This window comes from Pseudophryne corroboree, chromosome 3 (assembly GCF_028390025.1).
Source record: "Pseudophryne corroboree isolate aPseCor3 chromosome 3, aPseCor3.hap2, whole genome shotgun sequence".
NCBI classification, from domain to species: Eukaryota; Metazoa; Chordata; class Amphibia; order Anura; family Myobatrachidae; genus Pseudophryne; species Pseudophryne corroboree.
In genome coordinates this window covers 543,279,241-543,351,329 of record NC_086446.1, presented here as the reverse complement: position 1 = coordinate 543,351,329, position 72,089 = coordinate 543,279,241, and the positions used below count along the sequence as shown (strand labels likewise).

The 72,089-nt window shown below is 47.2% G+C and overlaps 1 protein-coding gene across 1 annotated transcript; it reads left to right on the top strand.

Moving 5' to 3' along the window:
* Window positions 1-44,872: 44,872 nt before the first annotated feature.
* Window positions 44,873-62,287, top strand: MAFG (MAF bZIP transcription factor G). The gene is made up of 3 exons (XM_063961219.1): window positions 44,873-45,229; window positions 55,745-55,808; window positions 55,902-62,287. The coding sequence occupies exons 1-3, from the start codon at window positions 45,186-45,188 to the stop codon at window positions 56,352-56,354; spliced, it is 561 nt and encodes a 186-aa protein (XP_063817289.1). The 5' UTR covers window positions 44,873-45,185; the 3' UTR covers window positions 56,355-62,287.
* The last annotated feature ends 9,802 nt before the right edge of the window (window positions 62,288-72,089 follow it).

Genomic DNA, 72,089 nt, shown 5'->3' with positions numbered 1-72,089 from the left:
CCTTTAAAGTGTATTTATTCTCATACGGGTGCTGTGCTAAGACCGACAATTGCGTCGGCATGGGTGTGTAGCGCAATTTCAGCTTGGACAGATGAGCTGACAGATCAATTTGATAATATGGATAAGGATACTATATTCCTAACTCTAGCCCATATTAAAGACGCAGTCTTATTTATGAGGGATGCTCAAAGGGACATTGGATTGCTAGCTTCTAGGGCCAATGCCATGTCTGTCTCAGCGAGAAGATCCTTATGGACTCGCCAATGGACGGGTGATGCGGATTCCAAGAAACCTATGGAAGTACTACCCTACAAGGGTGATGTATTGTTTGGGGATGGGCTGACGGACCTGGTTTCCACAGCCACAGCAGGTAAATCAAATTTTTTACCATATATTCCCCAACGGCAAAAGAAAGTAACACCCTATCAGATGCAGTCCTTTAGGTCGCACAAGTCCAAAAGAGGTCGGGGATCCTCTTTCCTCGCCAGAGGTAAGGGCAGAGACAAGAGAGCACCTGCTTCGGCAGGTGCCCAGGAACCAAAGTCCTCCCCGGCTGCTCCAAAACCCACAGCATGACGCTGGGGCTTCCCTGAGGGAGTCCGCACCGGTGGGGGCACGTCTTCGGCTTTTCAGTCAGGCCTGGGTCAGTTCGGACCTGAATCCCTGGGTGTTGGAAATAGTTTCCCAGGGTTACAAATTGGAATTCGAGGAGGTGCCCCTGCGCCGATTTTTCAAATCGGCCCTACCAGCTTCCACATCGGAAAGGGATGTAGTGGAAGCTGCAATTCAAACGCTGTGTATACAGCAAGTGATAATCAAGGTTCCCCTGCACCAGCAGGGAAGAGGTTACTATTCAACCCTATTTGTGGTCCCGAAACCGGACGGTTCAGTCAGACCTATTTTAAATCTGAAATCCCTAAACCTGTACATAAGAAGATTCAAATTCAAAATGGAATCTCTCAGCGATAATAGCCAACATGGAGGAGGGGGAGTTTATGGTGTCTCTGGACATAAAGGATGCGTACCTTCATGTCCCCATATATGCCCCCCATCAGGAATACCTGAGATTCGCTGTACAGGATTGTCATTACCAATTTCAGACGTTGCCGTTTGGACTCTCCACGGCCCCGAGGATTTTCACCAAGATAATGGCGGAAATGATGGTGGTCCTGCGCAAGCATGGAGTCACAATTATCCCATACTTGTACGATCTCCTGATAAAAGCGAGATCAAGGGAGAAATTGCTGAACAGTGTGGCGCTCTCGTTGAGAGTGCTCAAGCAACACGGTTGGATTCTAAATCTACCGAAGTCGCAGTTGATTCCGACAACTCTACTACCGTTCCTAGGTATGATACTAGATACGGAACAAATGAAGGTCTTCCTCCCAATAGAGAAAGCCCAGGACATCCAGAACATGGTCAGAGACCTGCTAAAACCGAAAAGGGTGTCCGTTCACCAATGCACTTGAGTTCTGGGGAAGATGGTGGCGGCCTACGAGGCCATTCCCTTTGGCAGGTTCCATGCAAGGACTTTTCAATGGGACCTTCTGGACAAGTGGTCCGGGTCCCATCTGCACTTACATCGGAAAATAACTCTGTCCCCAGGGACCAGAGTGTCCCTCCTGTGGTGGTTGCAAAGTGCTCACCTCCTGGAGGGTCGCAGGTTCGGAATTCAGGATTGGATCCTGGTTACCACGGTCGCGAGCCTCCGAGGATGGGGAGCGGTCACACAGGGAAAACATTTTCAGGGTCTTTGGTCAGACCAGGAGTCCTGTCTACACATCAATGTGTTGGAACTCAGGGCCATTTACAACGGCCTTCGACAAGCGGAGAGTTTTCTTCGAAACCTACCGGTTCTGATTCAGTCAGACAATGTCACAGCAGTGGCTCATGTGAACCGCCAAGGCGGGACAAAAAGCAGAGTCGCGATGGCGGAAGCCACAAGGATCCTTCGCTGGGCGGAGAATCATGTATGCGCTCTGTCAGCTGTCTTCATTCCGGGAGTGGACAACTGGGAAGCAGACTTCCTCAGCAGACACGATCTCCATCCAGGAGAGTGGGGACTTCATCAAGAAGTCTTTGCAGACGTAACACGTCTTTGGGGAACTCCTCAAATAGACATGATGGCGTCACGCCTCAACAAAAAACTTCAGAGGTACTGCGCCAGGACTCGGGACCCTCAGGCAATAGCAGTGGACGCTCTGGTAACACCGTGGGTGTTCAAATCGGTCTATGTGTTTCCTCCTCTTCCTCTCATCACAAAAGTGTTGAGGATCATAAGACGAAGAAGAGGACGAACGATACTCGTTGTCCCAGACTGGCCTCGAAGGGCCTGGTACTCGGATCTACAAGAGATGCTCACAGGAGATCCCTGGCCTCTTCCTCTCAGGGAAGACCTGTTGCAACAGGGGCCCTGTGTATTTCAAGACTTACCGCGGTTACGTTTGACGGCATGGTGGTTGAACGCCGAATCCTAGCGAAAAAGGGGATTTCGGAAGAGGTCATCCCTACGTTAATAAAGGCTAGGAAGGAGGTGACGATAAAACATTATCACCGTATCTGGCGAAAGTATGTGTCTTGGTGTGAGACCAAGAATGCACCTACGGAAGATTTTCATCTGGGTCGTCGTCTCCACTTCCTACAGACAGGAGTGGATATGGGCCTGAAATTAGGCTCTGTTAAGGTACAGATTTCGGCCCTCTCGATTTTCTTTCAGAAGGAATTGCTTCTCTCCCAGAAGTCCAGACGTTTGTAAAGGGAGTGCTGCACATCCAGCCCCCTTTTGTGCCTCCAGTGGCACCATGGGACCTGAACGTGGTGTTGCAGTTCCTAAAATCACACTGGTTTGAACCGCTTAACAAGGTTGAGTTGAAATTTCTTACCTGGAAGGTGGTCATGTTGTTGGCCTTAGCATCAGCAAGGCGATTGTCAGAATTGGCGGCTTTGTCACACAAGAGCCCCTACTTGATTTTTCATGTGGATCGAGCTGAATTGAGGACACGTCCGCAATTTTTGCCTAAAGTGGTTTCTTCGTTCCATATGAATCAACCTATTGTGGTGCCTGTGGCTACAAGTGACCTGGAGGATTCCAGATCCCTGGACGTAGTCAGGGCCTTAAAAATTTATGTAACCAGGACGGCTAGAATTAGGGAAACAGAGGCTCTGTTTGTCCTGTATGGGGCCAATAAGATTGGTGCTCCTGCTTCGAAGCAGACTATAGCTCGCTGGATCTGTAATACGATTCAGCAGGCTCACTCTACAGCTGGATTGCCGGTACCAAATTCGGTTGAGGCCCATTCCACTAGGAAGGTGGGCTCTTCTTGGGCGGCTGCCCGAGGCGTCTCGGCTTTACAACTTTGCTGAGCGGCGACTTGGTCGGGGTCAAACACTTTTGCTAAATTCTACAAGTTTGATACCCTGGCTGATGAGGACCTAGCGTTTGCTCAGTCGGTGCTGCAGAGTCATACGCACTCTCCCGCCCGATTGGATGCTTTGGTATAAACCCATTGGTCCTTACGGAGTCCCCAGCATCCTCTAGGACGTAAGAGAAAATAAGATTTTAAACCTACCGGTAAATCTATTTCTCCTAGTCCGTAGAGGATGCTGGGCGCCCATCCCAGTGCGGAAACTCTGCAAGACTTGTATATAGTTGTTTCTTACATAAGGGTTATGTTACAGTTGACATCGGTCTTGGACCGTTACTGTCGTTTGTTCATACTGTTAACTGGTTATGTATGTTCCAGGTTACATGGTATGATTGGTGTGGGCTGGTATGAATCTTGCCCTTGGATTGCTAAATCCTGCCTTGTATTGTCCATCTCCTCTGGGCACAGTTCTCTAACTGAGGTCTGGAGGAGGGGCATAGAGGGAGGAGCCAGTGCACACCCATAGTCAAAGTTCTTTTTAGGTGCCCTATCTCCTGCGGAGCCCGTCTATACCCCATGGTCCTTACGGAGTCCCCAGCATCCTCTACGGACTAGGAGAAATAGATTTACCGGTAGGTTTAAAATCTTATTTTTTTAGGGCAGGGTGCTGATCATTGAGGAGGGCACATTTTCATTTTGAAGGGCACATTTTTGATGTGACTGTGCACAAAGCATAGCGCATATGTTTATAGTTTTTATACATATATTTTCCCCTTAATGTATCATTTACCCCTAAATACATATAGGACACCCATGTAACACCCAACATCTGTACTGACTATATTTGTCCAGTCTTCTTGAAAGAACTGCTACAGTATATACATAATAAGTAGATAATAATAAATGTCTCCTCCACTGCTGAAGTAGTTATAATCCTTATGCATTATAAAACAGAAAAGTTGAGCAGAGGGTTAAAATATACAGTATAGGTACAAAATAAAAGTGTGTTCTTCTACTAAGGAAATAGTGTAAGCAGTACATGATCACTGCTTACCCTGTTCTTTCCCTCTATATCAGAGTGCTGTGTTATGCTGGCAGCCACTGCAGTGATGCCATTTACAGTGCCTCCTCTGCCATCCAGTTCATTAAGGATAGAAATTGTTTCCAATTTCAGAAGTAGGCAAGGAGTAGACAACTACATTGTAATATGCACTCTGACTGTTGCATTCTGTATACAAGGGGGCGATTTATGATCCTGCAGGGTGCACTTAAAAAGGGCAGGGTGCTTTTTCACATTTCAGAAATGGGCAGGGTGCAGCACCCTGCTAAAACAGCCTAGAAGGAACACTAGCACTGATGAATTGCTTCATAATAATAACAACAACAACCCCCCCTTCACTACTCCGCATCTTCTGGCACCTTTTGGGCTGGTCATATTCCAATATCAGAGACTGTAATTATACATGCAGTGCCCACACAAATTATACCTTGAGTTTTTCAGAAGACTTTGCAAATACAGATAGCATTAATATGCTTCTAACGCGTCACATAGCAAATACAATCTACTTATTATGGCCAAAAGAAGTGCTTTTTTTATTGAAAATGCAAATACATTGAAGCAAATGTGCAATTTTTATTTTTTATATTTTTTAAACTGTCACCAAGAAGTACTTCGCGGGACTTGCTTCAGCATTAATCCACCTCTCTAAAACAGCAGAAGCTGTATTTTCTAAGTAGCTTTTCTTAAACAATACATGCACTTAAAAATGATAATACATGTTTTTTTTATTTATAATATGGCGGCTCAACATGGACTTGTGTCATCATCAATGCCAGAATGGGAGCGATGAGGGCATTAGAATCCTCCAGTTTATTGATATTGATTAATACAGTGGCCGATATCCAATTAGCTGTGGTAATTTACCGCAGCTAAAGGGCCGTACACACGGGAGAGATGTGTGCTGAGCGATCTAGCGCAGACCGCTCAGCACACATCTCTTCCCCCACTCAGCACAGTGTGATGTGTGCTGGGCAAAGGGGGAGACGGGGGGGAGGGGGGGCTCATTTCACCCAGCGGTGAAATGAGCGATGTGCTAGATTGAGCCAATCTAGCACCAGCGATAGCGAAGCGCGGGGCCGTGCATCGCTATTGCTGTGGGGCATACACACGGAGAGATCCGTGCTTAAATTCTAAGCAATCTAATCAGATGGCTTAGAATTTAAGCACGTATCTCTCTGTGTGTACCCCCCTTAATGGATTCGTTCAGGGCTATCCAATTAGCCCTGATACGCGCCAGTTATCTGGGATTATGCTTCGGGTACCTCAGGCTATTGGAGCATAATCTGTGATAAACAGCCGTCAGGGGTGTGAAAACAAATAGGATTGAGAATTTATCCTGGATCCCATGTGTCATCGCATGATTGCGGTTCCTTTTTCGGACGATAAAACGGCCTATAATTTTATTGTGCAATAATGACCATCGGGCAAAAATGTTGCTATCAGGCCATTTTTATCAGACGTAAATGGATAGCACCTAATAGGTTATCAAAGTGTTTGATTATCTTAAGGATTATGAAGTTATTTTGGTATATGTACTTATAATCACATATGACTTTCTCCAATATCAAATGTTATTCTTAGAATTCACTGTGACAAATTTCTTTTGATTGCATTGTCTACAAATACAGGTATCATTTTTATGATTGTTATCTGGGGCAAATTACAAATACAGCAAGATGCCTCTTCTGACAAATGTGGTTCTAGTGGAAGGTATATTACTTAAGGTAAAGGTATGGAAATGTTAGTTATTCTGCTCAGGACCTAGTTTTTTTTTTTTCTCCATAAAAATTATTTTCTAAAGGAAAGAAAAAATGCAAAGATGGCGCTTCACTTCAAAGGTGCAGCAACCAAACAGACAGGACAGTCACCTCGGTCCCTTAAAATTTCTAGAATGTTCTTGGATTTGCTGTGGTGCGCTCCCTGGGCCAGCTAACGACAGTTTATGGTAAGATCCAATGCCATTGGATCTTACCATAAACTGTCGTTAGCTGACCCAGGGAGCGCACCACAGCAAATCCAAGAACATTGTTTTCTAAAGGAATTCACAAATACTATTGGTTTTCATTTTCCCTTATGCACCCACATTAGGTGGGAAACTGGGAATGCCTCTTATCTCCAAATCCCCTCAATTGGATATCTACAACAAAAGGGTACAAATAGGTAGTGTCTGAAGAAGGTGTGACATTTTAGTGATGGAATTTATCTTGAGGACACTAAGCCAACCAAACCAAGTGAAGGATTTAGATCACCAGGATGTCCCATCTGAGTCTGGAAAGGAGCAGGGTAAAGCTAGTGCTAAACAACTGAATAAGGTCTTTAGTGATATGAACCCCAAAATATTTTGGTTGAGAAGGGTGCCATACAATAGGTGGAAGGCATGTGAAAGACCATGAACTGTTTTGGAGGACAGATTTAGCTCAATTGACTTTGTGATCACAGGGAAGGTAGCCCAAGTGGGTACCATTCTTTATATTAAACTGAGCAGAACAAGATCCATTCATTTTGATTCTGGCTAAGGGGAATGGAAAAGGAAAAGATTACTAAGAAGACAAGCTGTAACCAGTACCATGTGCTCCAACATCCCGGTCATGTAGCTCCAGTCAGCCTTCTTAAAGGTATTTTCAGTATTCGACAGAATCACTTTAATAAATATATTCTTTAAGAGTCACGTTTTCTGCAAAAGTGCATCTATCTACCCCAGCAGCTGCTTCCTGATGATTGATGCACAGTCTCGTCATAACACATGTATATGCCTCAGAGATGGTGAGTTTGGAGGTTTTGGAAGTAGAATTATGGTGTGTGTAGTCATCCATTGCTGCTCCCAGTTGGATTTTACACTAGGAACTTTGCAGGACCTGAGATCCATGTTAATTTGTGCTAAGGAGATGGCAAGAAACACCAGGGTATATGTACATTGCAAGTTAATGATGTTTAAAGAAAAAGCAAAGGACACTTATGTTGTTCGGAGACACTGCAAGTTTATTTGTATGCTTCTTTGCAATAAAAGCATTTAATAAAAAAAAAAAAAAAAAAACAGGGTATAATTAGGTCATGACTTTGGCAGAGTCTGCCTGCACTAAATGTAAGTGCCTGTGATCTAACAACAGTTCCTCAATGTGAGAATAAGTCCCATGTGGATGAGAAAAGGGTAGGAAGTCTCTGACGGTTGGAGTATGCACCAAAAACATCTGGTGGGTGGGCATGTAACGTACAGTGCATCTGGAAAGTATTCACAGCGCTTCAGTTTTCTCTTACGTCCTAGAGGATGTTGGGGTCCATATTAGTACCATGGGGTATAGATGGGTCCCTTGGAAGCCATAAACACTTTAAGAGTTTAATAGTGTGGGCTGGCTCCTCCCTCTATGCCCCTCATACCAGGCTCAGTTTAGAAAATGTGCCTGGTGGAGCCGGTCACAGCTAGGAGAGCTAGGAGTTTTTCTAGTTTTATTATTTTTTAAAAGAGTTAGGTACAGGGAGGTTGCTGGCACCCCTGCTTTGTGGGACTTAGGGGGGAGTAGGATCCAACCCTAGTGTTTAATAGCTCCTATCTCTGCTGACAGGACACTGAGCTCCTGAGGGTGATGATTGCAAGCCCACGAGTCAACCGCTCACTCCTGCAGCACGGCCGCCACCCCCTAACAGCCAGAAGATGGAGTGGTGAGTATGACGACGGTGCCACGGTAAGCGGGTCACCGGCGAGAATGGCGGCACAAGGGTAGGAGCGCAGCTCTGACAGGCTGCGCTCCGGAGGGCTCAGCGGTACTTGTAGTGCGGCGCTGTGAGGGGCGCCCTGGGCCAGTGCAACATACCCCACACTGGTCAAGATAGCTTACAAGGTCTAACCCACTGTTTGCTGCAGATTTACCTCAGGCCAGTATAATCTCTAAGTGCGGGAAGACGTGCCATTACAGGGGGCGGAGCTTCTTCCTCAGAGCGGATCCAGCACTCACCAGCACCATTTTCTCCCTGCAGATCACAGCAACAGAGCGCTGACAGGGAGCGCTGCCCTCCACATAACTCCAGCTATCCTCTGCGGTGCCAGGGTGTTATAGACGGGGGGGGGGGATTGAGATATTAACTGTTTAATCTATTAAGGTTATTCAGTCAGCGCCGGCTGTTTACTGTATAAACTGCCTACTGGGGCGCTGTATGGCTGGCTCCTTATACTCTGTGTCCCTCTGAAGGTACTCTGGGGGAAACTGTGTCTGACATTTTCCTGTGTGTGTGTGTGTGTGTGTGTGTGTGTGTGTGTGTGTGTGTGTTTGTATAGCTCACATAAACATGTCTAAGAACTCTGTATCCTGTGCTGCAGAGTGTGCATCTTCTCCAGAAGAGTCTATTCCTTGTACTCAGGACTGTAATGTACTGTCTTAGCCTTCTGAATCCGAACCCCTATGGGTGGATTCTATTAGGGGAATTGGATCCCAGATTTCATCCCGGATAGCTCAAAATGAGACTGAAACACAGGTTTTGAAAAAGTCTGTTGAGGTTTTGTCGTATTCAGCTCCCACTACCTCTTCAAAGACCCCAATTAATTACCCTAAGAAGCGTGCTCTTGCCCAGATAATGCAAGTTGACACGGATACTGACTCTGATACAGGGGACGGTAATGAGGATATACCTGAGCCTGCAGAGGAGACTTACTTTACTGATACTAAGAAATCCTCTGTTACATTCCCTGCATTTTAAGGAGTTAAACGCATTATTTGAAAAATCCTGGGAAAACCCAGAGAAAAAAAATCCAGATTCCAGGTTCTCATTGCTTTTCCTTTTCCTGAGAGTGTGGAGAACCTACCCTTCACAGGTCAGGCTCTGTTTGGTGAAGCGTTAGATGCATGGATCTCAACATTCCTTCCCTCAGCTACACCACCTGCTAGGAAATCTTATCCTATGTCTACCATGCAGTCCTTTCGGACTGCGAAAGCTAAGAAATCCAAACCCCCTTCCACTTTCTTTAGAGGAGGTCAGGGGAAATCTAGAAAACCTGCACCAACAGGTTCACAGGAATAGAAACCCGGTTCTGCTTCCTCAAAATCCTTGGCATGACTGTGGACCTCCCAGCCTGGAGATCGGGCAGGTGGGAGCAAGATTAAGAAATTTCAATGTCTGGGCGTCATCAGGCCTAGACACCTGGGTACAAGATATTGTTGCCCCGGGGTACCGACTGGAGTTTCAAAAACTCCCACCTCACAGATTCTTCAAATCAGGCTTACCAGCTTTGCTGACACAAAGTGCTATCCTACAGGAAGCCATTCAAAAATTGCTAAGGTCAAATGTTATTGTTCCAGTTCCACCTCACTTAACAAACAAGGGTTATTACTCAAACCTGTTTGTGGTACCGAAACCGGACGGTTCGGTCAGGCCAATATTGAATCTAAAGTTATTGAACCCTTATTTGAGGGAATTCAAATTCAAGATGGAGTCTCTGAGAGCGGTGATCTCAGGTCTGGAGGAGGGGGAATTTCTAGTATCCCTAGATATCAAGGATGCGTACCTTCACATTCCGATCTGGCCGCCTCACCAGGTTTATCTAAGATTTCTGCTGCGGGGTACACTAGGCTCCACAAGGATTAACATTGGGGTGTAGAGTAGGATCTTGATCCGAGGCACCAAACAGGCTCAAAGCTTTGACTGTTCCCAAGATGCACAGCGCCACCTCCTCTATAACCCTGCCTCCGTGCACAGGAGCTCAGTTTGTAAGTTGGTGCCATGCAGTAAGCAGGCAATCAACAGGGGGTCTGCCTTTGCAGCCCATATTATAGCTTAAATTGAAGAAAGAACACTTGTAACTAAACTGGCGGCACCTGTAGGACCACCTGTGCCAATGCAGCAGTTTATGGTCCCTGCAATTAATCCGCCATGGGCAGATCAAATCTCCACTCCATTACAGCAATTGAACCGGTCACTGACTAAATCTAAATCTCACTCTCGCCCGCCTAAGACTAAGACGTCTTCTAAACGGGCCATTACCTCCTCACGATCCACTGCTATCCCGGACACATCCTCTGAGGAGGATGGTGCATATTCTGACCCCACAGACACTGACTCAGATGCTTCTGATGGGGAAGGGAAGTCAATGGTAGATGTCCCTGATTTGATTGAGGCTTTCAGGCTCATTCTTCAGGTCTCTGATGAACCTGAGCCTGAGGTTGTCTATAAAAAGCCGGACAGATTTAAACGTAAGAAGGTGGTTAAACAAGTTTTACCTCATTCTCAACACCTGGCTGACATATGTCAGGAGTCCAGGGAAAATCCGGGGACGAAATTCACACCGAATAAGAGACTGTTGGCTCGCTATCCTCTCTCTGCGGAGCTATGTAAAAATTGGGAAACTCCTCCGCCCGTGGATTCTCATGTGGCACGCATGGTAGTTTCCTCTGCTCTGTCAGTAACTACCATCACCTGTCTGAAGGAACCGATGGATAGACGTGTGGAGGGTTGTTTGAAAGCAATTTACACCCTAACAGGGGCTGTGCATAGGCCAACCATTGCAGCAACTTGGGCTGCTGAAGCTGTTGAGGCGTGGGCTAAGGAGCTAGAGGCGGAGCTGCCTTCTAATGCATCTGACCATGCTCGACAATGTCTCTCGTATATTACCACGGCTTCTCTGTACCTTAAGGATGCGGCCTCCGATGCCGGGGTGCTGGCGGCCAAGGCTGCTACTACGTCCGTCTTGGCCAGACGTATCCTTTGGTTGAGATCCTGGTCGGTGGATATGGATTCCAAGAAAACCCTGGAGGTACTTCCTTTCAAGGGAGACATTCTCTTTGGAGAAGACCTCAATAAGATTGTGGCTGATCTGGCTACTGCTAAAACAGCTTGCCTACCTAGTACGGCTCCTTCCACGCAGAAGGCTAAAAGTCCCTCTGCCCTTTCGTCCTCCAGGTAAAGCAAAAGGTCAGGCGTACCCAAAGCAAGCTCATGCTTCCAGACCTGCCAAGCCCAGACCGAAGCGAGCCTGGGCTGCCCGTCAGCCTGCTTCCAAAACTGACTAGCCTGCCGCATGATGGGGCGGGCCTCCCTCTGGGGGATCCCAGAGTGGGGGGCCGACTTCTACGTTTTGCCCAGGAATGGTTGAAGACCACTTCTGATGCCTGGGTAAGGGAAGTCGTCACTCGAGGTTACGCCGTATCCTTCAAGAATCGTCCCCCTCATCGATTTTGCCTGACAGATGTTCCTCTGGACCCAACAAAGGCAAACACTCTGCATTCAGTGGTACATTCCCTCCTGTCCACAGGAGTGGTAGTACAGGTGCCTCTGGCTCAGAGAGGCAAGGGGTACTATTCTCCGCTGTTTCTAGTCCCGAAACCGAACTGGTCCTCGCGGCCCAATTTCAATCTGAAGTCCTTGAACAAGTATGTGCGGGTCTCCAAGTTTCGCATGGAAACTCTGCGCTCTATTGTGCTGGCCTTGGAGCCTGTGGATTATATGGTCTTTCTGGACATACAGGATGCCTACCTGCATATTCCTATTGCAGTGTCTCATCAGCAGTACCTCAGGTTTGCGGTGGGCAATCTTCATTACCAATTTCGGGCGTTACCCTTTGGTTTGACAACGGCTCCCCGAGTTTTCACCAAAGTAATGGCGGTCATGACGGCTACACTCCGCCGTCATGGGGTCAGGATCCTACCGTATTTGGACGATTTGTTGATCCTGGCAAATTCCCCAGAACTTCTCCTGCGTCATCTAGATTTGACGGTCCAGTTCATGACAGCCCACGGGTGGCTGATCAACTGGAAGAAATCCTCCCTGGTTCCTGCTCGGAGCATGGTACACCTGAGAGCGTTATTGGACACTCGCAACCAACGGTTGTTCTTGTCTCAGGAAAAAGTCCTGAAGCTTCAGTACAGGATTCAATGCTTCCTATCTCGTCCGCAAGTGTCGATACATTCGGCAATGCGAGTACTAGGTCTCATGGTGTCTGCTTTCGACATGGTGGAGTATGCTCAATTCCATTCTCGCCCTCTGCAGAAGTTAATTCTGACCAAGTGGGACGGCCTGCCTCACCGGATCAGATCTCACATGATCTCTTTGTCTCCGGAGGTCCGCCTATCACTGAGCTGGTGGCTTCAGGACCAATGATTGAGCAGGGGCCGTTCCTTCTGGATATCCAACTGGGTCCTGCTGACGACGGATGCCAGTCTGAGAGGTTGGGGCGCGGTGTTGGAACAACACTCTCTCTTCAGGGTCGGTGGACCAAGGAGGAGTGTCTACTCCCGATAAATATTCTGGAACTGCGGGCAGTGTTCAATGCGTTGATAATGGCCCAGCATCTAATACAGAACAGACCTGTTCAAGTACAATCGGACAACGCCACCACGGTGGCGTACATCAATCATCAAGGCGGCACTCGAAGCCGCATGGCAATGAGGGAAGTATCACGGATTCTTCAGTGGGCAGAACGCCATCTGCCGGCCATATCCTCAGTGTTCATTCCGGGGCTCCTAAACTGGGAAGCGGACTTTCTCAGTCGTCAGGATGTACACGCCGGAGATTGGAGCCTCAATCGAGAGGTGTTTCAACTTCTCGTGGACAGGTGGGGCCTTCCAGATGTGGACCTGATGGCGTCTCGACACAATCACAAGGTTCCAGTCTTCGGAGCAAGGACAAGGGATCCTCAAGCAGCGTTCGTGGATGCTCTGTCAATCCCATGGAACTTTCGGCTGCCGTACGTGTTCCCTCCAGTGTCACTCCTGCCCAGAGTAATACGGAAGTTCAAGCAAGAAGGAGGAAACCTACTTCTGATCGCTCCAGCTTGGCCCAGACAGCACTGGTTCTCCGATCTACAGGGCCTCTCGCTAAATCGTCCCCTTTTACTTCCACAACGACCAGACTTCCTTGTTCAGGGCCCTTGTGTTTACCAGGACTTGGCCCATCTGGCTTTGACGGCATGGCTCTTGAAGCTTCCGTCCTGAGGGCCAAAGGTTTTTCTGAGGCGGTCGTTCAAACTATGTTGAAGGCCCGTAAGCTGGCTTCTGCTCGGATTTACTGTAGGGTCTGGAATGCTTACTTTACTTGGTGTGCGTCTCACAATCATGACGTTTTCGAGTTTAGCACGGCCAAACTGTTGGCCTTCCTACAACAGGGCCTGGACTTAGGCCTGCCTCTGGCCTCCCTCAGGTTCACATTTCTGCCTTGTCGGTTTGGTTTCAGAGAAAGATTGCTGCCCTTCCGGATGTTCATACATTCACTCAGGGCGTGTTGCGGATTCAGCCTCCTTATGTACCGCCTGTGGCCCCTTGGGATCTGTCGGTGGTACTGGAGGCCTTGCAAGAGTCTCCATTTGAACCTCTTGCCTCTGCTGACCTTAAGTGGCTTTCCCTTAAGGTGCAGGTTTTGCTGGCTATTGCTTCAGCTAGACGGGTCTCGGACTTGGGTGCCTTATCCTGTAAGTCCCCCCATTTGATTTTTCATCATGACCGGGCGGTTCTTAGAAAGCGACCGGGTGTCAGGTTCGGTTTTACTTGTGTCCCCGGAGGGGGCGCTAGTGGGTCAGTGGAGGTAGGATGGAAGAAGTGAGGAGGCTGGATTGGGTTTCTGCGCATCAGCGCAATGGTGTTTTATTAACATAAAAGTTCACACAATAAGGCAGCAGAATAACGTGCAGGAATAAACAATAAAAAGTATGCAATGGAAATGGTGCAGCTTGGGAGCTGAGAGTCTATGGAGGAAATGGTAACGATGGATAAGTTCACTGGTGTGAGAACCAGAATGGTTTAAAACGTGGAGCCAGCAGAGATGGTAATAAATGTGTAGCAAACCTGGTAGCAGATGCAGGAGACTCAGGTGGAAGTCCACAGTGTAGTTCGTTAGGCACAGGCAGCTAGCAAGCTGCTTCACAGGTGAGGTGATGGAATGCACCTGGAGAGAGTCTCTACTGCTGAGGCTGAAGCACACAGTGGTTGTAGATAGGTGTGGAGCCAAATACAAATGCAGGGATTGCTGATGCTTGTAGTTCCACGGAAATGCAGGAAGGTAACCAGGAACACGGAGGAACAGGTAGGTAACCAGGAACACGGTGGAATCCAGGCACATGGGTCGCAGGAGTGACACAAAGTTCAGGACAACCACAGGCTCACCCTGCAGCTCCTGATATACCCCCTGGTGTGCAGACATTGGTTGGAGTGGGAAAAGGAGGTGCGGCCAAGCTCCAGATTGGCCGCCGAACTCTGACCGATGGAGACTGTCATGGCGGCGCCCATGCCGCGGCCCAGCGGGAACCCGCTGTTACAGGAGCGTTCCTAGGACCAGGATGACATCTGGCGGCAGAGGAGCGGAGGACAGCAGAACGTAGGGACCCCGGACGGAGTCCGCACCGACGGACAGATGTGGCTGTGGTGAGTCGATTCCTGACAGTACCCCCTCCTTTATGGGTGGGCACTGAACACCCACGTGGCTTGGAAGGATGAGTTCTGTGGAAGACACGGACCAACCTTTGAGCATGGACATCTGACGAATTCACCCAACTTCTCTCCTCAGGACCATAACCGGACCAGTCGATAAGGTATTGTAGACGACCGTACCGGCAACGGGAATCCAGAATCTTCTCTATCTCGAACTCCACGCCCCGCTGAGTTCGCACTTTGGGGCCGACTGGAAGAGCTCTTTGGAAGCGATTCAGGACTAACGGTCTGAGGAGAGAGACATGAAAGGCATTAGGTATTCGTAGAGAAGGTGGTAACTTGAGCTTGTAGGCCACAGGACTGATGACTCTTTCGATGGAAAAGGGACCGATGAAACGTGGTGCAAATTTCATCGACGGGACTCTAAGACGGAGGTTCCGGGTGGAAAGCCAAACCTTGTCACCAGGTTTCAGGCTAGGAACTGCACGTCTTTTGCGGTCAGCAAAGAACTTATACCGGCTAGAAGCCTTCTTGAGAGAAGCATGAATCTTCCTCCAGGTTGAAGAGAACTGACTCAAGACAGCAGTGGCAGCAGGAACATCAATGTGAGGAAGTTCTTGAAAATCTGGAACACGGGGATGTTGTCCATATACAGCAAAGAACGGAGTTGTTTCTGTAGCAGTATGGTAGCGGAAATTGTGGGCAAATTCAGCCCATGGGAGCAGGTCCAACCAGTCATCTTGAGAAGACGAAACATAAAGTCTTAAAAAGGTTTCTAACTCTTGGTTTACCCTCTCTGTCTGCCCATTCGTCTGAGGGTGGTAGGCTGACGAAAACTTGAGGTTGACTTGCATGGCAGAACAAAGGGCTCTCCAAAATCTTGCCACAAACTGAACTCCACGGTCAGATATAATTTCAGTGGGTAGTCCATGTAAGCGGAAAATCTCCCGTAGGAAGATTTGGGCAAGCTTTGGTGCGGAAGGAAGACCCTGGAGTGGTACAAAATGGGCCATTTTGGTAAACCTGTCAACCACGACCCAGATGGTATTGAATCCTTGAGAAGAGGGAAGGTCAGAGATGAAATCCATGGACAAGTGTGACCAGGGACGGCTGGGAACAGATAATGGTTGTAACTGACCTGCTGGAGATTGTCGAGGAGTCTTGTGCTGCGCACACTTCGGGCAGGATGCCACGAAATCTTTGATGTCAACTTTCATCTTCGGCCACCAGTATGTCTCAGAGAGGAACTTGAAAGTTTTCAGGACACCAGGATGCCCAGTGAATTTGGACTGATGAGCCCAAGACAGCAACTTGGAACGGAGTTCTGGGGAAACAAAAGTCTTACCAGGAGGTGGAGCAGGAGAAACTTGAGACAAAGCAAATACCACTGGACTCGGGATGGAATGCGGAACCGAGTCGGACGTCTCCTCTTCGGACTCCATAGATCGGGATAAAGCGTCTGCCTTGATATTCTGAGAACCTGGGCGGAAATGAAGCTTAAAGTTAAAACGAGAGAAGAACATAGCCCACCGGGACTGGCGAGGATTGAGGCACTGGGCTGCCTTCAAATAAAGCAGATTTTTATGATCCGTATAGATGTTGAACGGAAATTTGGCCCCTTCCAGGAGATACCTCCATTCCTCAAGGGCCAGCTTGATCGCTAGTAGTTCTTCATCTGCAATGGAATAGTTAGCTTCTGCAGGGAGGAATTTACGAGAATAAAATCCACAAGGGTGAATCTTCCCATCAGTTCCCTTCTGGGAGAGAACAGCTCCAACTCCTACTGTGGAGGCATCCACCTCCAACTCGAATGGCTTGTTTACATCCGGTTGAGACAGAACTGGAGCAGACATAAAGGCCAGCTTGATCTTTTGAAATGCCGCTAAAGCTTCTTCTGACCAGTTGGAATGATCTGCCCCTTTCCGAGTTAAGTTGGTAATAGGAGCGATGAGAGTTGAAAATCCTCGGATAAACTTCCTATAATAATTGGCGAATCCCAGGAATCGCTGAATAGACTTGAGACTACTTGGAATGGACCAATTGGCAATGGCTTCCAACTTTGTCGAGTCCATCTGGAGATCCGATCCGGAAATTATATACCCCAGGAAGGGTATGGAGGGAACTTCGAAGGTACACTTGGATAATTTGCCGTAGAGACGGTTCTCACGAAGACGTCGGAGGACCTCACGGACTTGCAGACGATGAGAAGAGAGATCTTGGGAGAAGATGAGGATATCATCCAGGTAAACTACGAGGTATTTGTACAGAACGTCACGGAAGATTTCATTAACAAAGTGCTGGAACACTGCTGGGGCATTGCTCAACCCGAATGGCATTACCAGGTACTCGTAATGACCATCTCGAGTATTAAAAGCTGTCTTCCATTCGTCACCACTACGGATTCTGATGAGGTTGTAGGCACCGCGGAGATCTAACTTGGTGAAGATGCGGGCTCCCTTAACTCTATCAAACAATTCAGTGATGAGTGGTAATGGATAACTGTTTTTGATGGTAATGTCATTGAGACCCCGGTAGTCAATGCATGGACGTAATCCTCCATCCTTTTTTTTAACAAAGAAGAAGCCCGCACCAGCGGGTGAAGATGAGGGACGGATAAATCCTTTCTGTAAGTTCTCCCTGATGTAGTCGCTCATCGCCTTAGTTTCAGGAACGGATAACTGATAGGTACGCCCCCTTGGTGGTTTCTTGCCGGGAATGAGGTCAATGGGGCAATCCCACTCTCTATGGGGCGGCAGAACATCAGCGGCCTTTTCACTGAAGACGTCGGAGAAATCTTGGTAAGCCGCAGGAAGATTTGACTGGGTTTTGACTTCAGAAGACTTGATAGGACAAACTTGGGCTAAGCAGGACTGGCGACAATGCGAACCCCAGGAAGTGAGTTGTAACGTAGACCAATCAATCTGCGGATTATGTAGTTGGAGCCAGGGCATTCCCAACACGATCTCCTGGGTTGCCTGAGGAATAACTAAAAACTTTATTAATTCAGAATGCAGGAACCCGACTTCCAGAACCACTGGTCTGGTTTGGTGAGAGATATTCCCCTTGGAGATTCGGCTACCATCTACTGCAGTGATGTTGACTGGATATGAGAGTTCGCAGATAGGCAAACGAAACTTATCTACTGCAGCTTGAGTGATGAAGTTTCCTGCGGCTCCACAGTCCACTAACGCAGATGCAGACTGAAGACCATCTGTAGTCTCTAAAGTCACAGGAAGAATGAGGTCTTGGTTTGAAGGAGCTTGTCTAGAAGATCCCAACTTTACTCCTCCTTTACAAGTCAGGATCTGGCGTTTCCCGAACGCACTGTACAAGAATTGATCTGGTGACCTGCAGCCGCACAATAAAGACACAATCTCTCACGGAGTCTTCTTGACCGCTCCTCAGGAGTTAGACGGGACCTATTGATCTGCATAGGCTCATCAGAAGGTGGAGACTGAAATTGTACTGAAGGTACCATTCTTGACTTGCGCGGCTCACTACGAGCACGCTCACTGTTGCGTTCGCGGATGCGAGAGTCCAACTTGATGCATAGAGAAATCAGTTCAGGCAATTGCTCAGGGACATCGCGGGTTGCCAGTTCATCCTTGATCCGATCTGAAAGTCCATGCCAGAAGGCTGCTACCAGGGCTTGATTATTCCACTGAATCTCTGCGGCTAACGTCTGGAACTGGATGACATATTGTCCCATACTCCGGGTACCTTGACGAAGCTGAATAAGGTCTGCAGAGGCTGATGTTGCCCGACCTGGCTCGTCAAAGATACGTCTGAAGGTTGACACGAATTCAGCGTAGTTGTTCATCAGAGGGTCAGCACGTTCCCACAGAGGAGACACCCAACTCAAGGCAGAACCAGAGAGCAGTGAGATAATGTAGGCAACCTTGGATCTTGACGTGGGGAAATTGTGTGATAATAATTCAAACTGGATTTCACATTGGTGAAGGAACCCGCGACATAACTTCGGACTGCCATCATATTTGCTAGGCACGGGCAGGTGCAAGCGTGACACTGAAGCTGATGCAGCCGGCGTAGAAGAACTCACAGCACTTGCAGGTGCTGGGGTAACTGGAACTGGAGTAGCAAGTACACTAGGCAGGGTTTGCTGTAGTGTATCAATCCGGGAGGACATCCCTTGCAGAAACTGGAACATCTGCTGCTGCACAGCCTCTTGACCATCCAAGCGGGAGACCAGATTTTGTAAGGCCCCTGACCCCACACTCTGACCACCGTCCGAGTCCATCGGTCCTGAACTTACTGTCAGGTTCGGTTTTACTTGTGTCCCCGGAGGGGGCGCTAGTGGGTCAGTGGAGGTAGGATGGAAGAAGTGAGGAGGCTGGATTGGGTTTCTGCGCATCAGCGCAATGGTGTTTTATTAACATAAAAGTTCACACAATAAGGCAGCAGAATAACGTGCAGGAATAAACAATAAAAAGTATGCAATGGAAATGGTGCAGCTTGGGAGCTGAGAGTCTATGGAGGAAATGGTAACGATGGATAAGTTCACTGGTGTGAGAACCAGAATGGTTTAAAACGTGGAGCCAGCAGAGATGGTAATAAATGTGTAGCAAACCTGGTAGCAGATGCAGGAGACTCAGGTGGAAGTCCACAGTGTAGTTCGTTAGGCACAGGCAGCTAGCAAGCTGCTTCACAGGTGAGGTGATGGAATGCACCTGGAGAGAGTCTCTACTGCTGAGGCTGAAGCACACAGTGGTTGTAGATAGGTGTGGAGCCAAATACAAATGCAGGGATTGCTGATGCTTGTAGTTCCACGGAAATGCAGGAAGGTAACCAGGAACACGGAGGAACAGGTAGGTAACCAGGAACACAGAGGAATCCAGGTGCATGGGTCGCAGGAGTGACACAAAGTTCAGGACAACCACAGGCTCACCCTGCAGCTCCTGATATACCCCCTGGTGTGCAGACATTGGTTGGAGTGGGAAAAGGAGGTGCGGCCAAGCTCCGGATTGGCCGCCGTACTCTGACCGATGGAGACTGTCATGGCGGCGCCCATGCCGCGGCCCGGCGGGAACGCGGCGTGCTCACACGCCCGCTGTTACAGGAGCGTTCCTAGGACCAGGATGACGTCTGGCGGCAGAGGAGCGGACGACAGCAGAACGTAGGGACCCCGGACGGAGTCCGCACCGACAGACAGATGTGGCTGTGGTGAGTCGATTCCTGACACCGGGTTATTTACCCAAGGTGGTGTCTTCCTTCCACCTTAACCAGGAGATTGTGGTTCCGGTCTTTAATTCTTCTGAGTTGTCTTCCAAAGAGCGGTCTTTGGATGTGGTACGGGCTCTCCGTATCTATGTGAAGAGAACATCCTCCATTAGGATATCTGATTCTCTGTTTGTACTGCTTGGTTTTCACAAATGTGGCTGGCCTGCTTCCAAGCAAACTCTGGCCAGATGGATTAGAATGATGATTGCACATGCTTATGTACAGGCTGGTCGTCCAGCTCCTGCTACCATCAAAGCCCATTCTACTCGGTCGGTTGGACCTTCTTGGGCGGCCCACCGTGGAGCGACCCTTGAACAACTGTGCAAGGCGGCTACGTGGTCCTCAGGGAATACGTTTATAAGGTTCTATGCCTTTGATACTTCCGCCTCCCAGGATGCTTCCTTTGGACACTAGGTTCTTGTGCCCGCTACAGTGCATCCCCTACCATAAGGAACGGCTTTAGGACATCCTTGATGTTATTCCTTGTGGAGCCCAGTGTACCCCGCAGCAGAAAACGAGATTTATGGTAAGAACTTACCGTTGTTAAATCTCTTTCTGCGAGGTACACTGGGCTCTACAAGGCGCCCACCCTGACGCACTTAGCTTCTTTGGGTTGTTGTGGCATAGCCGCTGACACCCTCTCCTGTGGTGAGTGTGTGGTGTAATTGGCTACGAGCGATTGTCGTCTCTAGTACCTGCTACTGCATTGGGCTGGTTAACGAAACTGAGCTCCTGTGCACGGAGGTGGGGTTATAGAGGAGGCGGCGCTGTGCATCTTGGGAACAGTCAAAGCTTTGAGCCTGTTGGTACCCCGGATCAAGATCCTACTCAACACCCCGATGTTAATCCTTGTGGAGCCCAGTGTACCTCGCAGAAAGAGATTTAACAACGGTAAGTTCTTACCATAAATCTCGTTTTGCGCTGCTGGACTGTCGCTATCCGTTCCAGTCACTGCCGTTTGGCCTCTCCAGGGCACCGAGGGTGTTCACCAAGGTCATGGTGGAGATAATGCTACTACTCCTCAAGAAGGGGGTGAACATAATTCCTTATCTGGATGATCTGCTGATAAAAGCGTCTTCCAAGGAGAAGCTGATACAACTCAACTACTCCAGGATCACGGGTGGATCCTGAATCTTCCAAAGTCACATTTGGAGCCGACAAGGAGACTGTCCTTCCTGGGGATGATCCTCGACACGGAAGTACAGAGGGTGTTTCTGCCAGAGAAGAAAGTGTTAGTGATACAGGCAATGGTCCGAGATGTCTTGAAGCCAGCCCGGGTATCGGTTCATCAGTGCATTCACCATCTGGGAAAGATGGTTGCCTCCTACAAGGCTCTACAGTACGTAAGGTTTCATGCACGATCTTTCCAACTGGATCTCCTGGACAAATGGTCGGGATCTCATCTTCACATGCACCAAAGGATACGTCTGTCACTGAAAGCCAGAATATCGCTCCTCTGGTGGCTGCAAACTTCTCACCTACTAGAGGGCCGCAGGTTCGGGATTCAGAATTGAATACTCTTAACCACGGATGCAAGCCTCAGGGGTTGGGGAGCAGTCACCCAAGGGGAAAACTTCCAAGGAAGGTGGTCAAGTCTGGAATCCATCCTTCCGATAAACATTCTGGAACTAAGGGCCATGAACAACGGTCTTCTTCTACAAGCGGCACATCTTCTGAAAGATCAGGCCATTCAAGTTCAGTCGGACAATGTAACGACTGTGGCCTATAAACCGACAAGGCGGAGCGAAGAGTAGAGCTTGTCAGAGGTAACAAAAATCATCCTCTGGGCAGAAAAGTACACGGTGGCGCTGTTGGCAATCTTCATTTTGGGAGTGGACAACTGAGAAGCGTACTTCCTCAGCAGACACGATCTCCATCCAGGAGAATGGGGCCTCCATCCAGAGGTGTTCGCAGAGGTGACAAGCCGATTGGGGGTACCTCTGATAGACATGATGGCCTCTCGCCTCAACAAGAAGCTTCGGAGGTACTGTTCTAGGTCGAGAGACCCACACACAGTGGCGGTGGATGCACTAATCACTCCGTGGGTGTTCAAGTCAGTGTATGTGTTCCGTCCACTTCCGCTCATCCCAAAGGTTCTCAAGCTCATAAAAAGAACAAGCGTTCAGGCGATCCTCATTGCTCCAGACTGGCCAAGACTGGCTTGGTACGCGGATCTTCTGGAATTACTGCTGGAGGATCCGAGGCCTCTTCCTCTTCGCGAGGACCTTCTCCAACAGGGGCCTTTCGCCTATCAAGACTTACCGTGGCTACGTTTGACGGCATGGTGGTTGAACGCCAGATCTTAGCTCGGAAAGGCATTCCAAAAAAGGTCATTCCTACCCTGATACAGGCTAGGAAGGGAGTAATGTCAAAGCATTACCATCGAATTTGAAAAACGTATGTGTCTTGGTGTGAATCCAAGAAGTTTCCTGCAGTGGAGTTTCAACTTGGACGGTTTCTCCGCTTGGGCTCCATAAAGGTCCAGATTTTGGCCTTGTCCATTTTCTTCCAGAAACAATTGGCTCTTCCTGAGGTTCAGCCATTCTTGAAAGGGGTTCTGCATTTTCATTCACCCTTTGTGCCTCCTACGGCACCTTGGGATCTAAATGTGGTGCTGCAGTTCCTGCAATCGGATTGGTTGGAGCCTTTACAGGAGGTGGACATCAAGTTTCTTACTTGGAAGGCGGTCACTCTGTTGGCAATGGTGTCTGCTTGACGCGTGTTGGAATTGGGGGCGTTGTCTTGTAAGAGCCCCTATTTAATTTTCCATGAGGATAGAGCTGAGCTCAGAACGCTTCAGCAATTTCTTCCAAAGGTTGTGTCAGCCTTTCATATTAATCAACCTATTGTGGTGCCAGTGGCTACTGACTCCTCAATTACCTCAAAGTCCTTGGATGTTGTGAGGGCTTTGAAAATCTATGTGAAGAGAACTTCTCGTCACAGGAAGTCGGACGCTGTTTGTCCTTTATGATTCCAACAAGGTTGGGTGTCCTGCTTCTAAGCAGACAATTTCTCGCTGGATCAGGTTCACTATCCAGCATGCTTATTCTACGGCAGGCTTGCCGTGTCCAAAATCTGTTAAGGCCCACTCTACTCGTAATGTGGGTTCTACCTGGGCGGCTGCCCGGGGTGTCTCGGGTCTTCAGCCTTGCCGAGCAGCTACTTGGTCAGGGTCGAACGCGTTTGCTAAGTTCTACAAGTTCGATACTTTGGCATTTGAGGATCTAAAGTTTGGTCAATCTGTTCTGCAGGAACGTTGGCACTCTCCCTCCCGTACTGGGAGCTTTGGTACATCCCCATGATACTAATGTGGACCCCAGCATCCTCTAGGATATAAGAGAAAATAGGATTTTAATTATCTAACGGTAAATCCTTTTCTCATAGTCCGTAGAGGATGCTGGGCACCCGCCCAGTGCTTCATATTCCTGTATTGTTACTTGATTCAGTTTGTTAGTTCAGCCGTTGCTGAATCGTTCCAAGTTGGTTAGCTTGGCTTTCCTTTTGTTGTACGTGTGAGCTGGTGTGAATCTCACCACTATCTATGTATGTCCATCTCCTCGGGCACAGTTTCTAGACTGAGTCTGGTAGGAGGGGCATAGAGGGAGGAGCCAGCCCACACTATTGATCTCTAAAAGTGCCCATGGCTCCTAATGGACCAGTCTATACCCCATGGTACTAATGTGGACCCCAGCATCCTCTACGGACTACGAGAAAAGGATTTACCGTTAGGTAAATAAAATCCTATTTTTACTCCAGTTTGTTTGTTGTACTGAAACCGGATGGTTTGGTGCGGCTCATCCTGTACCTAAAATCTCTGAACCCATATCTACGTGTGTTCAAGTTCAAGATGGAGTCCCTGAGAGCGGTGACCTCCGGTCTGGAGGAGGATGAATTCCTGGTGCCTCTGGATATCAGGGACGCCTACCTACATATGGCCTCCTCATCAGGCTTACCTCCGGTTTGCCATAAAAGGCGGTGTCCATGGAGCGTCTGTTACACAGCATCAACTTGGCTACGTGCCTTCTTACAGAACATGGGTGGATCCTTAATTTTTCAGAAATCGAACATGGAACCATCTCAGATAATTCAGTTCCTGGGAAAGATACTGGACACGGTGTCTCAGAAGGTCTTCCCTCCACTAGACAAGGCCCTGACTATCCAGGCCATGGTCCGATCCGTACTCAGACCCCGCAGGGTTTAATTCATCTCTGCATCTGCCTACTGGGCAAGATAGTAGCCTCCTATGAGGCAATCCAGTATGGCAGATTCCATGCACGTCCGTTCCAACTGGATCTGCTGGACAAGTGGTCAGGGTCTCACCTGCACATGCATCAGAGGGTTACTCTGTCGCCAAAAGCACGGATCTCACTATTATGGTGGCTACAAGTCGCTCACCTCGTGGAGGGTCAGAGTTTTGCTACCCAATCTTAGGTTCTACTGACAACGGATGCCAGCCTCCGAGGTTGGGGGGCTGTGAGACCCAGGGGGGTCAGTTCCAGGGGAAGTGGTCGAGACAGGAATCTGCACTCCCAAACAATGTTCTGGAACTCAGGGTGATTTACAATGCTCTTCTGCAAGTCTCCTATCGTTTCTGAGATCAAGCCATCCAGGTGGTCGGACAACACCACGGCAGTGGCATACATAAACCGGCATGGTGGAACAAAAAGCAGGGCCGCCATGCAAGAGGTGTTGCAAATTATCCTCTGGGCGGAAGCCAACGCAAGGGCCATCTCCGCCATATTCATTCCAGGAGTGGACAACTGGGAAGCAGACTTTCTCAGCAGACATGACCTCCATCCGGGGAAATGGGGCCTTCAAATTCAGGTGTTTCAACAACTGGTTCACCGGTGGGGCTGTCCACAGATAGACCTCATAGCTTCTTGTCTCAACAAGAAGCTTTGCCATTGCTGTTCCAGGATGAGAGATCCGCAGGCTACAGCAGTGGACGCTTTGACGGCGCCGTGGTCTTACCAGTTCGAATACCTGTCTCCTCCAATCCCTCTCATTCAAAGAGTTCTACAATTACTCAAAATGGAAAGAGTTCAGGCAATTCTAATTGCCCCAGATTACCCTCGACGGGCCTGGTATGCAGACCTCCTGACCCAGGGCCGGTTCCGGGGCTTCTGGCGCCCCGGGCGGCATTAGGGGGCGTGGCTTCATACAGGGGGCGTGGTCAGTTACGCCCCCTGTACTGTTGTAGGATGTGCGGTGCGCAATGACGTCATCGCGCACCGCACAGCTAAGGTCCTCTCCACGAAGGTAAACTAGACGCTAAGCGTCTAGTTCCCTTCGTGGAGAGGACCTTTGCTGTGCGGTGCGCAATGACGTCAACGCGCACTGCTCATCATTACAGTGAAGGTCCTCTCCAGGAAGGGAAATTAGACCACAGCAGCAGCGGATCTTGCCATGGTGCAGCGCCCTCCGGAGGGCGCCGGCGCCCTCCGGGCAAAAGTCCTGCTTGCCCGTGGCAAGATCCGCTACTGTCCTGACCCTCTCTCTGGAGGACTCTGGACTCTACCACTTCACAAGGACCTTCTGCAACAAGGTCCATTAGTCTATCCAGACTTACTGCGACTACATTTGACGGCTTGGACGTTGAGAGGGAGATTCTAGCCAGAAAAGGTCTCCTATCTAAGGTTATTTCCACTACGGTCCAGGCCCGTAAGGTGATTACGTCAAAACATTACCACTGCATCTTGAAGACATACGTTTCTTGGTGTGAGGGTATAAAATATCCTCCTGTGGAGTTTCAACTTGGCCGGTTTCTACTCTTCCTGCAAGCAGGCGCGGATATGGGCCTACGGTTAGGCTCTATCAAGGTTCAGGTTTCGGCTCTCTCCATCTTCTTCCAGAGACAACTGGCGGTCCTACCGGAAGTACAGACTTTCCTGGAGGGTGTTCTTCACATTCCACCGCCCTTTGTCCCTCCCACGGCTCCGTGGGATCTTTCTGTGGTCTTGACTTTTCTCCAGTCAGACTGATTTGAACCTTTTACACAAGGTGGACTTGAAATATCTTACCTGGAAGACTGTCATGCTGCTGGCTCTAGCCTCTGCTAGATGTGTGTCAGAATTGGGGGGTACAGAAAAAAATAGGAATTTCTCTAACGTCCTAGTGGATGCTGGGGACTCCGTAAGGACCATGGGGAATAGACGGGCTCCGCAGGAGACTGGGCACGCTAAAGAAAGATTTAGTACTATCTGGTGTGCCCTGGCTCCTCCCTCTATGCCACTCCTCCAGACCTCAGTTAGAATCTGTGCCCGGACAGAGCTGGGTGCTTTTAGTGAGCTCTCCTGAGCTTGCTAATAAGAAAGTATTTTAGTTAGGTTTTTTTATTTTCAGAGAGCTTCTGCTGGCAACAGACTCTCTGCTACGTGGGACTGAGGGGAGAGAAGCAAACCTACTAGGTTGCGCTTCTTAGGCTACTGGACACCATTAGCTCCAGAGGGATCGAACACAGGACCTGACCTTGTCGTCCGTTCCCGGAGCCGCGCCGCCGTCCCCCTCGCAGAGCCAGAAGACAGAAGCCGGCAGAAGCGGAGAAGACATCGAAATCGGCGGCAGAAGAATCCTGTCTTCACATGAGGTAGCGCACAGCACTGCAGCTGTGCGCCATTGCGCCCACACACTCCGGTCACTGCAGGGCGCAGGGGGGGGGCGCCCTGGGCAGCAATTGATACCTCCTGGCGAAAGCTGCATATAGACAGTGGGACACTGTTATATGTATGAGCCCCCGCCATTTATTTTACAAAAAAACGCGGGACAGAAGCCCGCCGCTGAGGGGGCAGGGCCTTCTTCCTCAGCACTCACCAGCGCCATTTTCCTTCCACAGCTCCGCTGAGAGGAAGCTCCCCAGGCTCTCCCCTGCAGAATCACGGTAGAAAGGTAAAAAAGAGAGGGGGGGCACATAAATGTAGGCGCATTAATCATAATACAGCAGCTACTGGGTAAACACTAAGTTACTGTGTAATCCCTGGGTTATATAGCGCTGGGGTGTGTGCTGGCATACTCTCTCTCTGTCTCTCCAAAAGGCCTTGTGGGGGTCCTGTCCTCATTTAGAGCTTCCCCTGTGTGTGTGGTGTGTCGGTACGCGTGTGTCGACATGTTTGACGAAGAGGGCTATGTGGAGGCAGAGTAAGTGCAGTTGACTAACGTGTCGCCGCCGACGGTGCCGACACCTGATTGGATGGATATGTGGAAGGTGTTAAATGATAATGTAAACTCCTTACATAAAAGGTTGGATAAAGTTGATACCTCGGGCCAGTCAGGGTCTCAACCCATGCCTGATCCTACAGCGCAGAGGCCCCCGGGGTCTCAAAAGCGCCCACTATCCAAAATGGTTGACACAGATGTCGACACGGATTCTGACTCCAGTGTCGACAACGATTATGCAAAATTGCAATCGAAAATGACAAAAGCTATACGTTACATGATTATAGCGATGAAGGATGTTTTACACATATCAGAGGTAAACCCTGTCCCTGACAAGAGGGTTTATATGTATGGGGAGAAAAAGCAAGAGGTGACTTTTCCCCCTTCACATGAGTTAAATGAGTTATGTGAAAGAGCGTGGGATTCCCCCGATAAGAAAGTCCTGATTTCCAAAAGGTTACTTATGGTGTACCCTTTCCCGCCAGAGGACAGGGTGCGCTGGGAATCCTCCCCTAGGGTAGATAAAGCTCTCACACGCTTATCTAAGAAGGTGGCCCTGCCGTCGCAGGATACGGCCACCCTACAGGATCCTGCAGATAGAAAGCAGGAAAGTATCCTGAAATCTGTTTATACACATTCAGGGACTCTACTGAGGCCGGCAATTGCGTCGGCGTGGATGTGTAGTGCTGTAGCAGCGTGGACAGATAATCTGTCTGAGAAAACCTTGGACAGGGATACCATTATGCTGACCCTGGGGCATATAAAAGACACTGTCCTATATATGAGGGATGCCCAGAGGGACATTTGCCTACTGGGCTCTAGAATTAATGCAATGTCAATTTCTGCCAGGAGGGTCCTGTGGACTCGGCAGTGGACAGGTGATGCCGACTCCAAAAAACACATGGAGGTGTTAACCTTACAAGGGTGAGGAATTGTTTGGGGACGGTCTCTCGGACCTGGTTTCCACAGCTACTACTGGGAAGTCAAACTTTTTGCCATATATTCCCTCACAACCTAAGAAAGCACCATATTACCAAATGCAGTCCTTTCGCGCACAAAGAAGCAAGAAGGTCAGAGGTGCTTCCTTTCTTGCTAGAGGCAGGGGTAGAGGAAAAAAGCTGCACCTTACAGTTAGTTCCCAGGAACAGAAGTCCTCCCCGGCTTCCACTAAATCCACCGCATGACGCTGGGGCTCCACGGGTGGAGCCAGGAGCGGTGGGGGCGTGTCTCCGACATTTCAGCCACCAGTGGGTTCGCACACAGGTGGATCCCTGGGCCATACAGATTGTGTCTCAGGGATACAAGCTGGAATTCGAGGTGATGCCCCCTCAACGTTACCTAAAATCGGCCCTGCCAGCTTCCCCCATAGAAAGGGAAGTAGTGGTAGCGGCAATTCACAAGCTATTTCTCCAGCAGGTGGTGGTAAAGGTTCCCCTTCTTCAACAGGGAAAGGGATACTATTCCACAATGTTTGTGGTACCGAAACCGGACGGTTCGGTCAGACCTGAACATTTATCTGAAAAGATTCAAGTTTAAAATGGAATCGCTCAGAGCGGTCATTGCAAGCCTGGAAGAGGGGGATTTTATGGTGTCTCTGGACATCAAGGATGCTTACTTGCATGTCCCCATTTATCCGCCTCATCAGGAGTACCTCAGATTTGTGGTACAGGACTGTCATTACCAGTTCCAGACGTTGCCGTTTGGGCTCTCCACGGCACCGAGAATATTTACCAAGGTAATGGCAGAAATGATGGTGATCCTGAGAAAACAAGGAGTCACAGTTATCCCATACTTGGACGATCTCCTCATAAAGGCGAGGTCCAGGGAGCAGTTGCAGATCAGCGTAGCGCACTCTCAGGAAGTGTTGCAACAGCATGGCTGGATTCTGAATATCCCAAAGTCGCAGCTGATTCCTACGACGCGTCTGCCTTTTCTGGGCATGATTCTGGACACAGACCAGAAGAAGGTGTTTCTCCCGGCGGAGAAGGCTCAAGAGCTTGTGACTCTAGTCAGAGACCTCTTAAAACCGAAACAGGTGTCGGTGCATCACTGCACGCGAGTCCTGGGAAAGATGGTGGCATCGTACAAAGCCATTCCCTTCGGCAGGTTCCATGCGAGGATCTTTCAATGGGATCTGTTGGACAAATGGTCCGGATCGCATCTTCAGATGCATCGGCTGATCACCCTGTCCCCCAGGGCCAGGGTGTCTCTTCTGTGGTGGCTACAGAGTGCTCACCTTCTCGAGGGCCGCAGGTTCGGCATACAGGACTGGGTCCTGGTGACCACGGATGCGAGCCTCCGAGGGTGGGGGGCAGTCACTCAGGGAAGAAACTTCCAAGGGTTGTGGTCAAGTCAGGAGGCTTGTCTGCACATAAATATCCTGGAACTAAGGGCCATATTCAACGCCCTGAGTCAAGCGGAGCCCCTGCTTCGCAACCAACCGGTGCTGATTCAGTCAGACAACATCACCGCGGTGGCTCATGTAAACCACCAGGGCGGCACAAGAAGCAGAGTCGCGATGGCGGAAGCCTCCAGGATTCTTCGGTGGGCGGAGAATCACGTACAAGCACTGTCAGCAGTGTTCATTCGGGGGGTGGACAACTGGGAAGCAGACTTCCTCAGCAGGCACGACCTTCACCCGGGAGAGTGGGGACTTCATCACAAAGTCTTCATTCAGATTACAAATCGATGGGAACTGCCACAGGTAGACATGATGGCGTCCCATCTCAACAAAAAGGTACAACGGTATTGCGCCAGGTCAATAGACCCTCGGGCGATAGCTGTGGACGCCCTGGTAACACCGTGGGTGTTCCAGTCGGTCTATGTGTTTCCTCCTCTTCCTCTCATACCCAAGGTGCTGAGAATCGTAAGAAGAAGAGGAGTGAGAACAATACTCATTGTTCCGGATTGGCCAAGAAGGCCTTGGTACCCGGAACTGCAAGAAATGCTCACAGGGGACACATGGCCTCTGCCTCTCAGACAGGACCTGTTGCAACAGGGGCCCTGCCTGTACCAAGACTTACCGCGGCTGCGTTTGACGGCATGGCGGTTGAACACCGGATCCTAGCGGAAAAAGGCATTCCGGAGGAAGTTATTCCTACGCTGATAAAGGCTAGGAAGGACGTGACAGCAAAGCATTATCACTGCATATGGCGAAAATATGTTGCTTGGTGTGAGGCCAGGAAGGCCCCTACAGAGGAATTCCAACTGGGCAGATTTCTGCACTTTCTACAGTCTGGAGTGACTATGGGCTTGAAGTTGGGATCCATAAAGGTCCAGATTTCGGCCCTATCCATTTTCTTTCAAAAGGAACTGGCGTCTCTTCCTGAAGTTCAGACGTTTGTTAAGGGAGTGCTGCATATTCAGCCCCCTTTTGTGCCACCAGTGGCACCTTGGGATCTCAACGTGGTGTTGGGTTTCCTAAAATCCTACTGGTTTGAACCACTTAAGACCGTGGAGCTAAAGTATCTCACGTGGAAGGTGGTCATGCTATTGGCCTTAGCTTCGGCTAGGCGTGTGTCAGAATTGGCGGCTTTGTCATGTAAAAGCCCCTATCTGGTTTTTCATATGGACAGGGCAGAATTGCGGACTCGTCCCCAATTTCTGCCAAAGGTGGTGTCATCTTTTCATTTGAACCAACCTATTGTAGTGCCTGCGGCTACTCGTGACTTGGAGGAACGGCTGGAGTCAGGAAAACTGACTCGCTGTTTATCCTGTATGCCCCCAACAAGTTGGGTGCTCCTGCTTCAAAGCAAACCGTTGCCCGCTGGATCTGTAACACGATTCAGCAGGCTCATTCTGCGGCTGGATTGCCGCATCCAAAATCAGTGAAAGCCCATTCCACAATGAAGGTGGGCTCATCTTGGGCGGCTGCCCGAGGGGTCTCGGCTTTACAGCTTTGCCGAGCTGCTACTTGGTCGGGTTCAAACACATTTGCAAAATTCTACAAGTTTGATACCCTGGCTGAGGAGGACCTTGAGTTTGCCCATTCGGTGCTGCAGAGTCATCCGCACTCTCCCGCCCGTTTGGGAGCTTTGGTATAATCCCCATGGTCCTTACGGAGTCCCCAGCATCCACTAGGACGTTAGAGAAAATAAGATTTTACTCACCGGTAAATCTATTTCTCGTAGTCCGTAGTGGATGCTGGGCGCCCGTCCCTAGTGCGGACTTTCTGCAATACGTGTATATAGTTATTGCTTAATAATGGGTTATGTTATGTTGGCATCCATTGTTGTTGCCCTGTTGTTGTTCATACTGTTGACTGGATAAGTGTATTCACAAGTTATACGGTGTGATTGGTGTGGCTGGTATGAGTCTTACCCGGGATTCCAAAATCCTTTCCTTATAATGTCTGCTTTTCCGGGCACAGTTTCCTTAACTGAGGTCTGGAGGAGGGGCATAGAGGGAGGAGCCAGTGCACACCAGATAGTACTAAATCTTTCTTTAGAGTGCCCAGTCTCCTGCGGAGCCCGTCTATTCCCCATGGTCCTTACGGAGTCCCCAGCATCCACTACGGACTACGAGAAATAGATTTACCGGTGAGTAAAATCTTATTTTAATCCCTACCGGTAATTCCTTTTCTCGTAGTCCGTAGTGGATACTGGACGCCCGCCTCAGTGCTTTGTTTTCCTGCTTACTTGGTTGTAAGTGTTCTTGGTTTGGTCTGCTGTTGCGGTCCCAGTTCCATGTTTGGTTAACATTGTTATCCTTGTATGGTTAGCATTGTTCTCCTCTGTTCGGGCGTGCTCTGCTATCCTTCTTACTGTTGTGTGTTGGTTCGTTACCTCACCGCTTTAATGTTATTCCTTCTCTCATGGTATGTCCGTCTCCTCTGGCCCAGTTTTCCTAAACTGAGTCTGCAGGATGGGCATATAGGGGAGGAGCCAGCACACACACTATTGATTTCTTAAAGTGCCAGGCTCCAATGGACCCGATCTATACCCCATGGTCCTAAAGTTACCCCAGTATCCACTACGGGAAAAGGAATTACTGGTAGGTATTAAATCTCTATTTTTTTTTCTGTACCCTTCCCCAGATTTGTGCCTAGAGACAATCCTGTCTTGGAGGTCTACAAACCATTCCTTTGACTTCATGCTTGGTTTGTGCTCAGACATGCACTGTCAAATATGAGACCTTATACAGATAGGTGTGTGCCTTTCCCAATAATGTCCAATTAACTGAATTTACCACAGGTGGACTCCAATTAAGCTGTAGGAACATCTTAGGGATGATCAGTGGAAACAGGATGCACCTGAGCTCAATTTTGAGCTTCATGGCAAAGGCTGTGACTACTTTTGAACATGTGATTTCTTAGAGTTTATTTTTACTAAATTTGCAAAAATCTTAAACTTATTTCACATTGTCATTATGGGGTATTGTGTAGAATTTTGAATGAAAAATGTATTTATTCCATTTTGGAATAAGGCTGTAACATAACAAAATGTGGAAAAAGTGAAGCACTGTGAATACTTTGCAGATGCACTGTAATTGACATGCACTAGTCGGTACCCCACATATCCCCTTCTATTTATCTTTAATCCACATACCCCTAGCCATCTAGTTCCTCACATGTCCACTCTAAAGTCAACTTGTACCCTAATGCCCCACCTAATCAGATTATACCCCTTTTAATCAGCTTGTATACCACATACCCCCTCTAATGTCGGCTAGTATTCTACATGTTCCCTCCTACCCAGCTATTACCCAAAATGTCTCCTCCTAATCTGCTTGTACCCCATGTACCCATAATCATGTTGTACCCCATGTCACAACTGGGGGCTGGTGCTGACTGGAGGAAGCCTCAGTTGTAGGGGCTGGTATGTAGTTGAATGCGGTACCCAAGCCCGAAGGCGTGACCACGACAACTGGAATATAGTTAACAGGTTTTTATTCAAGCACAGTGCAGATGGTACATCAGCAGCAGTATCAGATATGATAAATGAAAAGACAATACACAGCTCTTATTAAATGCAGCAGTGGTGAGGATGCCTCTGGGTGCGGTGATATCAGGGATCAGTCTTAGCAGACCAGGAGATGGAACCGGACCAAACAATGAACAGAGTGGAGTGCTTGATGCACCAATGTAGCTGGAGAGTAGAAAATAACACTGGTGGAACTAGAGATCGCTGGAATAGAAGAGTCGATGGCGAAGCACCGATGGACCTGTATCACTGGGTTTGACAACTGAAGCACTGACAACTTCCTGGTTCAGGAACAGGATATTTATACCTGCAGAGGAGCAGGCATTGGCTGATCAATTAGAGCGGAGTCCAGCAGCAGATTGGTGGAATAATGTCAAGTGACTGACACCAACATGGCTGCGCCCATACTAGCACTTGGAGGGAAAGTAAGTTTGTGGAACCATGTGAGGAATCATAGTATTGGCGGCCGAGGACGCAGATCCCGGAGACGCCAACTTGCACACGAGATGGCGACGGAGGCCACAGCGGGCAGGAGACGCCATGCAGACTTATTTGTAAACTTGAACCACAGTGATGGCGGCGGAGGCCGCGACGGGCAGGAGACGCCATGCCGCTCCACTATACACTGAGAGTGCAGGAATGGCGGCGGAGGGCAGGAGACGCCATTCTTAACTTTATGAGACTTCTGTGACAGCGCCTGCGGAGTGACAAGGAGGAGATGTGGAGTGAGGATGTCAGCAACATGCCTGAGACCCAGCCCTGGTACGCTGAGCCAGCCTCAGGAGACACCTAAAAGGTAGATAATGGCATCCAGTTACCCGGATCGTGACACCCCACATGCACCCTCCTAATCAGTTTGTATAACACATTCCACCACCTAACAATTTGTATCCCACATGTTCCCTCTAGTCAGTTAGTACCTCATATGCCCTCTGCTAATCAGCTTGTACCTCCACATGCCCATTGATTATTAACTTGAAGCATGCAATCACCCTCTAAAGTCAGTTTATACCTGATATTCCCCTCTTAGACAGCCTGTGCCCAATTTGTTCCTGACTGGAGAGTGGAAATGTGTGATACAAACTGATTAGGAGAGGGCATGTAGGGTACAAGCTCATTAGGAGGGGCAAGTGGTGCCCTCTCCTAATCAGCTTATATCACACATTTGCCCTCTGAAGTTAGCTAGCAACTCACATATTCTCTCCTAATCAGCTTGTACCCCACATGACTCTCCTATTCAGCTTGTACCCCACATGACTCTCCTATTCAACTAGTAACCCACATCATTCTTGCCAACTCTCACAGAATTTCTGGCAGACCCATGAAGTTGGGGTGTCCTGCCAGATTCCCAAAGTAGAAACACTCTTAAATCCCACCTGCTTCTCTAGTATGTAATTAGCTGTGATTTGCATTATGACGCCAGCTCCATGGCGATTTGAGGCACCATGCCCCCTGCACCCACGTCTCCCGGAGGGCATTATAAATTTAAAAAAAACATTCCCCTCTATAGTTAGTTTGTAACCCACATACTGTACAGCATACTTGCCTACCTGACCCTCTCCATGAGGGAGAAAATGCTCTGTTCCTGGACTTTCCTGGTAATGTATGATTGCCATCACCTGTGGTGAAACACCTTTCTTATCAATTAACTAGCTCACCACAGGTGATGGCAATCATACATTACCAGGAAAGTCCAGGAACAGAGCATTTTCTCCCTCATGGAGAGGGTCAGGTAGGCAAGTATGCTGTACAGGCATATTTCCAGATGGTGTACCCCTTACAAGTCCTCGCTCCTTTCTTAAATCTAATGGTTTTTAATTGTGTAAACACAACAGCTAACTATATAGCTTCCCACAAACTTACATGCATATGCTGCTTAGAGATGAGCGCCGGAAATTTTTCGGGTTTTGGTTTTGGGTTCGGTTCCGCGGCCGTGTTTTGGGTTCGACCGCGTTTTGGCAAAACCTCACCGAATTTTTTTTGTCGGATTCGGGTGTGGTTTGGATTCGGGTGTTTTTTTCAAAAAACCCTAAAAAACAGCTTAAATCATAGAATTTGGGGGTCATTTTGATCCCAAAGTATTATTAACCTCAAAAACCATAATTTCCACTCATTTTCAGTCTATTCTGAATACCTCACACCTCACAATATTATTTTTAGTCCTAAAATTTGCACCGAGGTCGCTGTGTGAGTAAGATAAGCGACCCTAGTGGCCGACACAAACACCGGGCCCATCTAGGAGTGGCACTGCAGTGTCACGCAGGATGTCCCTTCCAAAAAACCCTCCCCAAACAGCACATGACGCAAAGAAAAAAAGAGGCGCAATGAGGTAGCTGACTGTGTGAGTAAGATAAACGACCCTAGTGGCCGACACAAACACCGGGCCCATCTAGGAGTGGCACTGCAGTGTCACGCAGGATGGCCCTTCCAAAAAACCCTCCCCAAACAGCACATGACGCAAAGAAAAAAAGAGGCGCAATGAGGTAGCTGACTGTGTGAGTAAGATAAACGACCCTAGTGGCCGACACAAACACCGGGCCCATCTAGGAGTGGCACTGCAGTGTCACGCAGGATGGCCCTTCCAAAAAACCCTCCCCAAACAGCACACGACGCAAAGAAAAAAAGAGGCGCAATGAGGTAGCTGACTGTGTGAGTAAGATAAGCGACCCTAGTGGCCGACACAAACACCGGGCCCATCTAGGAGTGGCACTGCAGTGTCACGCAGGATGTCCCTTCCAAAAAACCCTCCCCAAACAGCACATGACGCAAAGAAAAAAAGAGGCGCAATGAGGTAGCTGACTGTGTGAGTAAGATAAGCGACCCTAGTGGCCGACACAAACACCGGGCCCATCTAGGAGTGGCACTGCAGTGTCACGCAGGATGTCCCTTCCAAAAAACCCTCCCCAAACAGCACATGACGCAAAGAAAAAAAGAGGCGCAATGAGGTAGCTGTGTGAGTAAGATAAGCGACCCTAGTGGCCGACACAAACACCGGGCCCATCTAGGAGTGGCACTGCAGTGTCACGCAGGATGTCCCTTCCAAAAAACCCTCCCCAAACAGCACATGACGCAAAGAAAAATAAAAGAAAAAAGAGGTGCAAGATGGAATTGTCCTTGGGCCCTCCCACCCACCCTTATGTTGTATAAACAAAACACTTTAACCAACCCATCATTTCAGTGACAGGGTCTGCCACACGACTGTGACTGATATGACGGGTTGGTTTGGACCCCCCCCAAAAAAGAAGCAATTAATCTCTCCTTGCACAAACTGGCTCTACAGAGGCAAGATGTCCACCTCATCATCATCCTCCGATATATCACCGTGTACATCCCCCTCCTCACAGATTATCAATTCGTCCCCACTGGAATCCACCATCTCAGCTCCCTGTGTACTTTGTGGAGGCAATTGCTGCTGGTCAATGTCTCCGCGGAGGAATTGATTATAATTCATTTTAATGAACATCATCTTCTCCACATTTTCTGGATGTAACCTCGTACGCCGATTGCTGACAAGGTGAGCGGCGGCACTAAACACTCTTTCGGAGTACACACTTGTGGGAGGGCAACTTAGGTAGAATAAAGCCAGTTTGTGCAAGGGCCTCCAAATTGCCTCTTTTTCCTGCCAGTATAAGTACGGACTGTGTGACGTGCCTACTTGGATGCGGTCACTCATATAATCCTCCACCATTCTTTCAATGTTGAGAGAATCATATGCAGTGACAGTAGACGACATGTCCGCAATCGTTGTCAGGTCCTTCAGTCCGGACCAGATGTCAGCATCAGCAGTCGCTCCAGACTGCCCTGCATCACCGCCAGCGGGTGGGCTCGGAATTCTGAGCCTTTTCCTCGCACCCCCAGTTGCGGGAGAATGTGAAGGAGGAGATGTTGACAGGTCGCGTTCCGCTTGACTTGACAATTTTCTCACCAGCAGGTCTTTCAACCCCAGCAGACTTGTGTCTGCCGGAAAGAGAGATCCAAGGTAGGTTTTAAATCTAGGATCGAGCACGGTGGCCAAAATGTAGTGCTCTGATTTCAACAGATTGACCACCCGTGAATCCTTGTTAAGCGAATTAAGGGCTCCATCCACAAGTCCCACATGCCTAGCGGAATCGCTCCGTGTTAGCTCCTCCTTCAATGTCTCCAGCTTCTTCTGCAAAAGCCTGATGAGGGGAATGACCTGACTCAGGCTGGCAGTGTCTGAACTGACTTCACGTGTGGCAAGTTCAAAGGGCATCAGAACCTTGCACAACGTTGAAATCATTCTCCACTGCGCTTGAGACAGGTGCATTCCACCTCCTATATCGTGCTCAATTGTATAGGCTTGAATGGCCTTTTGCTGCTCCTCCAACCTCTGAAGCATATAGAGGGTTGAATTCCACCTCGTTACCACTTCTTGCTTCAGATGATGGCAGGGCAGGTTCAGTAGTTTTTGGTGGTGCTCCAGTCTTCTGTACGTGGTGCCTGTACGCCGAAAGTGTCCCGCAATTCTTCTGGCCACCGACAGCATCTCTTGCACGCCCCTGTCGTTTTTTTAAAAATTCTGCACCACCAAATTCAAGGTATGTGCAAAACATGGGACGTGCTGGAATTTGCCCATATTTAATGCACACACAATATTGCTGGCGTTGTCCGATGCCACAAATCCACAGGAGAGTCCAATTGGGGTAAGCCATTCCGCGATGATCTTCCTCAGTTGCCGTAAGAGGTTTTCAGCTGTGTGCGTATTCTGGAAACCGGTGATACAAAGCGTAGCCTGCCTAGGAAAGAGTTGGCGTTTGCGAGATGCTGCTACTGGTGCCGCCGCTGCTGTTCTTGCGGCGGGAGTCCATACATCTACCCAGTGGGCTGTCACAGTCATATAGTCCTGACCCTGCCCTGCTCCACTTGTCCACATGTCCGTGGTTAAGTGGACATTGAGTACAGCTGCATTTTTTAGGACACTGGTGACTCTTTTTCTGAGGTCTGTGTACATTTTCGGTATCGCCTGCCTAGAGAAATGGAACCTAGATGGTATTTGGTACCGGGGACACAGTACCTCCAACAAGTCTCTAGTTGGCTCTGCAGTAATGATGGATACCGGAACCACGTTTCTCACCACCCAGGATGCCAAGGCCTCAGTTATCCGCTTTGCAGTAGGATGACTGCTGTGATATTTCATCTTCCTCGCAAAGGACTGTTGGACAGTCAATTGCTTGGTGGAAGTAGTAAAAGTGGTCTTACGACTTCCCCTCTGGGATGACCATCGACTCCCAGCAGCAACAACAGCAGCGCCAGCAGCAGTAGGCGTTACACGCAAGGATGCATCGGAGGAATCCCAGGCAGGAGAGGAATCATCAGAATTGCCAGTGACATGGCCTGCAGGACTATTGGCATTCCTGGGGAAGGAGGAAATTGACACTGAGGGAGTTGGTGGGGTGGTTTGCGTGAGCTTGGTTACAAGAGGAAGGGATTTACTGGTCAGTGGACTGCTTCCGCTGTCGGCCAAAGTTTTTGAACTTGTCACTGACTTATTATGAATGCGCTGCAGGTGACGTATAAGGGAGGATGTTCCGAGGTGGTTAACGTCCTTACCCCTACTTATTACAGCTTGACAAAGGGAACACACGGCTTGACAAATGTTGTCCGCATTTCTGGTGAAATACTTCCACACCGAAGAGCTGATTTTTTTTGTATTTTCACCAGGCATGTCAACGGCCATATTCCTCCCACGGACAACAGGTGTCTCCCCGGGTGCCTGACTTAAACAAACCACCTCACCATCAGAATCCTCCTGGTCAATTTCCTCCCCAGCGCCAGCAACACCCATATCCTCCTCATCCTGGTGTACTTCAACACTGACATCTTCAATCTGACTATCAGGAACTGGACTGCGGGTGCTCCTTCCAGCACTTGCAGGGGGCGTGCAAATGGTGGAAGGCGCATGCTCTTCACGTCCAGTGTTGGGAAGGTCAGGCATCGCAACCGACACAATTGGACTCTCCTTGTGGATTTGGGATTTCGAAGAACGCACAGTTCTTTGCGGTGCTACTGCTTTTGCCAGCTTGAGTCTTTTAATTTTTCTAGCGAGAGGCTGAGTGCCTCCATCCTCATGTGAAGCTGAACCACTAGCCATGAACATAGGCCAGGGCCTCAGCCGTTCCTTGCCACTCCGTGTGGTAAATGGCATATTGGCAAGTTTACGCTTCTCCTCCGACAATTTTATTTTAGGTTTTGGAGTCCTTTTTTTACTGATATTTGGTGTTTTGGATTTGACATGCTCTGTACTATGCCATTGGGCATCGGCCTTGGCAGACGACGTTGCTGGCATTTCATCGTCTCGGCCATGACTAGTGGCAGCAGCTTCAGCACGAGGTGGAAGTGGATCTTGATCTTTCCCTAGTTTTGGAACCTCAACATTTTTGTTCTCCATATTTTAATAGGCACAACTAAAAGGCACCTCAGGTAAACAATGGAGATGGATGGATACTAGTATACAATTATGGATGGACTGCCGAGTGCCGACACAGAGGTAGCTACAGCCGTGGACTACCGTACTGAACTGTGTCTGCTGCTAATATAGACTGGATGATAATGAGATGTAGTATGTATAAAGAAGAAAGGAAAAAAAAACCACGGGTAGGTGGTATACAATTATGGATGGACTGCCGAGTGCCGACACAGAGGTAGCTACAGCCGTGGACTACCGTACTGTACTGTGTCTGCTGCTAATATAGACTGGATGATAATGAGATGTAGTATGTATAAAGAAGAAAGGAAAAAAAAACCACGGGTAGGTGGTATACAATTATGGATGGACTGCCGAGTGCCGACACAGAGGTAGCTACAGCCGTGGACTACCGTACTGTACTGTGTCTGCTGCTAATATAGACTGGATGATAATGAGATGTAGTATGTATAAAGAAGAAAGAAAAAAAAAAACCACGGGTAGGTGGTATACAATTATGGACGGACTGCCGAGTGCCGACACAGAGGTAGCTACAGCCGTGGACTACCGTACTGTGTCTGCTGCTAATATAGACTGGTTGATAATGAGATGTAGTATGTATAAAGAAGAAAGAAAAAAAAACCACGGGTAGGTGGTATACAATTATGGACGGACTGCCGAGTGCCGACACAGAGGTAGCTACAGCCGTGGACTACCGTACTGTACTGTGTCTGCTGCTAATATAGACTGGATGATAATGAGATGTAGTATGTATAAAGAAGAAAGAAAAAAAAACCACGGGTAGGTGGTATACAATTATGGATGGACTGCCGAGTGCCGACACAGAGGTAGCTACAGCCGTGGACTACCGTACTGTGTCTGCTGCTAATATAGACTGGTTGATAATGAGATGTAGTATGTATAAAGAAGAAAGAAAAAAAAACCACGGGTAGGTGGTATACAATTATGGACGGACTGCCGAGTGCCGACACAGAGGTAGCTACAGCCGTGGACTACCGTACTGTACTGTGTCTGCTGCTAATATAGACTGGATGATAATGAGATGTAGTATGTATAAAGAAGAAAGAAAAAAAAAACCACGGGTAGGTGGTATACAATTATGGACGGACTGCCGAGTGCCGACACAGAGGTAGCTACAGCCGTGGACTACCGTACTGTACTGTGTCTGCTGCTAATATAGACTGGATGATAATGAGATGTAGTATGTATAAAGAAGAAAGGAAAAAAAAAACACGGGTAGGTGGTATACAATTATGGATGGACTGCCGAGTGCCGACACAGAGGTAGCTACAGCCGTGGACTACCGTACTGTGTCTGCTGCTAATATAGACTGGTTGATAATGAGATGTAGTATGTATAAAGAAGAAAGAAAAAAAAACCACGGGTAGGTGGTATACAATTATGGACGGACTGCCGAGTGCCGACACAGAGGTAGCTACAGCCGTGGACTACCGTACTGTACTGTGTCTGCTGCTAATATAGACTGGATGATAATGAGATGTAGTATGTATAAAGAAGAAAGAAAAAAAAACCACGGGTAGGTGGTATACAATTATGGATGGACTGCCGAGTGCCGACACAGAGGTAGCTACAGCCGTGGACTACCGTACTGTGTCTGCTGCTAATATAGACTGGTTGATAATGAGATGTAGTATGTATAAAGAAGAAAGAAAAAAAACCACGGGTAGGTGGTATACAATTATGGACGGACTGCCGAGTGCCGACACAGAGGTAGCTACAGCCGTGGACTACCGTACTGTACTGTGTCTGCTGCTAATATAGACTGGATGATAATGAGATGTAGTATGTATAAAGAAGAAAGAAAAAAAAAACCACGGGTAGGTGGTATACAATTATGGACGGACTGCCGAGTGCCGACACAGAGGTAGCTACAGCCGTGGACTACCGTACTGTACTGTGTCTGCTGCTAATATAGACTGGATGATAATGAGATGTAGTATGTATAAAGAAGAAAGGAAAAAAAAAACACGGGTAGGTGGTATACAATTATGGATGGACTGCCGAGTGCCGACACAGAGGTAGCTACAGCCGTGGACTACCGTACTGTACTGTGTCTGCTGCTAATATAGACTGGATGATAATGAGATGTAGTATGTATAAAGAAAAAAGAAAAAAAAAAACCACGTTTAGGTGGTATACAATTATGGACGGACTGCCGAGTGCCGACACAGAGGTAGCTACAGCCGTGGACTACCGTACTGTGTCTGCTGCTAATATAGACTGGTTGATAATGAGATGTAGTATGTATAAAGAAGAAAAAAAAAACCACGGGTAGGTGGTATACAATTATGGACGGACTGCCGAGTGCCGACACAGAGGTAGCTACAGCCGTGGACTACCGTACTGTACTGTGTCTGCTGCTAATATAGACTGGATGATAATGAGATGTAGTATGTATAAAGAAGAAAGAAAAAAAAACCACGGGTAGGTGGTATACAATTATGGATGGACTGCCGAGTGCCGACACAGAGGTAGCTACAGCCGTGGACTACCGTACTGTGTCTGCTGCTAATATAGACTGGTTGATAATGAGATGTAGTATGTATAAAGAAGAAAGAAAAAAAAACCACGGGTAGGTGGTATACAATTATGGACGGACTGCCGAGTGCCGACACAGAGGTAGCTACAGCCGTGGACTACCGTACTGTACTGTGTCTGCTGCTAATATAGACTGGATGATAATGAGATGTAGTATGTATAAAGAAGAAAGAAAAAAAAAACCACGGGTAGGTGGTATACAATTATGGACGGACTGCCGAGTGCCGACACAGAGGTAGCTACAGCCGTGGACTACCGTACTGTACTGTGTCTGCTGCTAATATAGACTGGATGATAATGAGATGTAGTATGTATAAAGAAGAAAGGAAAAAAAAAACACGGGTAGGTGGTATACAATTATGGATGGACTGCCGAGTGCCGACACAGAGGTAGCTACAGCCGTGGACTACCGTACTGTGTCTGCTGCTAATATAGACTGGTTGATAATGAGATGTAGTATGTATAAAGAAGAAAGAAAAAAAACCACGGGTAGGTGGTATACAATTATGGACGGACTGCCGAGTGCCGACACAGAGGTAGCTACAGCCGTGGACTACCGTACTGTACTGTGTCTGCTGCTAATATAGACTGGATGATAATGAGATGTAGTATGTATAAAGAAGAAAGAAAAAAAAAACCACGGGTAGGTGGTATACAATTATGGACGGACTGCCGAGTGCCGACACAGAGGTAGCTACAGCCGTGGACTACCGTACTGTACTGTGTCTGCTGCTAATATAGACTGGATGATAATGAGATGTAGTATGTATAAAGAAGAAAGGAAAAAAAAAACACGGGTAGGTGGTATACAATTATGGATGGACTGCCGAGTGCCGACACAGAGGTAGCTACAGCCGTGGACTACCGTACTGTACTGTGTCTGCTGCTAATATAGACTGGATGATAATGAGATGTAGTATGTATAAAGAAAAAAGAAAAAAAAAAACCACGTTTAGGTGGTATACAATTATGGACGGACTGCCGAGTGCCGACACAGAGGTAGCTACAGCCGTGGACTACCGTACTGTGTCTGCTGCTAATATAGACTGGTTGATAATGAGATGTAGTATGTACAAAGAAGAAAGAAAGAAAAAAAAACCACGGGTAGGTGGTATACAATTATGGACGGACTGCCGAGTGCCGACACAGAGGTAGCTACAGCCGTGGACTACCGTACTGTACTGTGTCTGCTGCTAATATAGACTGGATGATAATGAGATGTAGTATGTATAAAGAAGAAAGAAAAAAAAACCACGGGTAGGTGGTATACAATTATGGACGGACTGCTGAGTGCCGACACAGGTAGCTACAGCCGTGGACTACCGTACTGTACTGTGTCTGCTGCTAATATAGACTGGATGATAATGAGATGTAGTATGTATAAAGAAGAAAGGAAAAAAAAAACACGGGTAGGTGGTATACAATTACGGACGGACTGCCGAGTGCCGACACAGAGGTAGCTACAGCCGTGAACTACCGTACTGTGTCTGCTGCGACTGGATGATAAATAATGATATAAAAAATATATATATATCACTACTGCAGCCGGACAGGTATATATTATATAATGACGGACCTGCTGGACACTGTCTGTCAGCAGAATTAGTTTTTTATTTTATAGAATAAAAAAAACACCACACAAGTCACACGACGTGTGTTTAACTTTTACAGGCAGACGGTCAATCACAATACAATATAGTATACTATACTGGTGGTCAGGTCACTGGTCAGTCACACTGGCAGTGGCACTCCTGCAGAAAAAAAGTGTGCACTGTTTAATTTTAATATGTACTCCTGGCTCCTGCTATAACCTAACTGCTCCCCAGTCTCCCCCACAATTAAGCTGTGTGAGCACAGTCAGATATTATACATAGATGATGCAGCACACTGGGCTGAGCACAGATATGGTATGTGACTGAGTCACTGTGTATCGTTTTTTCAGGCAGAGAACGGATTATATTAAATAATATAAAACTGCACTGGTGGTCACTGGTCAGTCACTAGTATAACTAACTAATACTATCAGCAAAATTCTGCACTCTCTGTCTGAGTACTCCTCCTAAGCTCCAGTAAATGAAGTGTCACTGTCTCACTCTCACTCTCCTATCTATTTCTTCTCTAAACGGAGAGGACGCCAGCCACGTCCTCTCACTATCAATCTCAATGCACGTGTAAAATGGCGGCGACGCGCGGCTCCTTATATAGAATCCGAGTCTCGCGATAGAATCCGAGCCTCGCGAGAATCCGACAGCGTCATGATGACGTTCGGGCGCGCTCGGGTTAACCGAGCAAGGCGGGAAGATCCGAGTCGCTCGGATCCGTGTAAAAAATCATGAAGTTCGGGCGGGTTCGGATTCCGAGGAACCGAACCCGCTCATCTCTAAATTGCTGCTTGCCAGCTGACTTTCCCTCATAGGTCTTTTCCCTTACATGCTGAGATGCCACTTCCACATTTCGGATTTGCTCTCTACCTGTTTTGTTTCCTGTTTTTCCATGTAATTTCCTGGTCAAAAATTATAATTAATATGGTGTGGTAAGTACATAACATGACAGCTAACAAACTCATTTTCAAAACTGAATTTTATTAGATTTAAAGGCATTTTAAGAATCCGATTTCCCTGTAGGGAGGAAAAAATCCTGTAAGTGGAAACACTGCTATGTGACTACTCCTCATCTTTATACTAATCCCCTCCACACACACCTCTTATCAACAGTATGCTATAATGAAGAGGAATAGCATCCCTCCCACCACCCTGAACTGCACCAGTCACATGACCTGCTGAAGTCATAATGACAGGGATGGTCCTAACAAGGAAGGGGATCTAGCCACTACCCTAATTGAAGCTACAGAATGCTGTGTGTACAGCCTGGCATTCTGGAGCTCCAAATTTAAACTTGCTCAGAGGGGAACTAACCAAGTGGCCTGAGTTTGGAGGTGGAATGGAAATGTTCAGAGGACAACTGATGTCTGCTGTGTCATGCTGCAATCAGGGAAGATGGCTGGGTGTATACAGCCACAGCAAGCTCTGAACTGAGAGGGGAACTGGTCAAGTGTGCCCGGGATTGTTGGTGGCATGGAGATACTCAGGGGGGAACTGAGGTATGGTCAGTTCCCCTCTGAGTAAATGCAGAGGAGCAGCACAGCGGTGAGTGAGGGGTTAATGATAGCTTGTCAATATACTGAAGATGGTTAATAATGATGCTGAATGAAGAGGTTAATAATGATGTAGGAATGAGTGGTTAATAATGATGTTGGATAAATGGACTAATAATGATGCTGATTGGAGGGGTTAATGGTGCAGAACTGAGGGGTTAATGCTGATACAGAATGTAAGGGTTAATAATGTTTGATACAGGTTTAAGGATGGAGGATTTGCTTTAGTAATGATGCAAGATGAAAGGGTTAATGATGACTGAGTTTGGGGACTCATTAGAAGAAGGGGGGATGGTGCAGAGGTACAAGATGGTCATAATGAGGACATGTTGATAGGGGATTATGACAATAGGATGGAGAAAGGGGCTGAGTTGGCCAAGATGATGCTGTTTTGGGGAATGAATGGATAGGCAGTGGGTGGCTATGGGTGTAATCTGTTAGCAGTAGATGCTATATACTAATAAAAAAATGATTTCATATTTGTCTGGTTCCTACTTTTTAGGCTGGCGGCAACATTCTGTTACATTACTGAGCGCTGCTGCAAGCAGTGGTTTCTTGTGTTACTATTACTTAGCTAACAATATTGTTTATTGCCTGACCCAGACCTGAGTTAAAGGAGCAGACAATATCATAGAGCAGAGGTTCTCAAACGCGGTCCTCAAGTCACCCCAACGGTCCAGGGTTTAGGTATATCCATGGCTCAGCAGAGATGGTTAAATCAAATTGACTGAGGTACTAATTGAGTCACCTGTGGCCAAGCATGGATATACTTAAAATCTGGACTGTTGGGGTGCCTTGAGGACCGTATTTGAGAACCTCTGTCATAGAGACCTACAGTAGATGCTATGCACGTGTGCAATAGAACTGCCCTTACATCAATACTACAGAGAAAGGGACATAAAAGTGTCTTTTTCATGTCATGATGTGCTATTTACAGTTTCATAACGTGCTACTAATCCGTGCGTTTTCAGGTTTAGTTTTTGTGCTGGATTGTTTAAGTTTGTGAGTCAGGAGAAAGTAACTTCAATGTATCCTTTCATTAATAACGAGAACATTTAGAAACCTATAATAGAGTTGTTATGCTGGGTACACACTAAACGATTTGTGTACCCAGTGTTGGCACAATGCAGAGGACTACGGCGCAATGTACCATTGCTTGCCACTTTGAAAATGCATGCCATTGTTCCTTAGGTCGCCCCACTGGGCATGCAACACACCCAACAGGGCAGGGAACAACCCACGGGAGTGTGCGATTGTGGGTACACACTGAGCAATGTGGCTGATATATTGTTACGATACACGTCGGAATTATATATCATTCGATTAATCGCCTAGAGTGTACCCATCTTTTCTGCGGGCTTAAAAGTTTTTCCTATAAAATCTATACCTACCTTTACTGTTTAAAGTACACCTGCTGCATACCCTCCAACACTGCCCAGCTGAAAACCGGGACTAAATTGGAAAAGGGGCATGGTCATGGGTAAAGGGGGCGTGACTAAGTGGCACTCCCATAGGTTTCCACTGTAATGGGAGACCATCAAATAATGGTACTGTACTGGCCAAAAAGGTACAGTTGGAGGGTATGCTGCTTGTTGTAGCTTTCAATACTGGTGGCAGCTTTGACTTATCCACACAGATGGCGGTATACAGTCTCTGTATGCACTGGTCAGATGCAAGAGGAGGTGGTTTTCCCTAACAAACCTGGTGATGCTATCTTCAGCACTGCTGGTGTCACAGCTGCACTAAAGGGCCCTACACACTAACAGATTTTATTAAACGATATGAACGTTCTCGTTCATTAATGAACGAGAACTCGTTCATATTGTTTAGTGTGTAGGCACCAATGATGAACGATGCGCGGCCCCGCACTAGTTCATCGTTGGTGCCCAGTCGCTTATGCATGCAGGCCAATATAGACAAGATTATCCATATTAGCATGCACTGCTATGGAACCGGGTGAGAGAAGTCAGTTGACAGGTGAGCTTTAAACCAGGAGGAATTCTGTTCTTACTCTAAAAGGGAAGGATTTGAACATCTCAACATCGAACGTTCTCCACAAAATATATACTTATCCCACAATACCCCAGGGTGCGCATATCTGCATTTTGCACATTGTCTAAAAGTTCCTTTGGAAGTGGGGGTGACCACTTCAGCGGAGATTGCAGCACTGCTGTGTTGGAGCGCTGGTTTGAAAACGTTTCTAACAAAATTCACTCCCCCCGTCACCTCCCGCCGCCGGGTCGGCCGTATCCGCCGTCGGGCAGCTCGGCAGCATATCGCCGAATGTGTAGGGGGCATTTGTGTCTGTGATGTAAAAATTGTGTGGATACTGTAAGTAAGGGTCATGTATTTAAAAAAATATCTATATCAGGATTCTTTAATATATTACTTGATTTATTTTTTGAGATTTGCAAAGCATTAAGTGACATTGGGCCTGATTCAGGGCTGCACACAGGGCCAGTGTTCATGTATATGAGCAATGTTTTGCTACTGTGTGTGCAGGAAAATCCCACAGAGGCGCTGTTGTGATCGAGACGCGCAATATTAGAATTGATTTGCTTGGTGGTGACTGGGAGGTGGCTAAACAGACGCACAAAGGTGGTTTGTCTGAAGGGCAGGGTTATGGGAGTGTTGCGGCGTTTGCCACTGACGTGTTTGCTCTGGAGGCCATAATCTGCACCTGCCATATAACTAGTGGAAGTTTCAATAGCTGCAGGCAGTATTACAGTTTCTACAGATGCTCATACTGAGCATCTCAGTCCTTGCACATTCATTCCTACACCAGAGAAGGGCTTTGTAGTGGCATTTGCATAGTAACAGATGTTCAACCGCCAGAAGACGCAGCGATTCAGGCCCAATGACTATAGCTAAGTGCCAGTTGCATATGGAAAGTAGCATTCACGTTACATTCTCTACATATGTTGCCAGTTTAAGTGAGATATAGGGGGTCATTCCGAGTTGATCGCTAGCTGCATTTGTTCGCAGCGCAACGATCAGGCTAAAAAATGTCAGTTCTGCGCATGTGTATGCGGCGCAATGTGCGCGCGCGTCGTATGGGAACAACGAACAATGTAGTTTTGCACAGGGTGTAGCGAAGCATTTCAGTCGCACTGCTGGCCGCAGTGTTATTGACATGAAGTGGGAGTTTCTGGGTGTCAACTGACCGTTTTCAGGGAGTGTTTGGAAAAACGCAGGCATGCCAGGAAAAATGCAGGCGTGGCTGGGCGAATACAGGGTGTGTTTGTGATGTCAAAACAGGAATTGAATAGTCTGAAGTGATCGCAAGCGCTGAGTAGGTTTTGAGCTGAAACTGCACAAAAAAACTTTGTAGCTGCTCTGCAATACATTCGTTCGCACTTCTGCTAAGCAAAAATACACTCCCAGTGGGCGGCAGCATAGCGTTTGCACGGCTGCTAAAAACTGCTAGCGAGCGATCAACTCGGAATGACCCCCATAGTTACAAAGCTTTTTAAAGACGTGCATTGTTGTAAAAATATTTATTTTATTTAACAAACTGAAATTATTAAGTCTGCTGAGCAAAATATTAAAATTTTTATGAATACTGAAATGTACAGTACTATAGTAGGGTTTTTTTTGGCAGAAATTCGCTTTTACTGCAGCATAAAAAAGTATGTATAAGATGTGGGTGGGTTAAAATATAGTGTATTGTATTGTCCTCCCCGGGAAGGACAAGCAGATGGGCTGTGAAGGGGGCGGGGCTGGAGCTTTTGTGTCATTAGGCCCTACCCACTCATGGCAAAGTGCCATGATTCACGCTAATTTGAATAGGCGGTGGGGCCTAAATGATGCGATTTAACATATAATTGCATCACTGGGCCCCACCTCCTCTGCATGTGCCTGGATTTATGTTACTGTTCTGCCCACTTCACTAGGAAGTGGGCAGAATGCAAGAGGGATACCCACGCTTCCATGGAGTCCTCCGCAGGATCAGGGAGAGTAGGCAAGTATGGTATACAAACTGATATACTGAAACTGTGCAAGAGAAAAGTAGACTTCTTACCACATACTGCATGTGTATGCTGGTATATATCCACATCTCTCTCTCTCTCTCTCTCTCTCTCTCTCTCTCTCTCTCTCTCTCTCTCTCTGTCTGTCTGTCTATCTATATAATATAGCTATTTCTTCAGAGCCTTTCACTGAATTATGTCATAATCAGGAACCGAGACAGCTGTAGACGCTGACTGACACATTTGCTGGAGGCATACTGCTAATGACCACCCTGACACTGTGTACGCTGATGCTAAGTATCATGTTTAACATTGATTATTCAATTTCTGCCATGCCTCTGGCTGATATGGAACTTTTATGCACCTTGCTGAATATGCACTTTATTGTACATGCTGCCATTGATTAAAGGCTTTTCTCTATCGTCCTAGTGGATGCTGGGGTTCCTGAAAGGACCATGGGGAATAGCGGCTCCGCAGGAGACAGGGCACAAAAAGTAAAGCTTTTCCAGATCAGGTGGTGTGCACTGGCTCCTCCCCCTATGACCCTCCTCCAGACTCCAGTTAGATTTTTGTGCCCGGCCGAGAAGGGTGCAATCTAGGTGGCTCTCCTAAAGAGCTGCTTAGAAAAAGTTTAGCTTAGGTTTTTTATTTTACAGTGAGTCCTGCTGGCAACAGGATCACTGCAACGAGGGACTGAGGGGAGAAGAAGTGAACTCACCTGCGTGCAGGATGGATTGGCTTCTTGGCTACTGGACATCAGCTCCAGAGGGACGATCACAGGTACAGCCTGGATGGTCACCGGAGCCGCGCCGCCGGCCCCCTTGCAGATGCTGAAGTCAGAAGAGGTCCAGAATCGGCGGCTGAAGACTCCTGCAGTCTTCTAAAGGTAGCGCACAGCACTGCAGCTGTGCGCCATTTTCCTCTCAGCACACTTCACACGCAGTCACTGAGGGTGCAGGGCGCTGGGGGGGGGCGCCCTGGGAGGCAAATGTAACCTATATAAAGGCTAAAAATACCTCACATATAGCCCCCAGAGGCTATATGGAGATATTTAACCCCTGCCTGGATTCACTAAATAGCGGGAGACGAGCCCGCCGGAAAAGGGGCGGGGCCTATCTCCTCAGCACACGGCGCCATTTCCTCTCACAGCTCCGCTGGTCAGGACGGCTCCCAGGTCTCTCCCCTGCACTGCACTACAGAAACAGGGTAAAACAGAGAGGGGGGGCAAATTTATGGCGATATTTTGATATATATAAAGCAGCTATAAGGGAGCACTTATTATAAGGCTATCCCTGTTATATATAGCGCTTTTGGTGTGTGCTGGCAAACTCTCCCTCTGTCTCCCCAAAGGGCTAGTGGGTCCTGTCTTCGTTAGGAGCATTCCCTGTGTGTCTGCTGTGTGTCGGTACGTGTGTGTCGACATGTATGAGGACGATATTGGTGTGGAGGCGGAGCAATTGCCAAATATGAGGATGTCACCCCCTAGGGAGTCGACACCAGAATGGATGCCTTTATTTATGGAACTACGGGATAGTGTCAACACGCTAAAGCAGTCGTTTGACGACATGAGACGGCCGGACAATCAATTAGTGCCTGTCCAGGCGACTCTAACACCGTCAGGGGCTGTGAAACGCCCTTTGCCTCAGTCGGTCGACACAGACACAGGCACTGACTCCAGTGGTGACGGTGACGAATCAACCGTATTTTCCAGTAGGGCCACACGTTATATGATTTTGGCAATGAAGGAGGCGTTACATTTAGCTGATACTACAGGTACCACTAAACAGGGTATTATGTGGGGTGTGAAAAAACTACCTATAGTTTTTCCTGAATCAGAAGAATTAAATAACGTGTGTAATGAAGCGTGGGTTGCCCCTGATAAAAAGCTGATAATTTCAAAGAAATTATTGGCATTATACCCTTTCCCGCCAGAGGTTAGGGAGCGCTGGGAAACACCTCCTAGGGTGGACAAGGCGCTAACACGCTTATCTAAACAAGTGGCGTTACCCTCTCCTGAGACGGCCGCACTTAAAGATCCATCAGATAGGAGGATGGAAAATATCCAAAAAAGTATATACACACATGCAGGTGTTATACTACGACCAGCTATAGCGACTGCCTGGATGTGCAGTGCTGGGGTAGTTTGGTCAGAGTCCCTGATTGAAAATATTGATACCCTGGACAGGGACAATATTTTACTGTCGTTAGAACAAATAAAGGATGCATTTCTTTATATGCGTGATGCACAGAGGGATATCTGCACACTGGCATCACGGGTAAGTGCTATGTCCATTTCGGCCAGAAGAGCTTTATGGACGCGACAGTGGACAGGCGATGCGGATTCAAAACGACATATGGAAGTTTTGCCGTATAAAGGGGAGGAGTTATTTGGAGTCGGTCTATCAGATTTGGTGGCCACGGCTACAGCCGGGAAATCCACCTTTCTACCTCAAGTCACTCCCCAACAGAAAAAGGCACCGACTTTTCAACCGCAGCCCTTTCGTTCCTTTAAAAATAAGAGAGCAAAGGGCTATTCATATCTGCCACGAGGCAGAGGTCGAGGGAAGAGACAGCAACAGGCAGCTCCTTCCCAGGAACAGAAGCCTTCCCCGGCTTCTACAAAAGCCTCAGCATGACGCTGGGGCTTCTCAAGCGGACTCGGGGACGGTGGGTGGTCGTCTAAAAAATTACAGCGCGCAGTGGGCTCACTCGCAGGTAGATCCCTGGATCCTGCAGATAATATCTCAGGGGTACAGGTTGGAATTAGAGACAGATCCACCTCGCCGTTTCCTGAAGTCTGCTTTACCAACGTCCCCCTCCGAAAGGGAGACGGTTTTGGAAGCCATTCACAAGCTGTACTCTCAGCAGGTGATAGTCAAGGTACCTCTTCTACAACAAGGGAAGGGGTATTATTCCACTCTTTTTGTGGTACCGAAGCCGGATGGCTCGGTAAGGCCTATTCTAAATCTGAAGTCCTTGAACCTGTACATAAAGAAATTCAAGTTCAAGATGGAGTCACTCAGAGCAGTGATAGCGAACCTGGAAGAGGGGGACTTTATGGTATCCTTGGACATCAAGGATGCGTATCTCCACGTTCCAATTTACCTCTCACACCAGGGGTACCTCAGGTTCGTTGTACAAAACTGTCACTATCAGTTTCAGACGCTGCCGTTCGGATTGTCCACGGCACCTCGGGTCTTTACAAAGGTAATGGCCGAGATGATGATTCTTCTTCGAAGAAAAGGCATATTAATTATCCCATACTTGGACGATCTCCTAATAAGGGCAAGGTCCAGAGAACAGCTAGAGATGGGATTAGCACTGTCTCAAGAAGTGCTAAAACAGCACGGGTGGATTCTGAATATTCCAAAATCCCAGTTAATGCCGACAACTCGTCTGCTGTTCCTAGGGATGATTCTGGACACGGTTCAGAAAAAGGTTTTTCTCCCGGAGGAAAAAGCCAAGGAGTTATCCGAGCTTGTCAGGAACCTCCTAAAACCAGGAAAGGTGTCTGTACATCAATGCACAAGAGTCCTGGGAAAAATGGTGGCTTCTTACGAAGCAATTCCATTCGGCAGATTCCACGCAAGAATTTTCCAAAGGGATCTGTTGGACAAATGGTCAGGGTCGCATCTTCAGATGCACCTGCGGATAACCCTGTCTCCAAGGACAAGGGTGTCTCTTCTGTGGTGGTTGCAGAGTGCTCATCTATTGGAGGGCCGCAGATTCGGCATACAGGATTGGATCCTGGTGACCACGGACGCCAGCCTGAGAGGCTGGGGAGCAGTCACACAAGGAAGAAACTTCCAGGGAGTATGGACGAGCCTGGAAACGTCTCTTCACATAAACATTCTGGAACTAAGAGCAATATACAATGCTCTAAGCCAGGCAGAACCTCTGCTTCAGGGAAAACCGGTGTTGATCCAGTCGGACAACATCACGGCAGTCGCCCATGTGAACAGACAGGGCGGCACAAGAAGCAGGAGTGCAATGGCAGAAGCTGCAAGGATTCTTCGCTGGGCAGAGAATCATGTGATAGCACTGTCAGCAGTGTTCATCCCGGGAGTGGACAACTGGGAAGCAGACTTCCTCAGCAGACACGATCTTCACCCGGGAGAGTGGGGACTTCATCCAGAAGTCTTCCACTTGCTGGTAACCCGTTGGGAAAGACCAATGGTGGACATGATGGCGTCTCGCCTCAACAAAAAACTGGACAGGTATTGCGCCAGGTCAAGAGATCCGCAGGCAATAGCTGTGGACGCGCTGGTAACGCCTTGGGTGTACCAGTCGGTGTATGTGTTTCCTCCTCTGCCTCTCATACCAAAAGTATTGAGAATTATACGGCAAAGAGGCGTAAGGACGATACTAGTGGTTCCGGATTGGCCAAGAAGGACTTGGTACCCGGAACTTCAAGAGATGATCACGGAAGATCCGTGGCCTCTACCTCTAAGGAGGGACTTGCTTCAGCAGGGTCCCTGTCTGTTTCAAGACTTACCGCGGCTGCGTTTGACGGCATGGCGGTTGAACGCCGGATCCTAAAGGAAAAAGGCATGCCGGAAGAAGTCATTCCTACTTTGATTAAAGCAAGGAAGGAAGTAACCGTGCAACATTATCACCGAATTTGGCGAAAATATGTTGCGTGGTGCGAAGATCGGAGTGCTCCGACGGAGGAATTTCAACTGGGTCGATTCCTACATTTCCTGCAATCAGGATTGTCTATGGGTCTCAAATTGGGATCTATTAAGGTTCAAATTTCGGCCCTGTCGATTTTCTTTCAAAAAGAATTGGCTTCAGTCCCTGAAGTCCAGACCTTTGTTAAGGGAGTGCTACATATACAGCCTCCTGTGGTGCCTCCAGTGGCACCGTGGGATCTCAATGTGGTTTTGGACTTTCTAAAATCTCATTGGTTTGAACCACTAAAGAAGGTGGATTTGAAATATCTCACATGGAAAGTGACCATGCTTCTAGCCCTGGCTTCGGCCAGGAGAGTGTCGGAACTGGCAGCTTTATCTTACAAAAGCCCATATCTGATTTTCCATTCGGACAGGGCAGAACTGAGGACTCGTCCGCATTTTCTCCCTAAGGTGGTGTCAGCATTTCATCTGAACCAGCCTATTGTAGTGCCTGCGGCTACAAGTGACTTGGAGGACTCCAAGTTACTGGACGTTGTCAGAGCATTAAAAATATATATTGCAAGGACAGCTGGAGTCAGAAAATCTGACTCGTTGTTTATATTGTATGCACCCAACAAGATGGGTGCTCCTGCGTCTAAGCAGACGATTGCTCGTTGGATCTGTAGCACAATCCAACTTGCACATTCTGTGGCAGGCCTGCCACAGCCTAAATCTGTAAAGGCCCACTCCACAAGGAAGGTGGGCTCATCTTGGGCGGCTGCCCGAGGGGTCTCGGCATTACAACTTTGCCGAGCAGCTACGTGGTCAGGGGAGAACACGTTTGTAAAATTTTACAAATTTGATACTCTGGCTAAGGAGGACCTGGAGTTCTCTCATTCGGTGCTGCAGAGTCATCCGCACTCTCCCGCCCGTTTGGGAGCTTTGGTATAATCCCCATGGTCCTTTCAGGAACCCCAGCATCCACTAGGACGATAGAGAAAATAAGATTTTACTTACCGATAAATCTATTTCTCGGAGTCCGTAGTGGATGCTGGGCGCCCATCCCAAGTGCGGATTATCTGCAATAATTGTACATAGTTATTGTTAACTAATTCGGGTTATTGTTGAAGGAAGCCATCTTTCAGAGGCTCCGCTGTTATCATACTGTTAACTGGGTTTAGATCACAAGTTGTACGGTGTGATTGGTGTGGCTGGTATGAGTCTTACCCGGGATTCAAAATCCTCCCTTATTGTGTACGCTCGTCCGGGCACAGTACCTAACTGGAGTCTGGAGGAGGGTCATAGGGGGAGGAGCCAGTGCACACCTCCTGATCTGGAAAAGCTTTACTTTTTGTGCCCTGTCTCCTGCGGAGCCGCTATTCCCCATGGTCCTTTCAGGAACCCCAGCATCCACTACGGACTCCGAGAAATAGATTTATCGGTAAGTAAAATCTTATTTTTTCTATTTTGCAAATGGTAATAATGATTGGATGTGCTGCTTCTCTGGATTATATATATATATATATATATTTACATATGTACTGTATATGTAGGCTTCTTTCTGCATACTATTTGTGTATGCATAGTGTGTATGCTGATATGTACTGTATACAGTATGAATAAATATAGGCAGGCACAGGATGCTGTATGCTGCTGTCTGATACACACACTCTGCTGACTCAGCATGACTCGTCTGCTCTTCTTCCCCTCCCAGCTTATATTTAAAGTTAGGCTCCCTGGGAATTGTTGTTGGTCTGTGCCCTCTCAAAGGGGAAAGTCCTTTTTTAAGAGTGAGGTAGCAATCACGGCCTCTGGGCATATGGACAGCACTAGGTTAGGGAGCAATGCAGGATATAGTACCTTTATAGAGAGTGTCTCTTTTTCTGGTCTTGTAAGTAATTCTCATACATTATTCTTTCTCTATAGTTTGCTGACACACAGTTCCCAGGGTATGACGACTCTCAGCAAGGGAAACAGCAAAGCTTTGAAAGTAAGAATCCTAAAAATAATTTTCTATTTCATCCAGCTGTCTTAGTATGGATTCTTCAGGTGTCTTAGTTACTCCACCTGTGTTTGTTTGCAGGTGAAGAGGGAGCCAGGGGAGAATGGCACAAGCCTTACAGATGAAGAACTTGTCACAATGTCTGTACGGGAGCTAAATCAACATCTTCGTGGTTTGTCTAAAGAAGAAATTATACAGCTGAAGCAGCGCCGACGCACACTTAAAAACCGTGGCTATGCAGCAAGTTGCCGAGTGAAACGCGTTACTCAAAAGGAGGAGCTGGAGAAGCAGAAGGTAGAACTGCAGCATGAAGTGGAGAAACTTGCTTCTGAGAATGCCAGCATCCGCCTGGAATTGGACTCTCTGAGGTCAAAGTATGAAGCTCTGCAGAACTTTGCCCGGACTGTAGCACGGAGCTCCATCACCCCTCCAAGGGGACCATTTTCCCCAGGTATAAGGCCTCTCATCCCTGGCAAAGTGGCCGCTACTAGTGTCATTACCATAGTCAAATCTAAAACAGAAACACGGTCTTAGGGGTGTGGCAATCTTGATTGCACTGCTCACCTTCCCAAACTTTTTCCAAAGCACAAGTACCCGAAGATTTCCTTGACTACAGACGGGATTTCTTACTTACAGCATGGGGAGGTACAGGAGTATCATCTATAGGAAAAGTTGGGGTTTGGGGTGCTGCCGGTGATTACATGATATGTCACCATATGTAGGGGGAAATGACAAATGGTGAGTGGTCCGCACCATGCATTGTCCAAGCACTTAGTCCAGCCATCGTCCATCAGGAAGGCGAGAAGAAGGGCTGCAAAGCCACTAATGTCTACACATTTGTAAACAACTTTATTTTCCATACTTTTTATTGGTGTCCAGTGTCTCCTGTACTGTCCAGTTGTTCATCTTTATTTATGTAGTGTGAAGTAAGGTCGTGAGATACGTCACTGGTCAGTATGTGCAGTTGAAACTTGAAGTATGCAGTGTTGTGGGTCAGTCTGTATGGTGTGATGTCTGGTAGTGTTGTTCATTTGTGGAATTGTGACTGATGTCTTCCAGAGTGTGTGTGCAGGATTATTCTTTCTTTGCTATTGTCATTTTGGACCACGCTGCTGTTTTTCGATTGTGTTATTTTGTGATGTGAGGTTGTGCATTTTATGAGACGTTGTCATTCTGTAATGTCATTGTGTGTGATCTATTGTGCTCCATTTTGACAAAGACTGTTATAGGTGTTTTCCAAGTGGCATCCTTTGAACTTGTTGGGGTTTCTGTGCCAAGCATTAGATAGTAAAATCTGTTCATCCTGTAAGGCTTTTAAAGTGCATTATTAGAGATAACAATCTAATCTCTAAGGATATATTCACTCCAGCTAATCATTCATTTGGAAAGGTGTCTCAACACGAATCTGATGCATGAATCCTCACAGGTACTTTCCATTTGAGTACAGTGACTCCTCTTCAGTTGGCTTTGGTACCCAGTCCATATTGAAAGCAATATAAGTTATCGTTGCTCAATGACCCTTTACAGTATTATTATTGAATATGAATAAATATATCCTACAACTGAAAATGCCTTAGAATTTGGTTTATCTTGTTTTCATTTTAAAGAGAGAAGGAAGGGTGGTAAGTGGCAGGATACCAAGTTGGTAGACATGGGACCATGAGACAAAATCAAAAGGGGGTGGTAACATGCTACCAGAGGGGACATGATCCCTAGGCAGGCCAATGGGAGCCAAGAGGGTGACTGAGTGGCAGGGGAGAGAGTGGAGAATGTGTCAGGGTAAAAGACTTCGGGGAAGGGCACAGGATGCCAGGAAAATAAGTTGTTGGGACAGAGAAAGAGAGAGTCACCAGGGGAAAAGGCGATAGATTTGTTTTGTTCACCCCATTCCAGTGTTTTAGATAGATTTTATTTTAGATAATTTCTCTTTATATACTGCTGCCCTCCTCCATGTAATGTAGGGGAAAGTGCACCGTTGTGTTAATAAAGTAGGGGATTGACAGCTAACACCACGAAACAGGGACTCCCAGATACCTCACGCTTCATGTGCTTTTCTGTATTACATCATCACCACTAAGTGCTGTGATGTCATGACCTGAGGAAACCCCAGATTGTGTGGGGAAGGCACTGGGTATGTCCTGGGACATTCCTAGGGCCTAAATCCAATGTGATTAGTGGTGATGATAATACAAGACATTCTTACTCTGCTCCTATAATAGTTATTTTTATCTAATCAGAATTTGATTGGACAGAACAATAAATCTTGTCAGCTGTGATGTCGCTCAGCCATCCAGTCACAAGGTAGCTATTTGTTGAAAAATAGACAATGTCATGTTCTACACTGGCTTGAGTGTAGCCATGTACCATGTTAGTCTAAAGTGTTGGAAAACTAGTCACTTTGAAGTATGATTGACTGTTACACACAGTGGAACAGCCATGCTGTGATCTGAACCAATACTAACATTACCGTAGCAACTAGTGACATCACTGAGGCATAAGGCACAGAGTGCCTCATTGATATAACTATTTTCAAATGAGAGTATGCTTTCTCAAGATTATTATCTCAGCCCAAAAAATGCTGCCGCAACTGTGCATAGGCAACAGGAACACATTATTGTATAGTATATTAGTGGTCATTGGTTTATTCCTTTAGTTAAAAAAAAAAAAAAAGAGATAGCAGCACCTTACTTGTGGCTTGGTATTTGTCAGGCACTTCTTTGTATAGAAGTCAATATTTTGGCATCCTTTGCAATACAGTACAAATAACACAAATGTTCTGCAACCAATAGGATTATTTATTCTGTGCAAATGAGCAGGGTCCTCTGTAACCTGTCTTCATGTCTGCATTTACATTGTTTCCCTTATTTGCCCCTGTTTTTATGTTTGCCCAATTTTCCCACACGCGGAACAGTGTATGCCCTTACAATTCAACAACAGTAATAATAAATACAGATTAATAAATACTTATGGAGCATATGTAATAGGGTCCGGGTTTGCCGGAGGTGCGGGATGCCGGACGATCTCGGTTGTTGTTTTTTTAACGCGGCAATCATTTTACAAGGCAAAACCATGCAGGTAAACTCGTACCTTATAACATAAGCCCCCATATATCTGATTGTTTGCCACAGGATGGAGTGCATGTTCTATGAGTACTGAGTTATTGAATATGCCTTTCTAGTTGCTGTCACCCACTGAAGATAGTAAGTGTTTATTTTTGTGGCTTTTTTGCCAGTTTATGATTATGTGCATTGCTCAGTAAATGACAAAATATCACCATTATATCACAAAGTACTTGATTATTAAGAAACATTTTTTATGTACAACACAAAGCTTGTGGGAATACCATATGCAATAGCAGTAGTAAATATACGGCACCTGGCATTAAGTGTGTGTGCTTAACTATTGTTTAGTGAAGGTGAGACATAGAAGGAGAATTGGGTAGGAAAATTGTTAGAGGGAGAAGAAGAGTAAATAAAATTGAACTGAATGACAGGGGGAAGGAGAGACTACTTACAAGTGGGTGTCTAAAGGTGATTCCTCAGTCCCCCAGTGCCAAATTTGACCTTTCATTTTAAAACTTATTTGTTTATTATGCAATTTCACTTCAGAACCCATCCATAATTACACATACAGCATGTGAGCGGTATTTCCACTGGAAAGGCGTTTGCATAGGGCTAAAATCTTGCTTTTTCAAGTATGATGCATACAAGCAAAAGTGATGGTTTTATTCAGTTGGGCATCCACAATATAATTGAAAACTTTTTTTAAATTATAATGCACACATATAAGTGAGTGCCCTCTTTTATAGCTGCACTACCTACTGAAATGAAGTATATGGACATGTTCCTCCCTGTAGCATGATTATTTATTTTATTTATTAACAGTTTCTTATATAGCGCACCAAATTCCATTATGCTTTACAACTGGAAACAACCGTGATCGAACAAAACTGGGTAATAACAGACAGTGATAGAGGTAGGAATACCGTCGACACAGGCTATTCTCCCTCTATAGGTATCCATAACACCCATAGAGGGAGAATAGAACCTGTTCCTGCAAGGGGCTCTCTCTAGCGCTCGCCCCGCAGCTGGCATCACGGCGGACGGGATTCTGCTGTCAGGATCATGACAGTTGGGATCCTGTCCGACGGCATTTCATAGCACCACTACTTTTGCTGTTAATAACAGGCATGCAGAATCAGCTAACAGGCTTGGACTGGCCCACAGGAGAGTAGGGGAAACCCCCGGTGGGCCCCACTGCCTGGGGCCCCACCTCATCCTCTAGGGATCTATTTCTAGACTGTAAAAATTATACATTATACATATGTTACCTTATACTGCACAGGGATATAGTGCATTCTCTACAGTACATTGCTGTTATTAATCTGGTAGATTATTGGCCAGCAGTATTTACTATATATATTTATCAAGGTGCCCAGACCATACACTCTCCAATGATTAACCAAGCCTCTGTGGTGATTAGTCACACCCCTACAGGGACTGGATACACCCCTAAGCATGGGCCTCTACAACTGCATTCCCCCCGGTGGGCCCTTCATGCCCCAGTCCGACTCTGCCTCTTCCTGTATAATTGTTTTAATTCTCTGCAAACCTTCTGATGAAATCACCTATGTAGGCCAATGCCCAGCAAATTGAAACAGTCCTATCAGTTCTGTATATAATACGTACACACGCATATGCGTTTACAGGTGTCAGCTCTGACATGCTTTGAGGGCAGTCTCAGTTATTCACACTCACTAAATACAAGGAAACTTTGGAGTCAATTCGGTTAAGTGCAAGATGAGGTTATCTCTGTGATCTCGCACTGCAAATTCATTTAGCAATCCAGTTAGAAACTCGCACTGAAACAGTCAGAGTAACCACGCATTTTTCCGTTTGCACCTCAGTGAGGGTGAGATATGGTATGAAAAAAACGTATTTTAAGGGTAAAATGCCGGGACACCGTGCAGAACACCTTGGACCCCCCTCCCCCAATGACTAATTATGACATTTAAAGTTTCACCCAATTGGTTTGACCTTGAGTCCTAGTCAAACAGGCGTTCATGAGAGATTTCACTCCCATAATGCATTGTTTGCTGTAATTTTGGTTGTCTTTTCATACACTTTGGGGTGACATATAAACTTGTCCACACACTGAAAGCAGCTTCTTCATACTTATGGTCGTAAGGGCTGGAAAGGGATATTTACAACCACTTTGCACATTTCCTCTTTTTAACTTCTATTATTACCTCAACCTATAGTGGAAAGCCTGGGATTAGCCAATGGCATGTCAGCAACCATGTACTTGATCTTTATTGCCATATACAGAACTTAAAGAAGCTGTTCACTTTTACAAAAGCCCTCTTTAAAATGTACCTGAAGGGAACCAAAGTAACGACTGTTGAATTTACTGCAACTTCAGTCATTGCTGGTTTAACAACCCCTAAATAGGTAATCAGTAGAGTCAGGGGGGTGGGGTATGGGTGACCGGTGCTTGGGGTCCGCTAGTTACCATACCAACACTGGTATCCTGGGGAGTAGATTGCCCGCATTGGGGGGCGAGCGCAACAAAGCCATTTGCGAGCTTGCCACGCTGCGTCCTTGGTAGCAAGCTGCGGACGTCACAGATTCTATTCCCACTCTATGGGTGTGGCATGCCGACTGTCGGGATTTAGAAGAGGCGGGATGTAGCCGTCTGTATTGTAACTGCCAGTCACATAACTACATCCCAGTAAGGCGTATTCATTCCTCAAGCGCAGAGAGCAAGCAGCTCAGCTTCGGTTACGGGGCTCCTGCGGAACCTCTCTCTTTGCTACAGATAGGAAAGTTAATGAGTGACTTGCATAAATGACCCTGTAGCCACTTAGCTTGCAAACATTATTAGCTGTCTACAGGGTTTAACAATATGTATTTCCTGATGTGGAAATTAAACCTTTATCTCTGAGCAGTGTACAGATGGAAGTAGGAGCCAGATAACATAATAGTCTGTAGAAAAAAATTGGAAATTGTTGTTTAACCTATCTCAATAATAAAGTATATTACACTTACTTTGGATTTACAGTGGTCCCTATTCAGTTAGCTGCAGTTCAGTAAGGCTTGTATTTCCTGACCTGCTACACTTGCCTTGTGTCATCCGAGTGTCTTCTTATCACTGAATACAGGTTGTATCACAAAACATATACTGTATTTATTGCTAAATTATTGTAGCATTTGTAGATATTATAAGAGGTGTATACAGTGTTAATTTATTCCTGTGTATTTGGGATACCCCTTTCCAACAGACAAAGATTTTGTCTTCAGCACAGGTATAGAAGTATCTTTCAGAGCGGTACCTGGCATAAGAGAGATTGAGGCTTATGGAATGAGAAAAATGAGTTTACCCTTGCTGTATATTATGTTTATTATGTTATGTTTGATATAAGGTCTATTTTATATTCTATATTGTCAATAAACATCTTTTAAAAAGCTGTAATTGTGTATAATGTATATGGACAATGGTATGCCAGTACTTTTCCATGATGTAATAAGATATACTGCTCATTAAATGTTAAATGTCAATCCATGGGTGATTATGTAATAGGTTCCAAGATTATGGAACCGGCGCGTTTGCTGCTAAATTTAAAGCGGTAGCTAGTACAAGTCTGGTAATGCCATGTAATTGATCGCTGCTTTAAATTTAGAGGCAAATTTAATGAAATCTCATTGTAAGCTCAGAACCTATGACATATCCTCCCCACGTGTACTGTGAAAATGTTTCAATTTATTTAAAAAGAAATGTCTGGTACACGTACCACAAATTGGTCAGGGCAGCTCCAAACAAGAGCTTCAGTGTGAAAATAAAGAACATGCGGAGCAAATCCAAGAAAATTTTATTAAAAAGCACACCGTGAGAGAAGGATATTTTAGTACTTGCCCAATCCATCATTAAGAAAAGGAGGAAACATAACATATCTCTATAAGCTCTCAGTTATACCCCTTTCAGACATGTGACCCCGGAATTTGCTGGGTCTATCAGCCGGCAAATTCCTGGGTCTCAGCTCCGTGATCCTGTCGGGAGCAGGGTCGGGGACCTTGGACTTACTCCTGGGTTGTGTCCTTTCACACATGCAGAAATCTCAGGTTGATACGCGTTTATGTATGTAAACCCGGGATTTAGCTGAATGTTTGAAAGAGGTATTCCTGAACTCTTCCAAGCCTCCTCAAACACAGAGATATTAACTATTAATTTTCAATTTTCCACCACTCTGCAACAACTTCTCGCACCAATTTATACATTCACTTCTCTTGAGATTGCTGTACTCAGTGCTAATTTTCGGCAGGAACCAGCAGGAATTTAGTTCCTGCACCTCTCATTAAATATAAGGGTTCCTGTACCTGCCTTGATCCAAAATTTATTTTCCATAAGATAAGTCCATTTTAAGCGCCTTTTCTAAAAACTATCACTTTTTTTTAATAGCTCACTCCCCAGTATAGTACTGGCTGTACCACATTTTAACCAAACTCTTGAAATCATGCTTGATGAAGTGTCTCCAGCTACCCTTCACATACTGCATAGAATTGTAAAGTAGCAAATACTAACATAAAGTAGAACATCAGTGATAAAAAGCAAAACATGATTTATTCACATATTGGACTATATGCTTCTCCTACTGAAAGGTTTCCTTCTCCCAACCAAAGCCAGCATGAGCCATTCATTTAGATACAGTAGTCTACCGGCTGTGTTGTGCTTGTCATTTAGTAAGCAGTACATCCAGTCCATGATATCACAAGTCTCACAGGGGATGGGATAGTGGTGGTAAAGGCTGCCTACTAAAGCAATGGGGAGGCCTGGGAAGAAGTTCAGTAAATTCAGTCTCCTAAAGATAACACTCTCGTAATTTGAAATGCAACACTTGTATATGTGTAAAAAGTAGAATTCAGTTTTCTTCTAATTTTCCCAAAACAAGTTCTGTCGTGTTTTGTATACAGACTCAGGCATGCACACAGATATACAGTCAAAATTAGATAAAAACTGTAAATGCTACTTTTTACATAGATATACAAATGTGTCTTTTCAAATCACGAGAGTGTTATTTTTAATGAGACTGAGTTTACTGTACTTCTTCCTGGGCCTTCCCATTGTTTTAATAGGCAGTCCCTCCCTCCCCCGTGAGACTTGTGATTTCACAGACTGGGTGTACTGCATAGTAAAACACAACACGGCCGGTACATTACTGTATGTAAATGAATGACTCATGCTGCCATTTACTAAGCAGTACACCCAGTCCGGGAAATCACAAGTCTCATAAAGATAAGACTTTCGAATTTTAAAATGCCACACTTGTATTTTATATCTGTGTAAAAAGTAGCATGTACAGCTTTTTTCTCTAACATCCTTAGGGAATACTGGGAACTGGTTCTTGGAACAGTGGGGTATAGATGGGTCCAAAGGAGCCGGTACACTTAAACAAATCAAATTACAGTATGTGTGCTGGCTCCTCCCCCCTATGCCCCCTCCCACGAGCTAGTTTAGAGAAAAGTGCCCTCAGAGCCGGACGCTTCTGTGGAGGGTTCCGGAATTTCTTTCAGATTTTTATTTTAGTTTGTTTTGTTACAGCCAGACAGAGTGGCACACTGTCTGTGCTGCACCGAGGGAGCTCAGGAAGGGGTTTGAGACAGCCTCTGCCATGGTTAATGTCCATTACCCCGGCTACAGGATTCGTCCTGAGGATGCTGTATGACAGTGTGAAAAATCACTGCACACGGGCCCGGAGCCATGCCGCCACTCTGAGCAGCTGAAGATCCATCAGAGGGATGAAGATTGGTGAGTGTGCTGGGGACCCCAGCGATTTTGGCAGCATTAGGTGCCCCCAGCTCACGGTTCCGCCGGTGGGACCGCTGCACCGGGGGGTGGGCACACTGACACTCTGGGCCACCAGACGTCCTTGGAGGGCGAAGGGGCCATAATTCACCAGTTTAACAGTTGTTTTCAGTCAGTGTGACTGAGGAGCAAGCACGCCATATTGGGGGCATGGCTTCTCACAGCGGGACCAGCTTACACAGGGTGCCATTTCACAGCCCTCAGTGTCTGCAGAATAGGCAGCACAGCTACAGAGCCTCCAGGAGTCCCTCAAGCTACGGTGGTGGTATAGTGGGGACATATAAGGGGGGGGGAGTGCTACAGAGAAAGTTTCCTCATTAAAGGAATAATTTTTGACTATATATATATATATATAAAGATGGTGACTCCGGCACTCCGCTGAGACAGCTCAACAACGAAATACTTGCTCCTGTGCCTTCCCACCGGGGGATTCCCCCAGGATAATACCAAACAGAAGAGGCGGCACTCGAAGTCAGTAAACAAACGTGAAGTGTATTGTCATAAGAGCGTTGACGTTTCGGGGACGTGCTCCCCTTCCTCAGAACAATTTAACAATGTGCAAAAACAGAAATAAATACCCACTTACCCCATGGGCCTCCCCCACCGCCGTACGTCCCCTGTCACGATCTCCCGCACACTCCGGTGTGTCTTCCTCGTTTCCGGCGGAGGGGCGGAAGTGACCACGTCCGGCCTGGCGTGGTAACCATGGCAACCTGTTGTCATGGTACTGCGCTGGACTCTCGCGATGCCTCCTGCTCCCTCCCGCCTACTCGAAATATCACAGCGGGGGCTCGGCTCGTAACCAGGGTGACGCTGTGTAAATAAACATAAAAATACAAACATTTAGTTAAACACATTAAATTAAATATTTAATGTGTTAAACACATTAAATTAAATATTTAATGTGTTTAACTAAATGTTTGTATTTTTATGTTTATTTACACAGCGTCACCCTGGTTACGAGCCGAGCCCCCGCTGTGATATTTCGAGTAGGCGGGAGGGAGCAGGAGGCATCGCGAGAGTCCAGCGCAGTACCATGACAACAGGTTGCCATGGTTACCACGCCAGGCCGGACGTTGTCACTTCCGCCCCTCCGCCGGAAACGAGGAAGACACACCGGAGTGTGCGGGAGATCGTGACAGGGGACGTACGGCGGTGGGGGAGGCCCATGGGGTAAGTGGGTATTTATTTCTGTTTTTGCACATTGTTAAATTGTTCTGAGGAAGGGGAGCACGTCCCCGAAACGTCAACGCTCTTATGACAATACACTTCACGTTTGTTTACTGACTTCGAGTGCCGCCTCTTCTGTTTGGTATATATATATATATATATATATATATATATTCATTTATATATATATATATTCCTTTATACAGCTCTTTGAGCAGTGTGCTGGTTTCCTTTTCCCCTTTGTGCCTTTTCCTTAGAGTTGGGAGGGATAAGGCTGTGTCTGTCTTATTTCTAATTACCTGTGTGATTGTGGTATCAGAATGGCAGGCAAAACAATCAGATGGCATGGGGGACATTGCCCCGGCCCAGGGCGTTCAATCTCTAATTGTTGCTATCAGAGAGGTGCTACAGATTCCTGATACGGAGGTTCAGGCAGCACCGGTGTTCTTTGCGAAGCCACAAAAGTCACAGGCTACGTTTCCTGTGTCTGTAGAATTGAACACTATGTTCAAAAAGTGTTGATCACCCAGATAGGAAATTTGAGGTGTCCAAAAGACTTACGGCTACTTTTCCCTTTCCTCTTGAAGATAGGAAGTTATGGAAAAATGCCCCCACTGTCGATGCTTCGTTGTCACGTCTTTCAAAGAAAATGGTGTTACCTGTTCCGGGCGCATCATCTCTGAAAGACCCAGCGGATAGAAAAATTGATAATACTCTCTAATCCATCTATGTGGTTGCTGGCGTGTCGCAGCGCCCGGTTATTGCGGGTTGCTGGATTCTGAAAGCTATGGAGAAATGGGCTGCTGATCTTGGCTCTTGTACACAGGAGGGCAGGGATATATCAGAACTTCTCAGATTGGTGGTTCACTTACAGGAATCTGCGGGGTTTCTGTGTGAAGCCTTAAAGAAATTGGTTTTCTCAATGCGCATATGTCATCCATGTCAGTGTCAGCAAGGAGAGCCCTCTGGCTGCGACTATGGTCAGCAGACGCAGACTCTAAGAAAGGAGTTGAAGGTCTGCCTTTCACTGGAGAGACCTTGTTTGGTGAGGAGCTAAGCAAGTGGATTACCCAGGCTACTGGGGGTAAATCCAATTTTTTACCTTCTGCTGCTCTGCCAGCTAGAAAATCCTTTCAGGGTCCTTCTGTGCAGTCCTTTCGATCAGCCAGATTTCGTACAAAAGCTAGAGGTGCCTCTAATGCAACAAGAGGTACCAGAGGTAAGAGACACATTCCTGCGGCAGCAGGAAGCCGGGAACAGAGTGGATCCTCCACTTCCCCTAAGCCTACAGCATGACGCCAGATCTCAAACCAGGGAGGATATCCCGGTTGGAGCCCGGTTAAGGTGCTTCAGCCATATCTGGGAAGTTTCCTGCAGGGATGCCTGGATAAGAAGCAACATTTTCCAGGGATACAAACTGGAATTCGAGTTTCTGCCTCCTCAAAAGTTCTTCAAGTCAAACTTGCCAGCTTCTGCAGAAATGCAGTCAATGTTAAGTTTGGTAATAGACAGGCTGGTTCAGGCTCAGGTAATAGTCCCAGTTCCTTTACATCTGAGAACAAAGGGGTACTATTCAAACCTATTTGTGGTGCCGAAACCGGACAGTTCGGTAAGACCCATCCTCAACCTAAAGTCTTTGAATCCATTTTTGAAGATATTCAAATAAAAAATGGAATCCCTGAGAGCAGTGGTTGCGGTATTGAAAAAAGACCAATACCTAGGACATCAAGGATGCTTATCTCCATATCCAGATCTGGCCCCCGCATCAGGCTTATCTGCGGTTTGCCTTGCTGGAGGAGCATTACCAGTTTCAAGCCTTACGTTTCGGACTTTCAACAGCTCCAAGGATCTTTACGAAGGTGATGGCGGAGATGATGGTACAACTCCGACTGCAGGGAGTCGACATTGTCCCATATCTGGACAATCTCCTAATAAAAGCCCGGTCCAGAAATCAACTGTTACACAGTATCTGTGTAACAATGAGTCTATTGACACGTCATGGTTGGAGCCTGAACTTACAGAAGTCAAGTCTGGAACTGACTCTCATGCTCGGCGTAAGTGGGGGTTCCGACAACCGAGTTTTGGCTGAAGGGACAGCTACCTGTGAGGAGAATAAACGAGGTGGCTGAATGTAAAAACTCCTCATGGGGTGGAAGCCAAACTAAGTGTTAACGTAGGCCGGAGGGTGTAAAGAAAAGGAGGACTCCGTAGGAAGATAACTGTAGTTTTAATGAATAATCAAACTGTACACGAATATTGGAGAAATAGAAGAAACTGGGAGAATTAGAGTCTATGGTTAAATGACTTGAAGAGTGAAGCTGGAGAACTCCGGTAAAGAAGAACTGAAGACTGTTTTATGATTAAAAGACGAGGCTGAAGAACTTGGACTTTGAATAAATGAAGACTGTGGTTTGTGATTGAAAGAGGAGGCTGAAGAACTTGGACTTTGAATAAATGAAGACTGCTGCGGGAACCGCCGTTAGCACCTGGAGATCCTCTATGACCTGGGACCCCGTGAGCGATTCCACGAGTGGCAACGGACTTAGACAGCAGGACTGCAGCAGCGTTTAGGTAACCGATGGATGAGAGCAACCAGGACCAGGGAACCAGAAGTAACCTGGGAGTACAGAGCTGGAGAACCTTTCACAAGGAGGTAACTTGAAGCACTGGCACTCTCACTCTGAGCCAGCCCCCTTTTGTAAGGGGAGAACACGCAGGATTGGCTGAACACAGATTGGGAACTTCATTGGTTTTACTCTGGTCTCCAACATGGCTGCCCCCAGCACAGGAGACATACTTAGCTGTTAGCACACAGCTTTAGCCAGCTTCTGTCTCTGACACACTATACTGTGTCACCACCAGAGGACCTTACCACAGCGATCCCCGCCACAGCGCCCGGCTCTCCAGACCCTCGGCCCCCGGCTCTTGGCATCCGCACATCCATCCAGGAGGACCCGCCAATAGCAGGTCCCTGCCGCCGCAGCTGTGCCAACCAACGGGACGGTAACCCGCGGGAGCACCCGCCAGAGGTAAGGCTCCGGTGCCAGACAGTACCCCCCCTTTTTAGGGTGGGCTCTGAACACCCTTGTGCTTTCATCGGATTCTTGGTATGAAAGGCCCGGACTAATCTTGGAGCGTGGACGTCCTCTTCAGAAACCCAGGACCTTTCCTCCGGTCCATATCCCTTCCAATCAATAAGATATTTGAGACGACCATATCTTTTACGACAGTCAACAATCCTATGAACTTCAAATTCTTTTCCCTGAGCAGCTTGCACCTTGGGAGGTCTAGGGAGCTTAGCCTGAAAACGGTTAAGTATGAGAGGCTTCAGTAAGGAGATGTGAAATGCATTTGGGATCTTCAAGTACGGAGGCAACGTCACTTTGTATGCTACTGGATTCAATACTTTTTCAACAGGATATAGTCCAATGAATCTGGGGGCAAATTTTTTGGAAGGGACCTTGAGTCTTAAGTTTCGAGTAGAAATCCAGACTTGATCACCCACTTTGAGACTAGGAACAGCCTTCCGTTTCCGATCTGCAAAATACTTGTATTTATTGGACGTTTTAAGCAGAGCCTCATGAACTTGTTTCCACATCTTAGTGAATTGCTGAAGGGCTAACTCTGCGGCAGGTACTTCGAGAGCTGGAAGAGATTGGAAAGCAGGAACACGTGGATGAAGTCCATAAATCACATAAAAGGGTGTGGACTGAGTAGCGGAATGGTAGAGATTATTGTGAGCAAATTCAGCAAATGGAAGTTAGTCCAGCCAATCGTCCTGAGAAGAAGACATGAAGAGTCGTAGGAAAGTCTCTAAGTCTTGGTTCACTCTCTCAGTCTGGCCATCCGTTTGGGGATGGTATGCAGAAGAGAAACTTAATTTCATTCCAAGAGCTGAACTCAGTGCTTTCCAGAATTTGGCCACAAACTGAGGCCCTCGATCGGAACTGATCTCTTGTGGAAGTCCATGTAACCTGAAGATGTCTGATATGAACATTTTTGATAGTTGTGGAGCGGTTGGAAGACCTGTGAGTGGGACAAAGTGTGTCATTTTGGAAAATTGGTCCACAACGACCCAAATGGTGTTTCGTCCTCTGGAGATAGGTAGGTCAGTTAGAAAGTCCATGGAGATGTGTGTCCAGGGTTTTTGTGGAACAGATAGTGGATGAAGAAGACCCGATGGTGATCCTCTTGGACTTTTATGTTGGGCGCACTTTGGGCAGGCAGCTATGAATACCAAAACATCCGTCTTCAGATGAGGCCACCAATTGGAGCGTTGGATGAACTTAAGAGTCTTGAAGCTACCTGCGTGTCCCATACACGGTGAGGTATGAGCCCAAGTGAGCAGTTTTTTCCTGAGTTCTGGTGCAACGAAGGTTTTTCCCGGTGGCGGAAGCTGAGTAGTACGAGTTGCAGCAAAGGAGGCTGGATCTAGGATGAATTGTCTGTCCGGAAGATCTGTGGACTCATCTGAACTCAATGAACGAGAGAGCGCATCTGCTTTCTGATTAAGACACCCTGGACGATAACTGAGCTTGAAAGAAAAGCGTGAGTAGAACAGTGCCCACCTGGCTTGCCGTGGGTTTAAACAACGGGCGGTCTGAAGATATAAAAGATTTTTGTGAACTGTGGTTACTGAGATTGGGTGCTGAGCTCCTTCCAGTAAGTACCTCCACTCTTCAAAAGCAAGTTTTATGGCAAGCAATTCTTGTTCTCCAATGGCGTAGTTTTGTTCTGCCGGAGAGAATCTTTGGAAAAAATAAGCACAAGGATGAGCTTTCTAATCCTCGAAGTACTGGGATAAGACAGCACCCACTCCTACTGAAGAAGCATCCACCTCCACCTGAAAAGGACGACTGAGATCAGGTTGCCAAAGGATAGGAGCAAACATGAAGGCCTCTTTTAGAAATGAAAAGGCTTAGTGCTTCATGTGGCCAAGCTGCAGAATTAGACCCTTTTCTTGTTATTGCTGTAATCGGGGCAATGATGGAGGAATAATCTTTAATAAACTTCTATAGAAATTGGCAAAGCCTAAAAAACACTGGATTCCCTTCAGAGTGGTAGGAAGGGTCCAATCTCTGATTGCTTGGACTTTGGCAGGATCCATCTGTAATTCCTTCCCGGAAATGATGTAACCTAAATAAGGGATGGCGGGAACCTCAAACGTGCACTTCTCTATTTTACAAAAGAGTCGATTTTCCCTTAGATGCCTCAAGACTTCTCTGACTTGTTCCCGATGGACTTTCAGATCTTTGGAAAATATTAGAATATCGTCCAGATACACAACCAGGCACTTATAGAGGAGATCTCGGAATAACTCGTTGACATAATTCTGGAAGACTGCTGGAGCATTGCATAAGCCAAAGGGCATCACCAGATATTCATAATGCCCGTCGCGAGTATTAAACTCAGTCTTCCACTCGTCTCCTTTGCGAATGCGTATAAGGTTATAAGCACCTCGCAGGTCCAATTTGGTGAAAATGGTAACCCCCTTTACATGGTCAAATAGTTCGGGAATCAAGGGCAAGGGATATCTGTTCTTAACTGTAATTTCGTTGAGGCCCCGATAGTCGATGCAAGGCCGTAGGCCCCCGTCCTTCTTCTTAACAAAGAAAAACCCTGCCCCGGCTGGAGGAGAAGAAGGGCGAAGGAACCCTTTAGCCAAATTTTCCTGTATGTACTCAGACATCGCTTGGGTTTCCGGGAGAGACAAAGGGTATGTTCGGCCTCTGGGAGGTGTTTTACCAGGCAGTAAATCGATAGGCAGTCCCAACTTCGGTGGGGAGGCAAGGTATCCGCCCCTTGCTTACTGAACACATCCAGAAAGGGCTGATAGGCATCTGGGAGATCAGTGGAGTGTAGGGAAGGAGTGGCTTGACGGTGGATTAAACAGCTTTGAGAACCCGACTCCCCCCAGGCGAGTACATCCATAGTTTGACAATCCAAGTGGGGGTTGTGCTCCTGCAACCACGGGAATCCTAGGATTATTTTTTTAGAACTTCCGAATGGAGAATACCAACTTTCATTTTCAGAGGAACTGTATGGTAGGTGATGATCCCTTCAGGGATATAACTTCCGTCAACCGCGGTGATCGAGATAGCTCGCTCCAAACAAGTGGTTGGTACTTCAAACTGTCGGACTAAGGCGGAAGTAATGAAATTTTCTGCAGCTCCAGAATGCAACAGTGCTGTAACATGAAGGGAGGTAGAGGGAAGTTCCAGACATACAGCCAACAGTGAT

What these genes read in the sequence shown, in the direction of transcription:
- MAFG (XM_063961219.1), top strand. Translation starts at nt 45,186, where the DNA reads ATGGTCAGTTCCCCTCTGAGTAAATGCAGAGGAGCAGCACAGCG. An exon ending in TGCAGAGGAGCAGCACAGCG is followed by an intron (nt 45,230 to 55,744) that starts GTGAGTGAGGGG and finishes CTTTCTCTATAG; the next exon opens with TTTGCTGACACACAGTTCCC. An exon ending in GAAACAGCAAAGCTTTGAAA is followed by an intron (nt 55,809 to 55,901) that starts GTAAGAATCCTA and finishes GTTTGTTTGCAG; the next exon opens with GTGAAGAGGGAGCCAGGGGA.